At 44.0% G+C, this 56,569-nt stretch overlaps 1 protein-coding gene across 3 annotated transcripts; it reads right to left on the minus strand.

Annotated features, from left to right (window-relative positions):
* Positions 1 to 2,677: 2,677 nt before the first annotated feature.
* Positions 2,678 to 41,895, minus strand: apbb3 (amyloid beta (A4) precursor protein-binding, family B, member 3). Of its 3 annotated transcripts, XM_042008898.1 has the most exons (13): positions 41,612 to 41,895; positions 32,105 to 32,268; positions 31,957 to 32,015; positions 30,509 to 30,557; positions 22,905 to 23,054; positions 21,079 to 21,206; positions 20,579 to 20,584; positions 20,331 to 20,445; positions 20,113 to 20,194; positions 19,961 to 20,044; positions 5,276 to 5,391; positions 5,020 to 5,199; positions 2,678 to 3,821 (listed from the first exon to the last, which is right to left on the minus strand). In XM_042008898.1, the coding sequence occupies exons 1-13, from the start codon at positions 41,658 to 41,660 to the stop codon at positions 3,573 to 3,575; spliced, it is 1,431 nt and encodes a 476-aa protein (XP_041864832.1). In that variant the 5' UTR covers positions 41,661 to 41,895; the 3' UTR covers positions 2,678 to 3,572. The 3 variants fall into 3 exon arrangements, with proteins under 3 accessions (XP_041864832.1, XP_041864834.1, XP_041864833.1); XM_042008900.1 differs by lacking the exon at positions 22,905 to 23,054; XM_042008899.1 differs by lacking the exon at positions 20,579 to 20,584.
* Positions 41,896 to 56,569: the final 14,674 nt, after the last annotated feature.

Genomic DNA, 56,569 nt, shown 5'->3' on the forward strand with positions numbered 1-56,569 from the left:
AAAATTACTACTACTACAATATTGAATAGATACTGTGAGATAGAACTCACAGTATTTGTTTCCAAACAAAACTCTCTGTCCATCGATGCTTCACATGAATGGAGCGTGTTGGACATCACATGTCACATGTTATTTATTTTATTTTCATGTTACTCAACTGTACTACTTCTTATTTACTTATTTATTCATTTATTTATTCATTCAGTCATTTTAAGATGGGGGGTGGGCTTGGCGTGTGTGTGTGTACGTGTGTGTCTTTGTGACTGTGTGAAAGATTTCATTGAGTGTTTTTATTCTTGTGTTTTTAATCATATAAAGAACTTTGTGTTGCCTATGGCCTGAAAAGTGCTTTATAAATAAAGTTTGATTTGATTTAATGAAGGCTGTGTCAAAAATTTGTTTATATAATGAACAGCTCACAGCTGTGAATCGGTTCCCATCGTTCATTTAAAAGAGTTGTTCAAAAGAATCGATTCGTTCGTGAACGTCGCATCTCTACATTACAGAAGGACGGAGCAGACGGTGCCTTCAACATCACAGGTTAGCTTTATTTCCCTTTCTTTACATAGATGTTTTAAATAGCCTCGCAAAAAGCAGTTTTTAAAGTTAATCATAAACTACACCCAGGAACATCAGAGGAAAAGTCTCGGTCTGCAGCTGCAGAGAAAAACCACAACCTGCAGCACCTTAGACACCAAGCTGGTTTCTGATCACCATCAGCAGAGAATTTAATGATTTTAAACTTGGTTAATTACAATTTTGTTCTTGTGTTTCTTTCAGGTGCAACCTCTCCAAAGCTGGAGAGGTGGTGTACCAGAAGAGGAGCAGACTGAAGCCTGACATTACTGAGAAAATACCTTTTTAAATAAAATTTATGATATCACAAAGTTTTTTTCTCAAGATTCAAAGTGTCTTTGTCATTTGCACAGTAAGGAAACAAGCTTCCCTGAACAATGAAAATCTTAGTTTGTCGTCCACCCTGAATGCCATAAAACATCAAATAAGAATAAACAATTTAAAAAAACTAGATAGAAGACAAAGATAACAAAAAAACAGTAAATAATCTATGTACATAAATGTGCAGTGTGCTATAAACTGTTGTGCCACATTTAAGAACGATCAGCTATGCAAAAGAAAACAACTCATGAGCTAGACGATAACACGCATTTGCAATATCTTTTATAAATAAGACAAATAAAACAGTAAACAGTTTTACTACAACTGTATAAAATAACTAACACAGTAACTATACCCGTTACACAAACACTCCTTCCCTCATGCCTTCCCACTGAGTAACTACTATCATTACAGATTGTTTACTTAAGTTACACCACAGTTCTGTTACCCAAACAAATGTTACCTAATACCCCTCTTTGTTATTTATATGAACAACAGAAAATACATTTTCACTCGGATGGTAGATTACGTATCGTTTATTGAACACGTTTTCAAAGTTGAGATAGGGATGACAGATGCGAGGCGTCAATGCTGTCCTTCTGATGCATCAGACACCCACAGCCAGCAGATGGAGCTCTTTGGTTTGGTCAAATGATTCAGAACAACAAACCATTTTGAAGCATTTGGGTCAAAGTTGGCTCGATAATTCATGAGGCCTCGATTTCACCATCCCTAACTACCTGTAGCCTATATATAGACCCACTGACTGGTTACAAGCTTGTAGACACCTGTGATGCTAATTAGTGGACACACCTTGGATTAACACGTCCCTTTGGTCACATTATTTTCAGTCTTTTCTAGGGAAACCACCATTTTTGTCCAGGCCTGTTTCATGAGTTTATTTTTTTAAATAATTCTGTTGAAACATGGTTGAAAAGCAACGTCACTGGTTAAATTTCATAGAATTTGTATTTATTATTACTTTTGTCAGATTCAAGTTATTTCTGTGACCATTGTGAGTTTTTCTTTCATTAACCAAAGGGAACCAACAATTTTGTCCACGTGTGTACTTTGGTGTGTGAAGGCTTGTTTTACTTTAATATACATACATTTTTTCATCATGTAAAACACTTTGTGATGCCTTTGGCAAGAAAAACACTTTATAAATTAAGTTTGATGTGAATTGATTAACAGCTGCACTTTAATTAACCACCGAACAGCCACTGACAGAACAAGACAAATCCATTTATAATAAATAAAAATTCACAAGCTTGAATAATGAGACAACTACACATAACACTCATAAGTTATTTATTTGATGGTGTACAAGGTGTCCTAATTAATGGACATTTAAGATGACTGAACTGTCTTCATTTTTATTTAACTATAATAACATGCTAATACAGCATTAAGTCTGTACATTTAAATAGTTTCTACCAGCTTTAAATGTTGTCCAACATTTACAGACTTTGTTTCTTCACTCTAACCAAGGACACCTGTTTTTAAACTCCTCCCCGCCCATCAGGAGAAGCTGCGGCAGCCTCTTTGCGGTCTTCAGGCTCCTTTCTGAACTGTCAGCAGTGACTGCATTGTCCCCCCGAATCCAGTAATTCTGGACCTGACTGCATCATTATGAACCCGGCTGAGATAACTGGTCCATCATTCTCATGCCTGGTCTGTTTTCCTTCTTCATTAAACACAAACGATGAATGATGGATGGAAAATGCTGGATTTATAGATTATTATATTTTTCCACTGGTCCGGTCTGCTGGACATCAGATTGACCCTCCTGATCCAAACACTGTTATACAAGCTGATATGTGTTTCCTGCCTCCTGGTGGACACCTCTGGTATTCTAACATATCACACGGTCAGTGTCTATAAAAACCATTTAACTGCACATTTATTTGATTAATATATCCACTCTGAAATATTTTTCCTTCAAATTGGCTTGTTGAGCTTTTGATTGGCTGCTGGTGGAAACAGTGAAACTATGGAGACAATGGTAACCATGGAAACCAGAGGCAGAAGGAAGCTGATCCTGCAGTCCTCTGATGAATCCTCACCAACCAGGAAACGTTCTCCGGGTTCTGAAATATTTCATGAGGATTAAAGACGCATCAGGAGCAGAACGAGGATCTCTGTGTGTTTATTTTGTTTTGTTTATACATGACATCATTTGTTTGTTTTGTGCCAAAGTGTTTACTTTTTTACAGATAAGTTTATTAGTGTTCATCACATCCATCAAACAGGTTGTAACTCTCTGGAACACATCACATCTTCAGCCAATCAGGAGACAGCCTTACCCCGTGGTGGGCGGGGCTTCATTCATGTGACAGGGAATGAGTAAACATCAGTCTGCCCCCTGCTGGTCCGAGGATTCACTACAAGCTTGAAACAAAAACATGACAGAGATGCTGATCTATTTACGTCTATGGGACATTTGGGAAAATCGGGTCAGTGAAGAAATCCTGCTGAGTCATCATCTTGCCACCTGAAGTTTGTTTTGACCTGGTCAGGTGACCTGGAGGTATCGATCGCTCTGATTGGTCAGACATTCATGCTGTTCAGCTTTGCAGCACCAACAGGTGAGGTTGACGTCGCCAGCTCAGGTGTGCTGATGACATCATCACAGTCCTGGAGGACCACCGGGGTCTGGTGGCCCCGCCCCATCACTAGGAGGTAGCGGCCTGTTTGTTCCGGAAAGTTTCAAAGAACGCCATCATCCCCTTCCTTACGCCGCCGTTGCCTTTCATCATCCCTGGCGACATGGAGGTGGAGCCACCGCCATGTTGATGGGACGTAAGCGGCGGGAACGCGGCGGCGTCCATGGAGTTGGCTCGTCTGACTTTCGATGAATTTGCATGCCATGATTTGTTCTTGGGGGGAGGAGTCTGAGCCACCAGACACTTCTGATAGTGGACCTGAGAACAGGACAGAGACGGTTGGACATCATTTCCACCCAGAGATGCTCACAGGTCAGTTTTTACAAGTCAGATGACTTTCAGTGATCCGACTCGCGAATATCTCGTCTCTTTTTATCTGAGCTGCTTCGTCATCACGTGATAGGCTGACCAGATGCTTCTAACTGTCCCCAAAACATGTTATAAATCCTGGGCAACAGCCTTTTCAGTTCTAGCTCCTCACATCTGGAAGGACTCCCTCTGCAGGCCAGACCGGCTCCTCTCTTCTTGTTTTATGTAAAAACACACTTTTACTCTTCAAGCTGGTGAGTTTTTATCATTTACATGTTTTATGTACTTGTGTTATTTTACATCTTATAGCTCCTCTGTGGTCATTTATATCCTTATTTGCATTTCTATCCTTGTTCTTTATTTGCACTGTTTTATGCTTTTTTCTCTTTTTAACTTATTGCGCAGCACTTTGATCAGCTAGTCGTTTTAAAGGGTTTTAGACATTAAATGGTGATGCTGAATTTTCTGTTCGGAGGTGAAAATAAAAACCAAAAACAACATTTATTTTATTCTCCATGTAGAGTTAGAAACAAAAACCTGAGACGGGCTGTATTTTAGTTTAAATATTTACTAGACAAAAACAAACAAGAAAAAAAAAAAAAACCACTAAGATGCAAACAGAACATCATATTTTCAGACAGGAAGTGGTCGATTATGTGGGTGAGTCATGGAGTGGCTCTGTGGTGGGAGGGGCTTCTGTGGTCAGCAGTTAGTTCGGTTAGTTATCTTTGCCCTGGGCGGGTCTGATGGAGTTAACATTATTTTAGTACAAAAGTAGCAACAAGCTAACATTTATGCTGCTTTGGCACTAAGCTTGTTGCTAACATTGATGCTAAGATAGATGCTAACATTATTTTTTTATTTTACAGTGACTAACCCCTCCAGTTGAGCTTTAGGTGGATAAAGGTGGGTGTGGGAGATCCAGAGTCCTCTATTTTATACCAGACATGGCAGTTTTGTGGTCGTATCTGTGTTTGTGTGACATTACGTCAGAGGTATGTCCAGCAGATGAGCAATCAGAAAGGAAACATTAAAAAATAAACGGTTGTTCACAGGTCTCAAATCACAAGTCTAGTCTTAAGTCCAAGACTCAAGTCGCCATCTCTGCCTCCACCAGCTTCCTGTCAGGTGGGGTGTGGCTCCTTACCATGCACGCCGCTTGGACCGCCTCAGAGATGATCCCCGCATCAGGTTCGCACCAGAACACGTGACACTCAAACTGCTGCGTGCCACCATCCACGATCACAGCAAAGGTGTGGCTATCATGGCCAACGCCCAGGAAGGTGAGGAAGCGCACCTGACACTCCCAGATGGGCTCTTCGCCGTCCTGTTGGAGCAGAACAGGTGAGTTAAACACAGGTGAGGTGAGCTCTGAGCTGAACTTTGCGTTACGAGGGTGGTACCTCCCCTTTCCACAGGGACAGGACGTTGTCTGTGACGTGGATGACCGTCCTCTCCCAGTCGTCTCGGTCTGTGGAGTTCATGATGCTCTCTATGGCTCGGTTCAACACCTCCATACCTGAAACACACCTTTAGATTTCAGTCCTGCTGGAAGTCACCTGGAAACACAACCAACTGAAGGTGGGTTTGCCCCTGTTACATAACTGGTAACCATACAAACACCCTGAAGGTCCTGAGCTGAAACATGGGCTGTTTCTCAATACCAAGCACACTTAGAAGGAACTTGTGTACTTGCTAGTATGGACTTATCAAAAGTTCAAACATCGGAGGACGGAAAGACCCCCCCCCCCCCTCCGTTTTTATGACTTGATATGCAGAACAAAAATAAATAGTGAAAGTTTTTAGTGTTTGTCTACTTTCAGTATATAAAGTATATAGATAAAGTATATAATATACTTCCAATACCTTTAGATATTTGTATTTCAGAAATAAGTTGAAGAAATTTTCAGTTTGAAAGAAGTTTAAATGACATTTTATATCCTGTCAGTGGGTTTATTCTATGGTCTAACAAGACTGTCTTCGTAGGTTTCTGCCACCCTTTCCTGCTCTGCACATAACTAACTTTAAGACTGAAAACTACATCTCAGGATTAGTCCAGCATTAGATGGATTAAAAAAATTTAATACAGTCAACTTCGTGTAGTAATGAACAAGAATATTTTAATTAAATAATTTAATACACAATCATGAATACACACTTTAAACCAACTAGAAGAAAATTATTCTGGGTTAGTTCAACTTTTAGGTTGCATTGCAGTCTGTAAAAATAAAATAAATTAAATAAAACAATCTTATAATACAAAAGTTAGTCGTACTCTAAGTTTTTCCAATCCCATTTTTCCTTCCTACAGGAGCCAGATCCTGCCCAGGGGCACTGCTCAAAGAACACCAATGTTCCAGTCCTGGACCTGTTTTCTTCTGGAGCTGACCTAAAACCAACTTTCAGGCTGTCTAGGACCAGCTTTAACATGTTGGTCCAAATGTTGCCCCAGAAAAACCACATGGATGGAGCCATGAGACTGAGTCCTGGTCACCATTTAGTGGCCTGCCTGTGGGGCCTTCTAAAGGGCAACTGCAGACATTTTTGCAATGGCGACTGCCGCTGTCTGCAAGATCGCCCACAGTGTTGTGGAGGAAATGATGACCATCCTCCACAGAGTCCTTCATCTTCCCCAGGCAGAAGAGCTGGAGGAAGTGGGAGCAGGATCTGCAGGCCTTGCTGGCCATGAGGGGATCTGCCGTGCTGTTGGTGCCATTGATGGACATCACATTCGATTTCTTCCTCCTGCGGAGCCATTAAAGAGAAGTTCCATGAACAGAAAACTTTTCCCTGCAACATAATACAGGTGTGTGTGAGGCTTTCTGGATGTGAACAACAACCCAGGCTAAGCGCACGATATGCTTGTCCTACGACGATCATCCATGTACAAGCAGCTGGGAGACGGTGGTTACCCCGTTCCACGAGAGGCCAGAAACATCATGGAGCACTAGCAGAGGAAGTGTGATGATGATGGAGGCGAGGATCTTGATGTAGATGTAGGCTGCCAGCAGTTGCCATAACAGCTAGTGGGCTTCTAACCTGCTAGCGGGCGGCTAACAGCTAGCGGGCAGCTAACAACGGGTGGATGGCAGCTACTAGTTAGCTAACAGCTAGCAAATGACTAACAGCTCAGTGGATGGCTAACAGCTAGCGGATGACTAACAGCTAGCAGATGACTAACAGCTTAGTGGACGGCTAACAGTTAGCAGCCACCTAACAGCTAGTGGGTGACTAACAACTAGTGGGAAGCTAACAGCTAGTGGATGACTAATAGCCAGCAGGCACCAAACAGCTAGCACACAACTACCAGCTCTCAGGCAGATAACAGCTACCAGTTAGCTAACAGCTAGCAGGCAGCTAACAGCTAGCAGGCAGCTAACAGCTAGCGGACGACTAACACCTAGCCTAGCGGACATCTAACACCTAGCAGGCAACAAACAGCTTAGCGGAAGGCTAATGTGACACAAACAATATATGTTAACACAGTGTGGTTTATTTTTACTGGTTAATGGTATTGTATGAATGTTAAGGTTCTGCAGTGACAAGCTGTGTCTACTGTATCGCCAGTAGGAGGCAGTGTGGCGCTTTGCTTCTCATTTGTTTCTGGCCCAGTGCAACTGTTTCCTCTTGCGCATCTTCCTCATTCGACTGAGCGAAGCTGCACTGAAAAGAAGCACAGCCATCTGTCTCATCTTTTCTCCGGTTTTATACAGGTTAGTGGGTTACTAAGGCACATAAAACTGTGTGTGCTCGAAAGCCAAAATGTTATATTGCACTCCAGATGGCTTGAGGAGAACATTTAGTTCTTGTATGTGGTTTAATGTAAATGAAACGTCCTCACGTAGCCAACGTGCCCAAGATGGAGGCATCTGCTGTGCATATCTGAATTACAAACTCCCAAACTGGCTCTCAAAACTTTATTTTGGTGTACTGTTATGTTGATATGTGGACATAAATAGTGTTTCAGTGTTTTATTTGTGGTTGTTAATTGTGTTTCAAGCCTAAAAACAAAAGATAAAAACAAGTGCTAGCTTTTTAGTTTGAATAATCAACATGGTTTGATATTTCATTTAGTACTGTATGTGTGCTTCTGTGCTTAATCACATTATTGTGACAATGTCTAGGACAAGACTCAAAATGTCTGATAATAGTTTGGTATAACAGTTGGATTTGTATTGGTCCAACATTTATGGAACTGTTTTGAATAGTATTTCTGATGTGTATTGATGTGTTCATGATATTCAGAAGCAGAAAAGGTATTTTTGTATTCTGCAAATAAATTTGACTGAGCGAAGCTGCACTGAAAAGAAGCACAGCCATCTGTCTCATCTTTTCTCCTGTTTTATACAGAATCTACTTGTTATGGGCTCGCACCCTAGACTGGACCTGTAACACTAACAGCTAGCGGGCAGCAAACAGCTCAGCGGATGGCTAACAGCTAGCAGGCAGCTAACACCTAGCAGGCAGCTAATCGTTCGAAGTAATTGCTGCAGACCAACAGGTATTTACGGACTTTTTCTGGAGTGTTGCTTCAAAAAATGAAGTTGATCCAGGCAGCTCATAACTCCTCTGATTCTGGGAGTTTATGAAGTGATATAAGCTTTTCAACACAGCGGCCACAGAACATTTCCGTGTGCAGCCTTCATGGTTCCCACGGATTTCTGCCGGCTGAAGACGGGTCGAGTAAACCAGGTGTACACATGGGCGGGGTTGAAGACCAGTGGGAGGAGTTTACTTGCCAGGTTAGATGTCATGACTGAGGAAAATTTAAGTCTTCCTTTTTAAACGATGAATTTTAAAGTCCAATACACCCTGATTATGTCCCCAGGATTGAGGGGACTTAGACTGAGAACTTAGAAAAGTGATTTTTACATCTTATGATGTCTCCTCTAATCAACTAAAACTAATAACAGAAAAATTTGTTTATTTGACTTGATAGGACTATTTCTAAAATAATTTATATACATACACACACTCCCTACACGAAGATAAGCAATTACAACTTTTATTAAAGTTTAAAAGTGTGTGAAATGATGATGTGTATCGCTACTGGGCTTCCTCAGACTACGTTCACGCTGCAGGTCTTAATGCTCAAATCTGATTTTTAATGAAATCTGATTGTTTTTTGTGGTTGTTCAAATTATCATTTCACTGCGGCCTTCATCACGCTGAAGTGTGAACGGTATGCGGCCCTGAAGTGACACGCATGTAGAGCATAACACGTCATCACCAAGCGGCAACCTCCGGCGATAAAATGCAGAAGTGCAAAAATTGCAGTTCCCCCCTCATCCACTAGGGGCTCCAAAACAGAGCAAATCCCCATATACTCCCATGTTAAAAAGACCAACTTCACAGCAGAAATAAACATGTTTAAAGCCTGGTACAAAAACCAATTTAGGATTAATAGGTCAAGATTACCTTCATGACAACTTTGACTGGGGTGAATTTTTTTCTAACTCATCAGTTTGGATGTTATTTAATTTTGAAATTCGGCACAATTAGGGGCTTGATTGACATATATCCAGTATTCGCGGCAAGAAGGCAGAGTGCAGCACAACTGCGGTTTTTAGCCGGCTAACAGCCTTAGCTTTAGCCCCCATACCTTCAAAAGCCCGTTAGCTCACATTAGATCTGAGTTGGCTCAGTTAGCTTTTAGCTACAGGCAGGGTTGTAGAGGCAAGAAGCCTTATTTATCAAGCTTGCATAGGAACAAAAGTTGACTTTATTTGTTCCTAAAGCCACTGCATATCTGACCCAGGTGTACGCATAGAATCTAGGAAATCAGGAAATGGCAACACCAAAGGTCCAGAATAAAATCAAGGAAATGATGTGAAATGTGACATTTGTGTACAATCCACTATTACCTTTCACACCACATGTTAGATTTTAAAGCTGTTTGCAGAAATAAAGACACATTCCATATTAATTCTCCTAAGAGCCACACTCGGGAAAAACCAGGATTTCCAGGAAAAAGGGAGATGATATTAATAAGACGCTCAACCACTAAAACATGTTCTTTCATTGTGAAACAAAACTTCATGTTATAAAACCCATCCAGATAAATAAGGAGCCAGTCTGCTGCCAGCATGTAGCAGTCAGTGTGGAAAGTAGCTTTGGTCCTTCATTCCAGAAGAGCGGGACCAGATTGGAGTCTGGAGGTCTAGAAGTGATGCCACGCTAATGAAACACACAAGAGGAGGATTTCCTTTTTTTTTTTTACTTATTCTTACACAATGTTCTACTGAAAGATATCCATCCAGACGTTCCGACTCCTCTGGCGTGTCTTCCCTTCTGAAATTGTGATGACAACATCTCCACCTGCTGCCACTATTCCGCCTTTCTGACACCAGTAATGCCCACACCGTGCCCACCAGTTAAACATTTTTACCTTTTCCAATGTGTTCCATCAGGATCTCTGTCTCACACCCTGAAAAATTCCACTTCCCTCTTTTTCCCTCCTGAGCCATTATGGAAATGATGTGATGAATATGTATTACAGGCATCCAGCTGACCATTTACAGCCACCATGTGGGCAGGGCAAGGCGTTCCCTCACACGCACCCGCTTTAGAGTTGATTCTGATTTAAAGACAGAAACAGGCATGGGACGTGCGTGCGCACACTTTTATAAATCTGAAAGTAGAAGTGTGCTGCAGACGCTGCCTGTAGTTTGCTTTGCTATGCTCAGTTTGATAAATGAGGCCCCAGGTTTGCAGAGGCCAGGGTTGGAATTTCGTTTGCTGCCACAATCTGGGGCAACTGAATGAGTGCTGCCCTTGGAGTGCAGCATCCATGAGACTGTACCGCTGCCAGCAGTCGCTCCACCAGCCTCCACCCCTCCACCCATTGGAGGGTCCCTAAGTTCCTGAAGAATGATTTCAGCATGTAAATGATTGAACTTTCATATATTGGCTGTTAAGGTTTGTGGGAAGACAGGCAGGAACCAGGATGGAGCAGATGGTGGTTTTAGTGAAGCAGTAACAAGTTTATTTTGGGTTGTCACAGAGTCCTTGAAAGTCACTGAGGCAGAAGGTGGTGGCAGGGCAGCAGGCCAGAATGAAGAGCTTGTGGTAGGTCCTACCAACTGGAAAAAACAGCATTCCACTGTAGGGTAGGGAAACAAGACAAAAAACTGTTACGAACGAGACTGCATACAAAAGTCAATAAATCTCTTAATGGCCGGTGTTGTACCACTAGGGTAAGGCAACGATCTGGTGACGAGTAGACTGCAAACTGCCTCTTAAGTAGGCTGGTAAGGCCAGACAACAGCAGGTACGTGGCATCTCCCATTGCTGCCAGGTGAGGAGAATCTCCAATTAACACCACCAATCCCAGTGGGATCTCTGACTTACAAGGTACAAAAAGAATATATGACAACATAACAGTAAAACACAATCCTGACAGTACCCCCCCCCCCCCCCCCCCCCCCCTCCCCCTTCAACGGGAGCCCCCTGGCGACCCAGGCTTGCCAGGGTGGGCCCGATGAAAGTCCCGAATAAGGCCAGGGTCCACAATAAAAGCACGGGGCACCCAGGAACTTTCCTCAGGACCGTAACCCTCCCAGTCCACCAGATACTGCAAACCCCTGCCACGCCGGCGAGAATCCAGGAGCCGACGCAACGAAAAAACAGGATCATGACCCACAAGCCGGGCAGGTGGAGGGGGCCTGGCAGGAGGGCACAAAGGTGACTCCACAACAGGCTTGACCTGGGAGACATGAAAGGTTGGGTGAATGCGCATAGCGCGAGGCAGCTTCAGCCTGACAGCAGTAGGATTGATCAGCCGAACAATCTCAAATGGCCCAATAAATCGGGGAGAGAGCTTCTTGGATTCAGTCCTAAGCGGGATAGTAGAGGACGACAGCCAAACTTTTTGACCTGGGCGGTATAGCGGTTCCTGGGAGCAACGCCGATAAGCATTACTGTGAGTCCTCTCAACCATCCGAAGGAGGGCAGCCTGGGTCTCCCTCCAGATCTTGCGGCACCTGCTCAGATGGACCTGCACAGAAGGAACCACCAAATCGGGTTCCTGAGAGGGAAATATTGGAGGTTGGTAGCCCAGGGAACATTCGAAGGGGGACTTTCCAGTAGCAGTACACACTAAAGAATTATGAGCATACTCAATCCAGGAGAGGTGATCGCTCCAAGAAACCTGGTTAGAGCCAATGACACAACGTAAAGCGGATTCCAACTCCTGATTAAGGCGTTCCGTCTGCCCATTAGTTTGAGGGGGAAAACCGGAAGAAAGACTCACAGTGGCCCCTAGCGCTCAGCAAAATACACGCCATACCTGAGAGATGAACTGGGGCCCCCAGTCACTGACAATGTTTGAAGGGATTCCATGAAGTCTAAAAACATGGTTCGCCAGTAGTTGAGCAGTCTCCTGGGCAGAAGGGAGCTTAGGAAGCGCTATGTAGTGAGCAGCCTTAGAAAAGCGGTCCACAATTGTCTGTATTACAGTGTTACCTTTAGAAGGAGGTAGACCTGTCACAAAGTCCAAGGCAATATGTGACCAGGGTCGATGAGGTACAGGTAGAGGCCGTAGTCTCCCAGCTGGTGGTTGATGAGAGGATTTGGACCTGTTGCACTCCACACATGCCAATACAAAAGAGCCGGTATCTGCTGTCATAGTGGGCCACCAAAAGGTCCTCTGAAGGAAAGAGAGAGTCCTATTAATGCCGCGATGACAAACAAGATGGGACGAATGTCCCCACTGCAGCACTTGAGTTCTCATGGCCGTTGGGACAAACAGGCAACCTGGAGGTCCTGTACCAGGGTCTGGTTCCGATACCTGAGACTGACGTACCTTCTCTTCAATGTCCCATGTGAGGTTGGCAACGGTACAAGATGGAGGCACGATCGAATCAGTTTCAGGAGTGTCGGTAACTGAAAACTGACGGGACAGAGCATCAGGTTTAACATTGTGAGAACCGGGTCGGTAGGCGATCTTGAAGTCAAACTGTCCAAAAAACAGTGACCATCGGGCCTGATGTGGATTCAGTCTCTTGGCACTCTGGATGTAGGATAAATTCTTGTGGTCAGTCCACACAATAAACGGATACTTGGCACCCTCCAGCCAATGTCTCCATTCCTCCAGGGCGAGCTTAATTGCCAGCAGTTCGCGGTTGCCCACGTCGTAATTGCGTTCTGCCTGTGTTAACCGTCTGGAGTAGAAAGCACATGGGTGAAGTTTTTGGTCATGTTCAGAACGCTGAGACAGCACCGCCCCCACCCCAGAGTCAGAGGCATCCACCTCCACAGGCATCCGGCTGAGCGAGGACAGGGGCAGCAACAAAACGGGACTTTAGTTCGTCAAAAGCCCTTTCTGCTTCGGCAGTCCAAGAAAAAGCTGTTAAATTGGAAGTGAGCTTATTTAGGGGACTAGTGATTGTGCTGTAACCCTAGATGAACTTCCTGTAAAAGTTTGCAAATCCTAAGAATCTCTGCAGTTGTTTTCGATTAGCTGGTCTTGGCCACTCTGCGACTGCCTTCACCTTATCCAGGTCAGCTTTTAGACTGCCGCTCTGAACAACAAACCCCAGAAAGCTCACTGTCTCCATGTGAAACTGACACTTTTCTGCTTTAACAAAAAGCTTGTTTTCCAAAAGTCTCTGCAGAACCAGTCTGACATGTCTATTATGTTCCTGAAGATCACGGGAGAAAATGACCTAGGGGCGTTTTAAAAGCAGTCTTCCATTTGTCACCCTTGCGTATCTTTATCAGATGGTAAGCGTTTCGCAGATCCAGCTTAGTGAATATCTTTGCTCTGTTGAGCACCTCAAATGCAGAACTGACCAGAGGAAGGGGATACTTATTCTTCACTGTGATGTTATTAAGGCCCCTGTAGTCAATACAGGGCCTGAGGGAGCCATCCTTCTTGTCCACAAAGAAAAAACCAGCACCAAGCGACGAGGATGAAGGCCTGATGATACCAGCAGCGAGCGACTCCTTGATATATGTTTCCATAGCTGCATGCTCAGGGCAAGAAAGACTATACAGTTTACTTGAGGGAAGAGGGGCCCCTGGAAGCAAATCAATAGCGCAGTCATAAGGTCTATGAGGTGGTAAGGCCGAAGCCCTATCTTTATTGAAAACCTCAGCCAATCATGATAAATCTCTGGTACGAGGGATAAATCTGGAGGCTTGTCCTGATTGCATGGTTCGGTAACCGAGGGGGGAACGGCTGACCGTAAACATGACGTGTAACAGGAGGAACTCCAACCAACCACTCGTCCTGTCTCCCAATTTGTGGATTGTGACCTCTCAACCAAGGATAACCCAAGACCATGGGGGATGAAGGGGAAGAAATAAGAAAAAAAGATAAATGTTCACTGTGGTTTCCAGACAAAACAATATCAACGAGAGCTGTTGAATGAGTTACTTGTGTTAGAATGCTACCATCAAGAGCTTTAATAACACGAGGACAGGACAGCTTCACAGTGGGAATCTTAAACTTGGTCACAAACTCTTGATCAATGAAATTGGCCTCAGCCCCTGAGTCAACAAAGGCAGTTGTGGAAACAGACAGCTGTTGGTCCCTGAGTGTTGCAGGAATAGTCAAGTGCAAGGGAGGGGATTCAGTTACTGTGGTTTGGCTCACCAGTACCCTTAGTTTCACTGATGAGCCTTCTCTTTTGGCGATGGCTTGAGCTTTCGACAACTTGGGAACCTCCCCTGGATCAGCCGATGAATCCTCTGATGCCAATCGGCCCTCCCGATAGGGCCCAGGAGTGGGACCAGCCAAAGGCGACCGGGTGGAGGAACCGGGCGAGATGTCTTTTCACTTCTTCTCTCTCGCATCCGATTATCGAGTCTGATGGCAAGAGAAATCAGGTTATTAAGACTGGTCGGGGCATCACGCAAGGCAAGTTCGTCCCGTACAGGATCGGACAGTGCCCTCAAAAATACTCCCTGGAGCGCTTCCTCGTTCCAGCCGGAGTAAGCAGCAAGAGTCCGAAAAACCACTGAAAAGTCTGCCACACTCCGGGTTCCCTGGTGAAGACCTAGCAGACCTTGGGAAACCTCATTTCCACGGTCACTCAAATCAAAAACAGTCTTAGATTCTGTAAAAAACTGAGAAACAGTGAGAGATGACAGTGGGGTCCGGGCGTTAAAAGCCTCTGCCCAGGCAAGCGCCCGACCCCGCAACAGACCCATAATGTAAAAAATCTTAGATTGCTCAGAAGAGAATGTTCTTGGACGCTGCTGAAAAACCATGGTGCATTGCAACAAAAAACCTCTACACTTGTCCAGGTCTCCAAAGAAAGGTTTCGGGTCGGGCATGTAAGATTCCAGTGGTGGACCCGGAGCTGGAGCAGGGCCAGGTTGGCTGGCATCGGTTGTAGTGGCAGCAGGAGCAGAGAGACTGGAAGAGATAACTGAGAGGTCAGAGGATAGCTTTGCAACCTGCTGAAGCAGAGACTGATTAGAATTCAGTAATGACTGTAGAACTTGGTCATGTTGTCCGAGTAGTCGCCCCTGCTGAGCCAAAGCCTGCTGCCAGGAGTTGTCTGAACTGCCAGATCCTGGATCCATGTCTTGTTGGCCAGATCGTTCTGTTAAGGTTTGTGGGAAGACAGGCAGGAACCAGGATGGAGCAGATGGTGGATTTAGTGAAGCAGTAACAAGTTTATTTTGGGTTGTCACAGAGTCCTTGAAAGTCACTGAGGCAGAGGGTGGTGGCAGGGCAGCAGGCCAGAATGAAGAGCTTGTGATAGGTCCTACCAACTGGAAAAAACAGCATTCCACTGTAGGGTAGGGAAACAAGACAAAAAACTGTTACGAACGAGACTGCATACAAAAGTCAATAAATCTCTTAATGGCCAGTGTTGTACCACTAGGGTAAGGCAACGATCTGGCGACGAGTAGACTGCAAACTGCCTCTTAAGTAGGCTGGTAAGGCCAGACAGCAGCAGGTGCGTGGCATCTCCCATTACTGCCAAGTGAGGAGAATCTCAAACACCACCATGCCCAGTGGGATCTCTGACTTACAAGGTACAAAAAGAATATATGACAACATAACAGTAAAACACAATCCTGACATTGGCTGGAAAAAATAATATGAAGAATCAGAAAACAGAATAAAGTGATATAATCAACCAGCTTACCTTGTGTTTGTCTGTACGGTTGTTCCATTTTTTAAATTTTTTTTAAATTTATTTTTGGCCTGTTTGGGCGTTACTGCCTCAATGCTGCTAACAACAAAATCCCTGGAAGACACGAAATATAAAAAACTAAACTCAATTTCAACTCCTCCCTGAGCTGCCACCTTACCATGGTGATAAGGGATGTCGTCAAGCTGAAGAAGGAGTCCTATTGGGACTTTTTGGCCTGTGGGACTCCAGAGGCGGGCTAAGCAGAGCGCAGCTTCAACGGTCGATAAGACAAAAACTCGGGCATGGGAGGAGTTTGGAGAGGCCATGGAGAATGACTTCCTGGCGGCTTTGAGTAGATTCTGGTCCACCATCCAGCGGCTCAGAAGGGGAAAGCAGTGCTCCGTCAACACTGTGTACAGTGGGGATGGGGGGGCTGCTGACCTCTACTCAGGACATTGTAAGGCAGTGGAAGGAATACTTCGAAGACCTTCTCAATCCCACCAACACATCTTCCGATGAGAAAAAAGAGTCTGGGGTAGCTGGTGCTGGTTCTTCTATCTCTGGGGCTGAGGTCACTGAGGTGGTTAAAAAGCTCCTTGGTGGCAGGGCCCCAGGGGTGGATGAGGTCCGCCCAGAGTTCCTTAAAGCTCTGGATGCTGTAGGGCTGTCTTTGCCGACACGCCTCTGCAGCATCGCGTGGACATCGGGGACAGTTCCCCTTGACTGGCAGACTGGGGTGGTGGTCCCCCTCTTCAAAAAGGGGGACCAGAGGGTGTGCTCCAACTACAGGGGGATCACACTCCTCACCCTTCCCGGTAAGGTCTATTCAGGGGTGCTTGAGAGGAGGATCCATCAGATAGTCGAACCTCGGATTGAGGAGGAGCAGTGTGGTTTTCGTCCCAGTCGTGGAACAGTGGACCAGCTCTACACCCTCTTCAGGGTCTTTGAGGGGGCATGGAGTTTGCTCAGCCAATCTACAAGTGCTTTGTGGACTTGGAGAAGGCATTCGACCGTGTCCCCCAGGAACTCTTGTGGGGGGTACTCCGGGAGTATGGAGTACCGGACCCGCTTGTACTAGCTGTCTGGTCCCTGTACGACCGGTGTCAGAGCTTGGTACGCATCACCGGAAGTAAATCAGAATCGTTTCCAGTGCGGGTTGGACTCCGCCAAGGCTGCCCTTTGTCACCGATTGTGTTCATAACTTTTATGGACAGAATTTCTAGGCGCAGCCGAGGTGTTGAGGGGATCCAGTTCAGTGGCTTCAGGATTGGGTCTCTGCTCTTTGCGGATGATGTGGTTCTGTTGGCTTCATCGGGCCGTGATCTTCAGCTCTCACTGAAGCGATTCACAGCCGAGTATAAAGCAGCTGGGATGAGAATCAGCACCTCCAAGTCTGAGACCATGGTCCTCAGCCGGAAAAGTGTGGCGGGTGGAAGGCTGGATCGATAGGTGGATCGGTGCAGCGTCTGCAGTAATGCGGACTCTGCATCGGTCTGTCGTGGTGAAGAAGGAGCTGAGCCAAAAGGCAAAGCTCTCGATTTACCCATCGATCTACGTTCCTACCCTCACCTATGGTCACAAGGTGTGGGTAGTGACTGAAAGAACTAGATCAGGAATACATGAGTTTTCCCCGCAGGGTCGCTGGGCTCTCTCTTAGAGAAGTGTGAGAAGCTCGGTGATCCGGGAGGGGCTCAGAGTAGAGTCACTGCTCCTCCCCATTGAGAGGGCCTCGGAAAGAGGCCCCGGGGAAGACCCAGGACACGCAGGACGGACTACATCTCTCGGCTAGCCTGGGAACTCCTCGAGATCCATCCGGAGGAACTGGTGAATGTGGCCAGAGAGAGGGAAGTCTAGGTTTCCCTGCTTAGGTATCTGCCCCCGCGACCCGACACCGGATAAGCGGTAGAAAATGGATGGATAGATGGCTGTCAAAAGTGGTTCAAGCCCGCTGAAAGGTAACCTAAAATAATTCTTACTCCATCTGCTTTTACATGAGTTGTGGTGGCCGGTAGAAAGGCCCTGGGTTTCTTTTGTTCCTTAAGCAAAATAATGCTTTAATTTAATACTTAAATGGAAAATATTTTAAAAGTGTAGTATGTCTAAGTCTCACATCCAGCTTTGACTGCCATTAGAAGGAACTTGCTGAGACGAGGCTGTGAACGGGGCACCGGCTGTGAACGGGGCACCAGCTGTTAGCGGTTCAGCTAACGCTGGAGCCACTTTTAAAACCAGCTTAAACTTCATAGAGCGACCACAATTACAACAACCACAAAGCTGAAGTTAAAAAAATGTAATTGTTGCATAAAGTTATTAAAGCCCTCGTTACCTGAAACAGAATAATAGTTTCTACAGAACTTATAGCGATGAGCTTTCTCCTCCACCATATTCCTGTTTGTGTCGCTCTGCATTCTGGGATAACAGGCTGCTCCAAGTCCGCACACTTCCAATGCATCCTGGATAAAATGGGCAGGGCAAGTACATATCCAGGCACTTGGGGCGTACTTGTCTGGATGCGTTCTTTACATTGGAACAGTACCTAGGACGTGACTGTGTGGTGGTCAGTGCTTGTGGGTACGACACAGGGGAGGGTGTGAGTGTGGGGTTATATGAGGTGCAGATTGGAGTAGGTGGGGGGTGGGGGTCGATGGCGCCCTGGTTCCCGGGGTGTGCGGCTGGAACATCGGGGTGTGTGCTGGCCTACATGGTTGTCTGGGGAGGCCTGGTCCTCCTAGGCATGGTGGAGACCCTCTGCCTTTAGGGGGTGGGGTGACCGCCTCTGGGCTTCTGGGGCCCTGGGCCCCTCGCTTGGGCTGCCCTGGGTGGCCTGGCGGGTCCTGCGGCTGCCGATCTTGGCCCACTGGGACCTGTGCCCCAAGACCGTGGGGGGCTCTCCTCTGCCGCCCTTCGGGTGGGGCTGGAGTCGTCTTCAAGGTGGGGTAGCTTGGGTTAGTGCTCTGGGGCTGATGCTTTTGGATTTGGTTATTATTTAAAAACTCTTAATGACTAGCAGCTCTTTTGTGTGTGTGTGTGTGTGTTTGTTTTTGTAAAAGTTTTTGTCTCCTTTCTTCTTTCCCTTTTGCTCTTTTTGCTATTTTCCATCTTTTTCTGTCCCCTCCGGTCAGGTCCAGCAAGATTACATAGATTCCATGATTCAAAGTAAATAAATAAATAAATGAATCAGATTATTAAGAGGAGCCTTACCCATAGGCCTCCCCTTGGCAGAGCAAATTTGTTCAGCACGATACAGCAACCAGATTATCATTTTGCTGCTATGATGCTGGACAGGACAAGTTAAAAAAAAAAAAAGGAACAGTACCTGGGCTGCGACCCATGACGTTTCACAAGAACAGACGAGTAGCGTGCTGAGAAACGGCCATGACCTGGTTCATCCTCCAGTTGACCCTACATGGGATCACACCCAGACTGCAGAAAATGCGTGGCCCAGATGTGGCCTTGACTTACAGCATTGACTAAATGTGTGTGTGTGTGGCTGCCAAAACTAAGTCACATGACCACCACATGTGGCTCACAAGGCAATTACCATAAGGAGGGTTCCTGTATGAGGACCACTTCTGGCCCACACACCTGTCAGTCCACTAACTGAGCCATAAGCAGCAAAAGTAGCCACAAACATGTCTGCTACCTGGATGATGTTCTTTCGGAGCACTATGTTGTGTTAACCTGTTGGTACCAGACGTCCTGTGGGAGAGACATTATAAATCAATCTGGATTTTACTCAGTCTCCCTTCCCAGTATCTCCACATGTTCTAGACCACTTGGAAGCTGAGATTCCTGAGATGTGAAGGATGTAAACCATCCCAGGCTCAGTGCTTCACACCAGTCACAAATGTAGTTTATCTTTTTATCACTTCTCCTATTATACCATTGTCTATATACCTGAGCCTAGGGAAAAAGGAATATTCTAGGTTATTGATTATAATTATTCACTTCCTGTTAGGAAACCCAGAGGACAGAAGACAGGTAAACAGGTCTCACCCATGGCTCTGCACACTGGCAGGTTTCCGATGTACTCCACCTCAAACTTCTGGACCTGCTGCCGGACCGCCTCCAGAAATTCCACTAAAACAACAGAAAAGGATCAATAAGCGACCAATCACAGAGCTGATCAGCTGGTCCAGGTCTGTCACCTTGTCGTGGCAGGTCTTTAGGTGAGATGCTCTCCATGTTCAGAGAGCGGGATGGCCTCACCAGCGTCTTCTCAGACATCATCTGCACACACAAGAAGGACAAGATGAAGATGCTTAACCTGCTCAGAGACTGCTGCCCCTTTCTGCCCCATGCTGCCCTCTGTTGTCCCCTGCTGCTAGCATGTAGTCATCAGCTATGTTAGCGGTGAGGTGCTCACCTTGGAGCACATCTCGTGCAGCGCTGTGGCGATGGCTTTGGCCGGAGCGTCGCAGCGAAATACATGACACTTTAGAACACAGCTGTCCTTATCGCCCGCTACAAAGGCAAAGTCCCTGAACAGAACACACACACACACACACACAGACAGTCATGGGTCAGTTGGTGGAGCTGATGGTCAGCAGCTGAATCAATAAGTGACCCTGAGGTTGAGACTGGTTGGTGTTACTGTGAGTGTCCAGGGTTTACCTGTCCCTGCCCAGGTGAGGGGGGCGTGCCAAAGAAACAGAAAGTGACAATGTTAGTGTGCCAGGTAAAATTTCAGCATGCAGGAACTACCAAGCAGGTATGAGTTTAGCCTAACTTGGCACAAGCACTGCTAGCGTAGCTCCCAGCAGCTGCAGGTGGGTCAGATGTTAATAAGAATGTGTGAAAATCAACATTTAACTGAAATTCTTCTATCAGAAAATGTTTCTCATCTCCTGTCATCTATAAGTTGTTTCATTTCAGGTGTTCTGTTGCTACAAACTACAATACTCATGACCCTCAGCTGCTGTTGTCAGAGCAACAGCTAACCAGACCGGATCAGACGTAGAGAAGTAGCCTTTTTTGTTGTCATTTCTTTTTTGTTACAGAGTTGATCTGCTGCTCTGTGATTGGCCGACTGACTGAAGAGTAATCAGCCAGCTGCTCTGTGATTGGCCGACTGACTGAACAGTCATCAGCCAGCTGCTCTGTGATTAACTAACCTGCCATTGTTGCAGCCCACCCCCCAGACACGGATGTTGATGAGTGGCTGACAGTGGAGAGGGGTGTGGTCTAAAGGGTCCAACAGGGTCAAGGTGTCTTTCTTTAGAACCAGTGTCATCTCCCGACCCTGCAGATGGAAAGAAGGACAAAGGCGGACAGGAGGACAGAGACAGACGGGTCTTCAGTGTGAACAGGCACATGTATAGATCACCTGTCTGTAAAGTCAAATGAAGGAAAAGAAACATGTTTTCACATCTGCAGACATCAGTGGCAGATTGAAATCTCAGCTCCTCCAGCCTCCAGAATTTTAGACCCGTTTCGACCAATGGGGTCAGCTTGGTACAGAACAGCATGACTCAGTTCTGGACGGCTCAGTACAGGATAGCTCGGTTCGGTTCCGGACTGCTTGGTACAGAACAGCATGACTCGGTTCTGGACGGCTCAGTACAAGACAGCTCGGTACAGAACAGGATGGCATGTTACAGGACGGCTTGGTTCTGGACGGCTCAGTACAGGTCGGCTTGGGACAGAACAGGCCAGCTCGTTACAGGATGACTCGGTATGGGATGCTTTTTTTGTGTGTGTGTGTTTTCACAGGCAGAAACTCTGAAGGGTACCAGAAAATCCAAATAGCTGCTCTACTTTTTCCTTTGGGGTCCCAGTGTTACTGATGCTAATCTAAAGGGTGGAGCTTGACACGCTGCAATCCTCTGATTTGTGGTAAGAATCATGACTTCCTGTGTGACTTAGTAATAAGAATGAAGCAGAAACAGCTCCATGTTTAAATAAGTGGTGGCCAGATATACGGTTGAAAACTGGGGTCTCCTGATTCAATTCTCTTCCAGAGTGAAAGTAAATGAAACCAAAGTAAGGTGGGACATTTTTTATAACTGCCCACCCAATCAAACAAGTTCTCCAGACTCTCCTGGTGTGGATGCATCCTTACACTGCACACAGGTATAGTTTAACAGATCATTTGACTTGTGAAGGTAACTGCTTCAGCAGTTTTTTTTTTTTTCTTTCTTTTGCTGTTTGTTTATTTCTGAAAATTTCTGTAAATCCAGAGAGCTGAACGTTCAGTAGAATTAGATGTTTGGGACCCTTGTCAATGAAAGTTAATGACCTCCATCCTCCTCTGTTTCTGAGTCGTGTTCTGGTTCCACTTTAAGGAAGGTGCTACTACATAGCTGAGGCATCTATTGCTATCCGGCTGGTATGCCACCTCTCATGTGAAGTTACGGTTGGCTGTGGAAATGCAACAAGGTCCCAGTTTACAGACCATATCTACACCCTAACCATCCTATCCCCATTGGTGGAAACAAGGCTTTATTGTCAGCTTTCAGATCTTCGTTCTCACCTGGCACATGGGAAAATGTAGCAAACTCATGTTTAAACAACTTGGGTTCTTGGAAATATTCTGGTCCACACTCCAGACCACTTGGTGGCAGTAACACACCTTTTAGTTTTTGCCAACAGCCAAAAAATATAAAGAAGTAGAAGAAGAAGAGGAGGAGAACAGAAATCACGGTTTCCTGAACGCGTCGAAGGGAGAAAACCAAGAGAGACATGAAGAAACTGGTAACTGGGATGAAAGAGGGCAGATATCTGGCTCTTGGTTCAACAATAAATATGGTTATTACTTTTTTCTCACGTCTGTGATGTTATGAGTATAGTAAGTTACATAGTTATAAGTTATATAGTATATAAGTTTGAGAACCACTACTCTAAACAGCAGCAACCAGATTTATCAGGAGTAGAACTTGTTCAACCTGTGGTCACATGCAGTTTCAGCATTCTGCCTCTGGGGGCAGCGCAGCTGTCTCACCTCCCCCCAGGCTCCCTGCCGGTCTTTCTGCTCGGGGCTGCTGCAATGAGACAGCTGCTGGATGACGTTACTGACAGCAAGACTACTGCGACCAGGAGACAGGTCCTCCTCCTCCACCTGCAGCCAGCCCAGAGAGCGCACCGCAAAACACTGGAGACAGACGGGTGGAGACCGAAAGACACAGGTAGAAACAGGTTGAGATGGGTGGAGATAAGTGGCGATGAGTGGAGACAAATGGAGTAGATTGGTAAGGACAGGTTGAACAGGTAGAGACAGACAGGTGAAGACAGTGAGATGAGGACATGTGATTGGTTCGGTAGTCAGTGGGTTGTTGGGTGAAAACAGAAATCAGGGCACAGAGAGAGACAGATTAAATCAGATTAATGCCACATAAAAATGTGGTGGAGAGAGCTTTGCAGAGACAGAGAGAGAGAAAGAGATTACAGCAGATCAGAGCCGCTAAATCCTTATCCTAAGTTTTCTTTCACACAACCGTTCTGGTATGAAAACAACCAACTATAATAAAAAAAAGTTGTTAGAATGATGCAGGACCATGTTCATCCACCAGGGGCGCCGTTCCACCAGTTAACCCCTGGTGGTGGGTTAATTGGTGGTGAGTTAACTGTTTACCCAGCTGAGTGTCCAGTTTACCAGCTGAGTGGCCAATTTACCAACTGAGTGACCAGCTTACCGAACTGAGTGACCAGTTTACACAGCTAATTGGCCAGTTTACGAGCTGAGTGTCGAGTTTACCAGCTGAGTGGCCAATTTACCAATGGAGTGACCAGTTTACCAAACTGAGTGACCAGTTTACCCAGCTAATTGGCCAGTTTACCAGCTGATTGACCAGTTTACCAGCTGAGTGACCAGTTTACCAGCTGAGTTGCCAATTTACCAGCTAATTGACCAGTTTACCAGCTCAGTGGCAAGTTTACCAATTGAGTGGCCAGTTTACCAGCTGCATGACCAGTTTACCAAGGTGAGTGGCCAGTTGACCCGGCTGATTGGCTGATTTACCAGCTGAGTGGTTATTTGGTGGTGAGTTAACTGCCTCTCCACAAAGCCGGCCTGAGGCATAAACAAACTAAGAGCCTGCTTAGGACCCCGTCACCACCAGGGGGCCAAAAGAGCAGTTAGGTTTTTTTAAACATTTTTTTAATTTGTTTATTATTTTTTCATTAATAATAATTTTTATATGCATGAGTATTGATTTAAACATGTATTTGACAAAATATAAAATTTATATTTTAAAAGACAAAGCGTAAACAGATAGCTGCTGCTACAGTGGTTCTACCGTTGTTCCGCTCTGCAGCTGATCTGTGCAAACTGTGCACAGCTAAAGATGAGGTGGAAGAAAATAACAAAGTTGTAAAAAAGACTTCTTCAGGGTCAGGCACTAAAGTAAAAAAGGCGTAAGAGGAGAAAAAAAAAACAGCAAGATAAGTTTCTTCTAGTCAGAATAGTCCCTAAATATCTAACATTTTGTGGTAGAATAGCCTATACAAGCTAATTAGCTTGCTTTACCAGTTTACTAGCTGAGTAGCCAGTTTACTAGCTGAGTGACCAGTTTACCAACTTAGTGTCCAGTTTACCAAGCTGAGTGGCCAGTTGACCCGGCTGATTGGCTGGTTTACCAGCTGAGTGGCCAGTTTACCAGCTGAGTGACCACTTTACCAACTGAATGATCACTTTACCAGCTGAGTGGCCAGTTTACCCAGCTGATTGACCAGTTTACTAGTTGAGTGACCAGTTTACCAGCTGAGTGACCAGTTTACCCGCTGAGTGTCCAGTTTACCAGCTGATTGACCGCTTTACCAGCTGAGTCACCAGTTTACCAGCTGAGTTGCCAATTCACCAGCTGATTGACCAGTTTACCAGCTCAGTGGCCAGTTTACACAGCTAATTGGCCAGTTTACCAGCTGAGTGGCCAGTTCACAAGGTGAGTCACCAGCTAACCAGCTGAGTGACCAGTTAACCAGCTTAGTTGCCAATTTACCAGCTGATTGACCAGTTTACCAGCTCAGTAGCCAGTTTACCAATTGAGTGGCCAGTTTTCCAGCTGCATGACCAGTTTACCAAGCTGAGTTAAAAGTTTACCCAGCTGAGTTGCCAGTTTACTAGCTGAGTCACCAGTTTACCCAGCTGAGTGGCCAGTTTATGCAGCTGAGTGGCCAGTTTAACAGCTGAGTCACCAGTTTACCCAGCTAATTGCCCAGTTTACCAGCTCAGTGGCCAGTTTACCAATTAAGTGGCCAGTTTACCAGCTGCATGACCAGTTTACTAAGCTGAATGGCCAGTTGACCCAGCTGATTGGCTGGTTTACCAGCTGAGTGGCCAGTTTACCAGCTGAGTTACCAGTTTACCAGCTCAGTGGCCAGTTAATCACGTGAGTGGCCAGTTTACCAGCTGAGTGGCCAGTTTACAAGCTGAGTGACCACTTTACCAGCTGAGTGACCAGTTTCCCAAGCTGAGAGTCATGTTTACCAGCTGATTGTCAGGTTTACCAGCTGAGTGACCAGTTTACCAGCTGAGTGGCCAGTTTACAAGCTGAGTGACCACTTTACCAGCTGAGTGACCAGTTTCCCAAGTTGAGCGGCCAGTTTACCAGCAGAGTCACTAGTTTACCCAGCTGAGTGACCACCTAACGAGCTGAGTGACCATTTAACCAGCTAAATGACCAGTTCACCAGTTAATTGATTAGTTTACCAGGTGAGTGACCAGTTTACAAGCTGGGTGACCAGTTTACCAGCTGAGTCATCAGTTTACCCAGCTGAGTGACCACTTTACACAGCTGAGTGACCAATTTACGCAGCTGAGTGGCCAGTTCACCAGCTGATTGTCCAGTTTACCAGCTAAGTGGCCAGTTTACCAGCTGAATGGCCAGTTTCCAAACTGAGTGACCAATTTACCAGCTGAGTGACCACTTTACCAGCTAAGTTGCCAGTTTACCAATTGAGTGGCCAGTTTACCAGCTGAGTGACCAGTTTACCAGCTGCAGGATCAGTTTACCAAGATGAGTGGCCAGTTGACCCGGTCGATTGGCTGGTTTACCAGCTGAGTGGCCAGGTTACCAGCTGAGTGACCACTTTACCAGCTGAGTGATAAGAAGCCCCAGCTGATTGTGAGGTTTACCAGGTGAGTGACCAGTTTACCAGCTAAGTGGGCAGTTTACCACCTGAGTGGCCAATTTACCAGCTCAGCGGCCAGTTTACCAGCTAAGTGGCCAATTTATCAACTGAGTGACCAGTTTACCAGCTAAGGGGCCAGTTTACCAGCTCAGTGGCCAGTTAACCACCTGAGTGGCCAGTTTACCAGCTGAGTGACCACTTCACCAGCTGAATGACCTCTTTGCCAGCTGAGGGACCAATTTACGCAACTGAGTGGCCAGTTCACCAGCTCATTGTCCAGTTTACCAGCTAAGTGTCCACCTTACCAGCTGTGTGACCAGTTTTCCAGCTGAATGGCCAGTTTCAAAACTGAGTGACCAATTTACCAGCTAAGTTGCCAGTTTACCAATTGAGTGGCCAGTTTACCAGCTGAGTGACCAGTTTAAAAAGATGAGTGGCCAGGTGGCCCGGTTGATTGACTGGTTTACCAGCTGAGTGGCCAGTTTACTAGCTGAGTCACCAGTTTACCCAGCTGAGTGGCCAGTTTACCAAGCTGAGTGGCCAATTTACCAACTGAGTGACCAGTTCAGCAGGTGAGTGGCCAGTTAACCAACTAAGTGACCAGTTTACCTGCTGAGTGACCAGTCTACCACCTGAGTGGCCAGTTTACCCAGCTGAATGGACTATTTATCAGCTGAGTGACCTCTTTGCCAGCTGATTGTCCAATTTACCAGCTAAGCGGCCAGTTTACCAGCTCAGTGGCCAGTTAACCACCTGAGTGGCCAGTTTACCAGCTGAGTGGCCAGTTTACCAGCTGAGTGACCACTTCACCAGCTGAATGACCTCTTTGCCAGCTGATTGTCCAGTGTACCAGCTAAGTGGCCAGTTTACCAGCTAAGTGGACAGTTTAACAGCTGAGTGGCCAGTTTACCAGCTCAGTGGCCAGTTTAACAGCTGATTGGCCATTTTAACAGCTCAGTGGCCAGTTTCCCAGCTTAGTGACCAGTTTACCAGTTGAATGACAAGTTTACCAAGCTGAGTGGCCAATTTACCAACTGAGTGACCAGTTCACCAGATGAGTGGCCAGTTTACTAGCTGAGTGACCATATCACCCAGCTGAGAGGCCAATTTACCAACTGAGTGGTCAGTTTACCAAGCTGAATGGCCAATTAAGCAGCTGATGACCAGATAACCAACCAAATGACAATTTTCCCCATCTGATTGTCAAGTTTACCAGCATAGTGACTAGTTTACAAACTGAGTGACCAGTTTACCCGATGAGTGGCCAGTTTACCCAGCTGAATGGACAATTTATCAGCTGAGTGACCTCTTTGCCAGCTGATTGTCCAGTTTACCAGCTGAGTGGCCAGTTTACCAGCTCAGTGGCCAGTTTACTAGCTGAGTCACCAGTTTACCCATCTCAGTGGCCAGTTGACCAAGCTGAGTGGCCAATTTACCAACTGAGTGACTAGTTCACCAGTTGAGTGGCCAGTTTTCTAGCTGAGTGATCATATCACCCAGCTGAGAGGCCAATTTACCAACTGAGTGGCCAGTTTACGAGCTGAGTGGCCAGTTAACCAACTAAGTGACCAGTTTACCTGCTGAGTGGCCAGTTTACCCAGCTGAATGGACAATTTATCAGCTGAGTTACCAGTTTCCCAAGCTGAGTGGCCAATTTCCCAGCTGAGTGACCTCTTTGCCAGCTGATTGTCCAGTTTACCAGCTGAGTGGTCAGTTTAACAGCTGAGTGGCCAGTTTACGAGCTCAGTGGCCAGTTTACCAGCTGAGTCACCAGTTAACCAAGCCGAGTGACCATTTTATCAGCTGAGTGGCCATTTTACCCACTGAGTCACCAGTTTACTAACTGAGTGACCAATTTACCAACTGAGTGACCAGTTCACCAGATGAGTGGCCAGTTTAGTAGCCGAGTGACCAGTTTACCAGCTGAGTCACCAGTTTACCCAGCTGAGTGACCAGTTTACCCAGCTAAGTTAAAGTTTTATAAATTGAGTTACAAGTTTACCTGCAGAGTGATCCGTTTCCCACCTAAGTGACGAGTTTACCAGCTGAGCATCCAGTTCAGAAAGCTGAGTGACTTGTTTGCCCACCTGAGTGACCATTTTACAACCTGAGTGGCCAGTTCCCAGCAGAGTGACCAGCTAACCAGCTGAGTGACCAGTTAACCAGCTGATCGACTAGATTACCAGCTAATTGACTAGTTTACCAACTGAGTGACCAGTTCACTACCTGAGTGACCAGTTTACCAGGTGAGTGACTAGTTTACTAGCTTAGTGACCATTTTACACAGCTGAGTGACCAACTTACGCAGCTGAGTGGCCAGTTCACCAGCTGAGTGACCCGTTTATGCAGCTGAGGTACAAGTTTACCAGCTGAGTGGCCAGTTTACCAGCTGAGTGGCCAGTTCACCAGCTGAGGCACAAGTTTACCAGCTGAACGACCAGTTTACCAGCCAATTGACTAATTTACCAGCTGAGTAACCAGTTCACCACCTGAGTGACCAGTTTACTATCTGAGTGAACATTTTACCAGGTGAGTGACCAGTTTACTATCTGAGTGACCATTTTACCAGCTGAGTGACCAGTTCACCAGCTGAATGACCAGTTTACCAGCTGTGTAACTAGTTTACCAGCTACGTGACCAGTTCACCAGCTGAGTGACAAGTGCATCTGGTCGGGTATTTAGAGGGCTGCTGCCTATAAAGGAGAATTCAGTGTTCTCAACAACAATATGACTGAAGCTTCCACCACCACTATACCTAAAGACAAATAGTCATCCGGTAAAGTTCATGGAGATGTACATCTCTTTTATTGACAGAATTATTGATAGATTTTAAAATATTTTTCATTATACTTAATATTTTTTAGATTTTTGTTTATTTCATTTAGAGAATATATGAAGGAAGTACCTTTTTTTGTGATCTATTGCAGTTTTAGTTATTGTAGGTCTTTATTGCTGCATATTGCTGTTAAAGTTTATTTAAAACCATAAGTAATAAAGCATCTGACATGTTTACAGTAAATACATTTTATTTTGGTCTGTTTAATTACTTCTAGTGGATCTGTCAAATTCAGAACTCCAGTTCAGTGCAATATCACTTTAAATATTTAATGTAAATCACTCTTAGGCCACATTTGTAGCTGAGTTTATCACCATTTCATGTTTCACAATAGAGGGGTAAAAACTATCTGGCTCATAAAAGGATGCTGTGAATAACATCCTATAACTGTGTAGATGTTGTATGTATTTCTTTCTGTGGGGCCAGCAGGGAGAGCTGCTGAATATTAATCGTAAGATTTTAAGTTTGGAAATCTGTTGTCATCTTCCGTGACCTTTATCTCTGTTCATTACAATCAAACAACAACACAAAGTTCTAACATCTAGTTTTATAAGTTAAAGCATAATGACAGATTAGTAAATTAAATAAGTTTATGGTAGGTGTGTGAATAATCATTCATTATCACAGACGGTAATAGAGGGCCCCAAAACTCAAGTGTTGCCTAGGGCCCCATGGAGGCTTGGACTGGCCCTGTCACTCATCAGGCCCATCCATCCATTATCTGCACCACTTCATCCATTACGGGTCACGGGGCAGCTGCAGCCTTACCAGCATTTAGCAGGTGAGAGGCAGGTACACCTGGACAAGTTACCAGTTCATTGCAGCCAGTCTTGTCGTGTTTCACACGTTTTCGTTAAGACAGAACCAGTTTATCTTCGTCTTGATGTACATTAAATGTTAGAATCTTTATATTTTCAGACAGCTTTAATTTATTATGCAGCTAATTCACTTTTCTATAATAATAATAATAATGATAATAATATAATGAAACCTGTCATTTTCTATTACAAATAACGCTTAACAATTTAAAAATTCAAGTCTGAAATATCAGAAAGATAATTACATTTCATACGGAGGATAATCCTTCATTTGATATTTAAAATTCATTTTAAATTTGTTAATTAATTAATTATGTTTCATATATAGAAAATGCCAGAAAACGCTTCTAAAATATTCATTGCTGTCACTAATCTAAATTTAATTCTTCATATTAATAATGAACATTTTCACAGGTAAGAAGTCACACACACACACACACACACACACACACACACACACATATATATATATATATATATATATACATATATATATATATATATATATATATATATATATATATATATATATATTATATAATTTTTTAATGAAAACCTACCTCATGTACACACACTAGTGGATTTATAGACTGGACAACATTTGCTATCTGAACAATATAATCTGTATTTATAAATAATTTGATAAAGTCTGTGATGATGATGATGCTGGTTTCCAAGATTATATTATGCTGAAAATATTCTCTGTAAACAGTTCATGAACTAAGAAGGTCAAAAGAAAAAAATGTTCCATTTGGAAAGAAACTATAAACATGTTTGTAGAATAAAATGTTAACCTGTTAAAGAATGTTTATGTCACCTTACCTTTGAGTCTGGGTCATGGTGGGTCAGGTAATCTTCATGCCACAAAGTCCTAAGAGACAAGAATTCATATAAAACCAACAGGCGCTGAACAGACAACACACACAGAGGACCATCTAGAGGGCCACAAAAAATGTTCAGTTTTACACCTGTGTGCGGTGAAACCCACGACAGCACTAACTTATCAATTAAAGACACTATCAGGGTGGCAGAATTCATGAATCACAATGCCCCAAAGCTGTTATCTAAAACATATAGACTATTATCCAAACTAGAACACTCAATCTGTCTTCCAACTTCAAAATGGGAGGGTGACTTATCCAGTAACTTTAATAAAGATAAATGGTCACAAATATGTTTAAACACCTTTAAAATGACTAAGAATTCAAATATGCAACTAATACAATTCAAAATTCTGCATAGAACTCATTATACAGGACAAAGGATGTTCAGAATGGGTCTGTCACAATCAAACATCTGCACACACTGCAATGAAAACACACCAGACAACTACCTCCATGCCTTGTGGTCCTGCACACCTGTCATATGTTAAGATGTTTTAAGAAATTAAAAACTTGGGACAAAAATGGTCCTAAACTCCCTAAAAAGGCTAAACTATTCCACAAGAACAATCCAATTCATCAAGTTTGGTTTAGTAAACGGAAATAAGAAGGCAGATCCACAAGGTCTCAATGGAGTGTTAGCTAACACTAGATAACGTTATCCATCATTACAACAGTAAAGGTTTATTTACCATACCAATGGGCAAATGATTATGAATGAACAACAGAGATTTCAACTTCCAAACAGAAAAACAACAACAAAAAAAAGTAAAAAAGAAAAAAAGAAAGCATGATGTGGCATGGGCATGACCAGGTAACGGTCATGTAATGGTGATGGTCAGTGGTGGGTAATAAAGAGAGACCACAGTGGGTTGTATGTCTCAATATATCAGCATCTGACAGTATGAAGCCAAACCAGTTACAGCAGTAGTTGGAGATGTCTCATCCTGAACGCAAAGAAAACCCTGTTGGTTACTTCAGAAATAAACTGCTCACCTCCTGTTTTAACTAAAGCAGCATCCGTCTCATCGAAAGCTCGACTCACCTAAAGAAGATAACAGAGGTTGCTGGTTTAAAACGCTTCACACTGTAGCAGAGGAGCTGATTCTTTCTGCCACTGAACGCGTTTCAACTGGAGTTAATGACACGCAGCCAGTTATATAAAGACTATATTGTGGCACATTTCTTCACAGGCTTCTTTGGAAGCATCGGGCAGTGTGTGACAGTGGGATCAGGGGGAGGGGGGCTTGACATGGTTGTCGATGAAAAGGGGGCCCTGCAGAAAAAGTTTGGGAACCACTGGGTTATTATCGGGTTTATTTTAGAACCGGGTTTAGTTCTGGGGGAGGAGCTGTGGACATATGTCAGAGAGAGACCTGTGCGTGGTACCTGTCCTCTGGAGGTTCATCTGTCTTTTTGTCAGGACTCGGTGCTCCTACTTCCTCCTGCTAAATTACCACAGAAGAAGAGGAGGCTGAACTTACTCAACCATACAAACCAGTTAATCTGGACATTAACTAGTTTGATGTGTTCTCACCTGTGTTTGGAGGGGCTGTGGCTTCCCAGTCAGACGGGGGTGCTGCCACTGGGTGGTGCCGGTTGGAACATGCCAGTAGTACGTCCCTGTGGCGTCTTTGATGATTCTCCAGCCAGAGGGAAGATCTGGATCCAGGAGGAGGTTTTGGTCTGTCCAGATGTTGTCTACAGGGACATAAACACTGTCAACAAGCATCCTCTAGTCTAAAAACAAGACTCGTATCCCTGTCAGCGCCCCCTACAGACTGCAGTGGTTACTACAGCCACAACACAATGAGGTGGTTTTTTATTTTCACTGGCTTACATAGACAAATATTCACATCTTTTGCTGGTGGGAAAGTAGTGCAGAGATTAAATACTTACTCAAACATGCCAAAATAAAGGCAAGTCATGCCAATACGCATCTTTCTGGTGTCGTGTTGCAGTTCCTCCTCCTAATCTGAAGGTGGCAGTAGGGGTGGATTTGGCCAATAAACTCACCAGGACAGAGTTTTTTTTTGGGGGGGGGGGGGGGGGGGGTGTTCACTTCAGGTCCGGTGGGTGTTTTCTGTTTTAAAACAGCAATGACGTCCAAGATGGTGAAGTGTCTTCATGCGCTCATGGAAGCAAACGAAGAAACAATTCGATGAGCTTCTCATGGACTTGATCCACTGGTTACTGTTTTTTTTAAAAAAAGCCGGTCACTACACAAATTTAGCAAGAAGATCCAAAAATCCGGAAATGCGTGATACCAAACTGACCAATCACAAGTGAATACATCCACGTAACTGTCTGCATAGCAGGGGTGCATGTCAGGTCTGGAAGAGGTGCATCACCGTACAAACCTGCGAGGCAATTACAGCGGTGACAGAATAACTGACCTTAAGCAGACGCCGCACGAGTATAAATCCAGCTTTAGGGTCAGCATCCAACCCCTACGTTAGCATGGCAATTAGCCAACACATCCACCAGAGAGCAGTGCAGAGTTCAGAGTTCATCACCCAGTTCTGACATGGTTTCAGATAATAACAAACATGGAGAATCCTCAGACTGAGGCAGCACAGGAGATAATGGTGATCTGAAAAGTCATTAAGCTTTTTCTTCTCTGGTATTTTCACTGGTCTTAGATCATCTATACTACTCAACACCACCCCCTGGTGCTTTCTGGTTTGCTTGGTCTGGGTGCACATCCACAAGCTCTGAAAACAGACTGAACCACACAGGAAATGAAGGCAGAGGACGGACAAGACGTCTGTGTACATTTTTAACACAGAGCAAATATGAGGCTTCGGTGATGAGGTGAGGAGTCATTGGTGGAGAAAGGCATTAACGCATGGCATGAAAGGAAATAGTCATCCTCAGAAATTCTCTCATTTTCTGTTTTCTATGTAAAAACTATTTCTCAGACATGCTCTCATTCAAAGGCCCAACAACTTTATTTACTTCTCTTATCAGACAGAAATGGTGCAGTGATTAGAGCCATAAGCAGTTTCTGTACAGTCAACTGCCCATCTGAGAGAAACTGGCTTTCTGCTGATTGGAAGGGTAAATATTGATCCGTAAAGTAACAAATATCATATCAGTGGTCACTTTATGTAGGAAAATCAATACTACTCCTCTCCATATCCTCTCCTCTCTTATTCTGCAGTTTATCATGCAGGCGAAGGTGACTTTCATCCTCGTCATCGATGCTGACACATGAAAACTGTCCATCCACTCTCCATCATTAATCTGTAAAGGCTCAGTCTTCAGTTTATTTATTTATTAAAATAAACAAATGAACTTTTTATATTGAGTTGATCTGACTGAGTAACCAGGGCAGGAATCTGTTTCCAAAAAAGAATTTAAAAAATCTGATTAAAAGTCACTGGAATGTATGCTAACACAGAGCTGAATGTATGATAACACCTGAAATCTGAATGAATGTTAACACCTGAGAGCTGAATGTATGCTAACACAGAGCTGAATGTATGCTAACACAGAGCTGAATGTATGCTAACACCTGAAATCTGAATGTATGTTAACACCTGAGAGCTGAATGTATGCTAACACAGAGCTGAATGTATGCTAACACCTGAAATCTGAATGTATGTTAACACCTGAGAGCTGAAGGTATGCTAACACAGAGCTGAATGTATGCTAACACAGAGCTGAATGTATGCTAACACAGAGCTGAATGTATGATAACACCTGAAATCTGAATGTATGTTAACACCTGAGAGCTGAATGTATGCTAACACAGAGCTGAATGTATGCTAACACAGAGCTGAATGTATGCTAACACCTGAAATCTGAATGTATGTTAACACCTGAGAGCTGAATGTATGCTAACACAGAGCTGAATGTATGCTAACACAGAGCTGAATGTATGCTAACACAGAGCTGAATGTATGCTAACACAGAGTTGAATGTATGCTAACACAGTGCTGAATTTATGCTAACACAGAGCTGAATGTATGCTAACACAGAGCTGAATGTATGCTAACACAGAGCTGAATGTATGCTAACACAGAGCTGAATGTATGCTAACACAGAGCTGAATGTATGCTAACACAGAGTTGAATGTATGCTAACACAGAGCTGAATGTATGCTAACACAGAGCTGAATGTATGCTAACACAGAGCTGAATGTATTCTAACACAGAGTTGAATGTATGCTAACACAGAGCTGAATGTATGCTAACACAGAGTTGAATGTATGCTAACACAGAGCTGAATGTATGCTAACACCTGAGAGATTAATGAATGATAACACTGAGAGCTGAGCTGATGTTTCAGGTCATCTAAATCTAATCCAACATCAGGTTTCTGTTTCTGGGATATAGGAGGAGGAACGCAATTGCAGGTCAAGGCGCATGGACGAGAAGAGATGAAACTGAGAAGGGTTTCAATAATTAATGAACCCTCAGACCCACAAATGGCTGAATCAGCTGATTAAAAGAGAAGGATTTGAGCAAAATGAGCAGGGAAAACCGACCAGAAATAGTTCCCTTACAGGAAAGCTCCTCTAAGATTGTATAAATCCAAACCTTCATTCTCATTATCCACTCACTGTTTTAAAAGAAAGATTTTACATGTTGTTACCAATTATAACAACGAGAAATATTTAAATAAATCAATAAATGTCTTTTCTGTAGTGAGGATGTCGGATTTCAGAGGACACAATTACTGCAATCGGTGGTGTGAACTGGAGGACATGAAATGATGCTCTGGAGGTTTTCAGACATGGCAAACTGCACATCACATGAAGAGGCTGGGTGTCCGCTGTACAGGCTGCACCAGAGACAGCTTGGAAGGACACTTTAGAGGACACGTCCATCTGAAGGACATGAACACTTTGCTTGTTTGGATGTCTCATGCTCTGTTTTAGTGACTGTTTTGAACTCCACTGAAGCCATGGGATTAAATTGTATTATCAAATCTTGAATGGACACATCTCAGCAGCACTTACTGCGTTGGTACCAAAACTCAGCTCAAGGTCCGAACGCTCGACTAGATCAGTTACAAATGGACTTTTGCCTTTACCGGCCTTTAGGAACTGCTATGGTCAGAGAGCTTTCTTTTATGTGCTCACTAAAGCCTGGCATGAGATCCCACAGCACATCAGGACTATAACATCACAAAGACTATTTAAAAGAATATTTGCTCGCCATCTAATGGACAGGTACAGCTGTGACCACTGAGGTGGCTCCATAGCCTCCCCTAAAGCTGCTCCTCTTGGTTTGTGTTTGTATGATTGTACTGTCTTGTCTTGGAATTTGTGATGTGTGTTTGGTTTGTATGTTCTGCAGAGCAGGAACCTCCTGAAAAACAGTTCTTAAACTGAGTCAGGCCCGATTGTTTTAATCTTTTCCTGTTTAAATAAATAAATAATAAGCCTCAGACAAACCCTGGAGTTTGCCCTCTACAGTAAGTGGCATTGCAGCCATTTCAATCCCGTCCAGGAGGTTTACAATCCAGCCACTAAATGTAGTTTTATTCAGAGGCTCTATCTGGTAAATCCACAATGATCCATGATAACAGCATCATTTATCACATTTCATCATAAAAACATCACCATCACTACTATGTTGCTAAGAGACCTCTATTTAGACCTGGACATGATGATGAAGCCACTTCCTGTCAGACTTTCCACCAATCAGAGAGCTTAGATTGACGGTAACGTCCAATCAGGAGCAGCCAAAGATCAACCAGTGAGCAGAAAGTTCTATGTGTGTGTGAAAAGAAGAAAAATAATGCTCCTCTATGGCTGGAATAAAGCCAAGAAGACGTTTCTGATGCACGGTGGCGCCACAAAGCAGCTGAGCTGGAGTTGGTTTAGTGAGGATAGCAGGTAAATAGTAGCAGGAATAACTGGAAATGAGGAAAACATGGAAATAGTTTGTGTTGTGTGTTTGTTTCAATAACAATATTTTTTCTCCTGAAAGCCAAGACTTGAGAGAACGATGAGATGAGAAAAGGTTTGGTCACTGTTGATCTGTGTGTTATTTCTACAAAGTTCTGTTAGTAATAAATTCTGCTTTCTTCTTCTGGTCGGCTTTTATGAAGATTGAAGATTACAGCTGAGATTGTATGAAATATGTTAGCTTAGCTGTTAGAGGCCTTGACCAGAGTGAGCACACTCATAACAATGCTGAATCCACAAGCTAAACAGATGATGATGGCAGCTGGCATCATTCACTGATGCACCAGGTTGTCTACCCGTTAAAGAACATTTACTGTAGGTTTATGAACCTTTCATTGGTGACAATAAAACAAGAACATATAAACACAGGATTTATATATATATATATATATCAGAGGCGGCTGGCCCATAGGGGGCGCTGGGGCACCGCCCTCCCAGATGTGGAACGGGAAAAATATATAGGCTATGTATATATTTTATATATTTATATTTTTTAACAAAATGTCTGTTATCAATGTCATTTTTACTTAATAGTGTGTCCCTACATGCAATCTAAACTATATAAACATCATTTCCACCAGCTGACTCTCATTCAACAGTCAATGTCCCCTGACGTCCCAGATTAGTAACATTTTGGTCTAATAATAGAATGTTTCCTGGGCGCTAGTGAAAAGCGCCCCCGATTGTAGCGAAATAGCCAATTGTGTACTGTTACTGGGGCGAAAACAAAAAAATTCAGCCAATCAGCGTCGCGTAATTTTAGTATTTGGGGGCGCTGAAAATTCAGCCCCTCAGGAAAGGCTGCGAAAGGGACAAGGTCACAGGTTACTCAGTCGAAGTGATAATGGCACTGTTAACCACAGTTGAGGGGCAGCTTCGACCAAATTCGGTGAGATCCCTTTTAAACTACCCTTTTGCGAGAAGGACGATGGCAGAAAAAATATATCTTAAGGAGCTGGGACCCAACAAGCCCGAAATAGCCATCACCCAGCCAACTAAGGAGAAAGGAAAGGCCTATAACAGGACCTTTAACAGAAATTGGTTCCAGCGTAAATCCTGGCTAACAGGTTGTGGAATATCTAATGCGCTTTTTTGTTTCCCCTGCATAATTTTTAAAAGTGACAAGTGTGATTTGACGTGGACAGATTCTGGACAGACTGACTTAAAGCATCTCTCAGAACGCATTAAGAAGCACGAAAGATCAAAAGTTCACATGGAAAACTGCATAAAGCTAGCTGTGGTTGGAAAGATAAGCATAGCGGCGCAGCTGGACGAAGGGCACCGCATCGCTGTCAGAAGGCACAATGAAGAGGTGGATAAAAACAGTCATATTTTATCTAAGATCATCGACTGTGTGAAATTTTGTGGTGCTTTTGAACTATCAATGCGGGGACATGATGAAAGTGTTTCTTCAGACAATCCCGGAATTTTCCGAGGTCTGGTGGACTTAATGGCATCCATAGGTCGGGACTTGAGGGAACACCTTGAAAGTGCGACTGTATTTACAGGCACTTCAAAGACGGTTCAGAATGAACTGCTGGACTGTATGCTGGCAGTTCTGCAAGAACGGATCGTGGATGAGGTAAAGGCAGCAAACTTTTTAGCTATCCAAGCTGATGAAACTACTGACATTTCCACACACTGTCAGCTAGTCCTGGTGCTGAGATACATCGACCAACGCAACAACATACAGGAGCGTTTTTTTGAATTCATCAAGCTACCCAAAGCCTGTGCGGATGCAATAGCTAGCGCCTTAGTGGAGAGGCTGCGCACCATCCTTCCCGAGGGACAAGAAAAAAAGTTGATCGCCCAGGCCTATGATGGGGCTTCAGTAATGAGGGGTGCCACTGGAGGAGTGCAGCGTAAGATCCAGGACATCTATTCAAATGCTCACTACGTTCACTGTTATGCCCATCAGTTAAACCTGGTAATGCAACAAGCAACCTCTCACATCCCTCAGATCAGTCACTTTTTTTCCGACATGGGGGGATTTGCTTCTTTTTTCACAAAATCGAGCAAGAGAACCGCAGTGCTGGATGAGGTGGTGGCGCATCGACTTCCAAGTGCATCGTCAACACGTTGGAACTTCAACAGTCGTGCTGTTAACACCGTGTACGAGCACAAGGGTGACCTGGTGAAGTGTTTTCAGACCATCCTGAACAGAGAAGCATTTGATGGCCCTACAAAGAAAGAAGCCGGCGGCTATGTGAGGATGCTGGAAGATGAAGCTTTTTGTTTTTTCCTAGCATTGTTTCATAAGATCATGCCACACGTAGACATGCTATATAACCAGCTTCAGAAGAGAAACATCGACGCTGTCTACATCACAGGAGCCACCCAGAGGTTCATTCACAGCATGCAAGCTATCAGGTAGGCTAAATGCATTAATAATAATCATCATCTTTAGAGCATTTTATACAGAGAATGTAGCTCAAAGCTTCAGCAGTTTGGCAAAGGAACACAAGACCAGCCCAGTAGCTATGTTAATACGTAGTGTATCTATGATGTTTCGATGAAAATATAATGTGATGTTTAGATGAAATATAATTGCCAGTAATTGTAATACTACGGAAGCGTGTAGCTGTCACCCAAATAAAAAAAAAATCCGACCTTATCACGTTATAACGTGATAAGTTTATTATAAGAACACAGGCTGTACTGTATACAGATGTTGTTACGACCTATATTGGAGCAAAATACATTTTATGGAAAATATTCTCATCAAGCAGAAACTTTTCAGTTCTTTTTGACAATGATTAATTGTTCTACTCTGGTTTATTGTTGTACAGAAATGTGGGACAGTTATGAGAAACACGTAGGTCACCTGCCTGCACGCAGTGAGACGGTGCGTGTGTGTCTGAGTGGCACATGCACGCACAGTCTCACTGTGAGCAGGCAGGTGATCTACGTGTTTCTCATAACTGTCCCACATTTCTGTACAACAATAAACCAGAGTAGAACAATTAATCATTGTCAAAAAGAACTGAAAAGTTTCTGCTTGATGAGAATATTTTCCATAAAATGTATTTTGCTCCAATATAGGTCGTAACAACATCTGTATACAGTACAGGCTATGTTCTTATAATAAACTTATCACGTTATAACGTGATAAAGTCGGATTTTTTTTTATTTGGGTGACAGCTACACGCTTCCGTAGTAACACAGCCTTGGGTTTGATTAATATATCCCTCGCCAGTTTTCAGAACTTACTCACAAAATTCCTGTATTGGATCAGGGAGGCTGTTCCTAATCTGGAGGAGGATGAGGAGTACAGAAGACAGGTTCAGGAGCCACCCACAAAGAAACGGAGGACACTGGGAGAAGGCACGCAACACCATTTGGCACTGGAGGTGAGCACTTGCTGCTTGTTCTGATTTGAACCAGATCATCAGATCAAATCTAATGAAGATGCTGGCCATTTGATGCAGTAATCCTGACTGAAATGTATATTGTCATAATATACAATATTTTTAAAAATGACATGTCATTGCATAGGTATGTGACACCATTATGAGCCATGCCAAGGAGGGGTTTTCATTCACCAAGCACCTCGTCAGCGCCACTCTGTTGCAAGGAGACTTGTTCCAGCAACACAGCAGAAAGTTCCCAGATTCAGCACTGGAAGCCACGGTGGAAGCCTATCCCTCATTGGATAAGGCCAGACTTAAGACAGAACTGTCCTTGATCTATGAAAACGAGGAGTTCCAGAGTTGCAGTGGTGCATTGGCTCTTTATCAGGTTTTGATGGAAAACAATCTTCAAGACACATTCACTGAAAGCGTAAGCCTTCTAAACACCCTCATCACCACGCCGATGACAACATCAGAGTCAGAGAGGTGCTTCTCTACTTTAAACAGGATAAAGACTTTCCTTAGAAACACCATGGCACAAGATCAGCTCAATGCTCTGGCCATGCTCTCCATAGAGAAAAAACTGACGAGAGACATTCCTGACTTCAACAACAGGGTCATTGAGAAATTTGCCACACAGAAAGACAGACGAGCAAAGTTCTTGTACAAATAATAACTCTCCACCCCATTCAGTTCATCTTCTCTCTGTCTGTCTCTCTCTCTCTCTCTCACACACACACCCGTGCACACACATTGTTGATTTGTGTAGGTTCAGCTGATATCATAGCTGTACCTGAATTTTGTTTTTGATACCATTTTTGTTTTTTGTTTTGTTTTTGATACTGTTCCTTTCTAAAGCCTAAATTCCTATGTGAATTGTTAATATACTTTATCTGTGTTTTTGAGAAGAAAATTAAATTATTATTGTGGAATTTAAGCCATTTTCTGACTGTTAATTTGCATGGTTATACTGGATTAGGCCGGGAAATTTAGCGGCACATCAGCCCCACCAAGAATTTTTTTCACCAGCCGCCACTGATATATATATATATATATTACATTTCTCATTGTCTTCTGGGAGCAGTTTCTCATCCAAAAATCACAATATTGAGCATGAGTTTAGAAAGACAAGGAGAAATGTTGGTTCTTTTTCTTCTGAAGTTCCAGACAGAAAACACATCTACATGTTAAGAAAGCCGCTCTCTCCTGATTCCATCATCACTGCTGCAGCAGGACCAGACATGAAGGAAGAGGCCTGGACGCAGCCTCTGTATGAAGTTCCTCTGGTTCAGAGCCAGTAGCAAGAAGTTTGGGGAAAAACAACATTAACGTGGATTTTAAAAATTAACAGCTTAAATCAATTAATACATTAATGCAATAATAATGCATTAACGCAACCCTGTTACCTTCCATCTGGTCTAACTAGTACTTGCACTGCACCCTACTGATTACTGGAATAGTGCAGCTGGTAAATGTAGAGCTTTAATTTCTGACTATGTGCACAAACAACGCTTCAAACAAATTCCAGCTACACGAGGCAGCCATGATGAAGACACACGCGTGATTTTAAAATATATTCTTTGTTTAATGTAAACAAAAAGTGGCACTGATGTTACATGAAGGCAGATGACAGCAGAGGATTAATCTCGCCTTCCTGCATGTTTGTGTCAACAACAGTTCAAACATAAATAGCAGACACTGGACAGTCCTCAGAAGCCTGTCGTAGGACACGGTCCCAGACTGGCACGTAAACGTGAGCATGTGTGTGTCTCACCGTCATAGTTGACTATGATGATGGCTAACATGTAATCTTTGCCCATCATGGCTCCACCCTCCAAACCAAGCTCCAGTCAGCTGATGGAGGCCCAGAGGACGGATGCTACGGCCTCCCTCTGCCTCTCTCTCTCTGCCTGCCGCTGTTAGTGTCTCTCGTCCCTTCGTCTGTCCCTCTCTCAGACAGCACGATCAGTCTTTTTGTCCTCCTTTGTTTAGTTTCTGTCTCTTCCTTCTCTCTGCTTCTCTCCTCTGGTGAAGGATGCCGTTTCCCTCCTCCTCTCCTCCTCCTGCTGATGTCATCTGTCTCCTCCCTCACTGGCTCCCTGCCTCACTTGCCCTCCACACACACACACACACACACTCACTCACCCACACACGCATTCCGCCCCCTAGACACACACGTACGCATGCTAAAAGGAATGTGTGTGTGTGTGTGTGTGTGTGTGTGTGTGTGTGTGTGTGTGTGTGTGTGTGTGTGTGTGTGTGTGTGTGTGTTTTCCAGTGTGGAATCAGAAAAAAAAAACAGTTTTTAACTGTGATCATAAAAATATTGACGCTTCAGCAAACATTTGTCCTGATGACGTCACACCGAGTCAGATGTGTCCGGGAGTTTTTAAAGAGACAGGAAGTAGAAAAAAGGTAAAATAATAACTGAAAGAATCACAAGTCAGGTTTGTTGAAGCTCATTATTCAAGTAAAGATTATAACTATTAATCAATGTCTGATAACAAATAAATCATATACAGACAATTATAGACACTATGAACTTTATTGAATTATAGTCTACATATTTTTTATATAATATAAAAATTTATTTTCATCTTATTTTGCTGTATATATTTTAGTCATTCATGTGTTTTTGTTTGTGAGTTTTATTCATATTTCATATTGTCTGTGCAATAAAGATATTAACACACACTGTAGAATTTTCTTTTAAGGAAGAAAAGGTATTGATATTGATGTAAAAGGACCATAAATTAATGGAATTGAATGTGGAGAAAGAAATGTTGTTATGGTCCATGCCGACTCCGTTGCTCTAAAACCTCCATGTACTTTTCAGCATTGATGGAGCTTCACAGATGTGGAAGCTGCCCACGCCATAGGCACTAATGCAGCCCCATCCCATCAGAGATGCAGCTTTTCACCTGTCCACTGATAACAAGCTGGATGCTCCCTCTCCTCTTTAGTCTGCAGGACACGCCGTCCATGCTTTCCACAAACTAGTTCACATCTTCATCCAGGTTTCCACTTTGCCTCAGACCATTTTAAATGAGCTTTGGTCCAGAGAAGATGGAAGAAGCTGGTTCTGGATCCTGTTCACATCTGGCTTCTTCTCTGCATGATGGAGCTTTAACCTGCATGCACACAGAGATTCTGCCAATAAATAAAATAATAAACTGAATCAGGGTTTTAATATCTTACCCAAGACCTCTGGAAGAACCTTGAGGTCCTAGCAGGAACATGGAATTGGGTACGGGCGATAGGGACATGTCCCTACCTGGCTGAATCAAAGCTGCAGATAGTTCAGGGAGGAGAAGGTAATGAGGAAGGACAGTTTTAGTAATCAAAGAGGTGACTTGACCTACATAATTGATTGAAGTGGCTCTATTATGCTCATTTCAGGATAATTTACTTTAATATGTGAGTCCACAAGGGCAGAAATTATTCCAGCATTTTTCACAAACCCCTTTATTTCTTTTATATGGATCCTCTCCGTAGGCCCTCAGATCAGCCTCTGCTAGAAACAAGCAAAATTAAAGCTGCAAGCAGCGTTGGAGGCCCTCGCACCTCTGGCGCCGCTTCGGCCTATTGCACCGCCCCATCACCCCGCAACCTCCCTCCAGCAGCGCGGCCGCTCTCGCCCACAGCCATATACCCATTCTTCCAGAGTTTATCTCCATCAAGAGGTGATTTTCCTCATGAGAGGATCAACTTGCACCTCAGCCTTTCCAGTGATGACATCTGAAGCATTCATGACCTTGTGTCTTACAAACTGTGTTGAATTCCCACAAACTGGAGCATGATTTTATCAAGAGGAAAATTCCACGTGGCCACTAGGTGGTGGTAAAGTTGTTTTAATGTAGGACCATGTTCAGGTTGGAACTCTAATGAGAACAGGAAAATATTAGCTCAATTGGTCAACTGACAGCAGAGTTAGTGCCACTTCCTGTATAATGGCGAATGATTTAAACCATCACAGAAAGCCATTTTAATCATGATGCTGTAAGACGTCAGTCATATTTTCAACCATAAGTTCATGAAGGATGATATTAATGAGTTAGAATTAGTTATACAGATGATAAAGGTTAAAATGGTGGGACTTCCTTTTCCCAGGGGGCGGGGCTATGGTGTTGAGAACATAAGGACATGAAGAGGCATTTTTGTTTGTCATGTCATGTTACATAAATATGCCACATTTTATCATGTCGTTCAAAGCAGTGGTTGGGGCTCATAGATTAAACATTTATAGGGGGCGCTATCGAGCCACATAACCAGCATATGTCTATTTGTATCAGCTCCAGGCCTGACCACTGTCGTCCCTGCCAAGTTTGTGGGGGATCAGGAGTATATTGGGTGAGTTACAAGTACTTCCTGTTTCATGGCGGTGGGCGCCATTCGCCATGTTTTGCTTGGCAAAGGAACTTGAGGGTTTTTTTCTGTAGTATAATCAAAGAGTTTGACCTTATCTGAAGCACTTCTGAGTGTGTGAGATTCATTCCGAAAGAGAGGGTCCCCGGTGTCTAAAAAATTCACTTCCTGTTTCAAGTGGGCGGGGCTTAGGCCAAGACCAGAAGTAGTTGTATGTATCTGTTCAGGAGCAGACCCTGATTAATCACTGTAAGTGTGATGGTGATTGGATGAAAATTGAGGGATTTATAATGATTAATGATGTCATGGCGTCTTATCCAAGTTGTCATGGCGCCATCGTCTCGCCATGCAGCGCTGAGCAATGTCCAGATGACAACATCTGGACAAGTAGATGTGGTTGGCATGGAAGTGAAGTGAAACATGGGCAGATTGGTGCAGACTGAGTGTTGTTTGTCAGAAATAATGGATTCCGTGCTTGATGGCGAAACATCAAAACTTGATGAGGTGCCGCCGCTGAACGCCACCTCCTATTAGAAAATTTTCAATAACTTTTGACCACACATGCCTCTGGAGTGTTCAGACTGAGTTTGAGGTAAATACGATAAAATCTGTAGGAGGAGTTCGTTCAAATGCAAGGCAAAGAAACATGCAAAAATGACCCCAAAAATGACACTTTTTTCAAAATGGCCGACTTCCTGTTGAAGTTATGATATAGGTCCAAGAGGCTTTTTTGTACATCCTACCAAGTTCTATCAATATACTGCATTTCAGCCATATCGCTCAATGTAGGGGGCAGATATGATCAATTAAATATTTGTAGGGGGCGCTATAGAGCCATATTGCAATTTTTCCAGCATATGTCAATGTGGCTGAGTTCTAGGCCTGACCGCGTTCCTTCCTGCCAAGTTTGGTGGAGATCAACGTTACAATGGGTCAGTTACAAGTACTTCCTGTTTGATGGCGTAGGACCGCTATTCGCCATGGTTACGTTTGGCGATGGAACTTGAGATTTTTATTGTGGTATCATGAAAGGGTTTGACCTGTTGTGAAGCACTTTCAAGTCTGTAAGTTTCATTCCTGAGAAGATGGATCCCTGCTTATGAAAAAAAGCACTTCCTGTTGGAAGTGGGCGGGGCTTAGGGCTAGACCAGAATTGGTGATATGAATCTGTTCAGGGCCAGACCCTGATTAATCCCTGCAAGTCTGATGGGGATTGGATCAGAATTGAGGGATTTATAGTGATTTATGATGTCATGGCGTCTTATCAAAGTTCGCCATGGCGCCACGGTCTTGCCCTGCAGTGTAGAGCAATAGTTCTCACTGGATGTCATCACCAACTTGTTTTCTGCTGTCTCACCCAGTTTGGACCTGGTTGTGTCCAAAACCTCAAATAAGTGGCTCTCCAAGTAAAAACCATGATTTACTGTCGCCAGGGGGCGTGGCCAATTCATAACCCAAATATTGACATGTAGATGTGTTCAGGGTGGGACTGGCATCATACATGGCCATTTTGGTTCAGATATATTGTTTTATGTGGAAGTTATATCACTTTCGTTCTTCACGGCGAGACGTCAAACATTGAGGCCCCACCCCCTCCATGCCCTTTCTCCTATTAGAAAACTTTCAATAACTTTTAAAGACACATGCCTTCTGAACATCCTGAGCTATTTTGGTAGCGTTATGATGAAATCTCTAGGAGGAGATAGATTTTGAAAATTTCAGTAAAACGCCAAAATGGCGAATTTGACCCAAAATGGCCGACTTCCTGTTGGTTTTAGGCTGTTGCTCCAAGAGGGTTTTTTGTTCGCCCGAGCATTTAGAATACATGTAGCAATTTTTATAAAGATTGATGACGTGCAGTGGCGGGGCATCATAAATAGGTGGCGCACTCATTCAATTTTGCCCGAACAGTCCCGAGCACCCCAAAATACGTAAATTTACGCATTCCTTTGGGGGGGTACGCAAAATTAGGCGCGATTTCACGCATGTTCAGGTCCCCTAAAATGCAATTTACTTTTAAGAAGAAGAATAATAATTAAAGCTGCAAGTAGCGTTGGAGGCCCTCGCACCTCTGGCGCCGCTTCGGCCTATTGCACCGCCCCTTCACCCCGCAACCTCCCTCCAGCAGCACAGCCGCTATCGCCCACAGCCATATACCCATTCTTCCAGAGTTTATCTCCAATCAAGAGGTGATTTTTCTCATGAGAGGATCAACTTGCAACTCAGCCTTTCCAGTGATGACATCTGAAGCATTCATGACCTTGTTTCTTACAAACTGTGTTGAATTCCCACAAACTGGAGCATGATTTCATCAAGAGGAAAATTCAACGTGGCCACTAGGAGATGCTAAAGTTGTTTTAATGTGAGAAGAGGAAAATATTAGCTTAATTGGTATAGAGCCACTTCCTGTATAATGGTGAATGAGTTAAACCGTCACAGGAAGCCATTTTAATCATGCTGCTGTAAGAAAGCAGTCATATTTTCAACCATGAGTTCATGAAGGATGATATTAATGAGTTAGAAATAGTTTTACAGAGGATAAAGGGTTAAAATGGTGGGACTTCCTTTTCCCAGGGGGTGGGGCTATGGTGTTGAGAACATCAGGACATGAAGAAATTTTTTTGTTTGTCCTGGTATGTTACATAAATATGACACATTTTACCATGTCGTTCAAAGCAGTGGTTGGAGCTGATAGATTAAATATTTACAGGGGGCGCTATAGAGCCATATTACCAGCATATGTGTATTTGAATCAGTTCCAGGCCTGACCACTGTCCTTCCTGCCAAGTTTGGTGGAGATCAGGAGAACATTGGGTCAGTTACAAGTACTTCCTGTTTCATGGCGGTGGACGCCATTTGCCATGTTTTGCTTGAGGAAGGAACTTGAGGTTTTTTTTCTCTAATATCATGAAAGGGTTTGACCTGATCTCAAGCACTTTTGAGTGTGTGAGGTTAATCCCTGATGAGAGGGAACCCGCTGAAGGAAAAAGGCACTTCCTGTTTCAAGTGGGCGGGGCTTAGGCCAAGACCAGAAGTAGTTACATGAATCTGTTAAGGAGCAGACTCTGATTAATCAGTGCAAGTGTGATGCCGATTGGATGAAAATTGAGGGATTTATACTCAATAATGATGTCATGGCGTCTTATCGAACCTTGTCATGGCGCCACGGTCTCGCCATGCAGCGTTGAGCAATGTCCAGATGACAACATCTGGACATGTAGATGTGGTCGGCATGGAACTGAAGTGAAACATTTGTAGTGTGGTACAAAATGAGTGTTGTATTTCAGAAATAATGGATTCCGTGCTTGATGGCGAAACATCAAAACTTGATGAGGCGCCGCCAATGAACGCCATCTCCTATTAGAAAATTTTCAATAACTTTTGACCAATCATGCCTCTGGAGTGTTCAGACTGAGTTTGAGGTAAATACAATAAAATCTGTAGGAGGAGTTCGTTCAAATGCAAGGCAAAGAAACATACAAAAATGACCCTAAAAATGACACTTTTTTCAAAATGGCCGACTTCCTGTTAAAGTTATCATATAGGTCCAAGAGACTTTTTTGTACATCCTTCCAAGTTCTATCAATATACTGGATTTCAGCCATATCGCTCAATGTAGTGGGCAGATATGATCAATTAAATATTTTTAGGGGGCGCTATAGAGCCATATTGCAATTTTTCTAGCATATGTCAATGCGGCTGTGTTCCCGACCTGACTGCGCTCCTTCCTGCCAAGGTTGGTGGAGATCAACCGTACAGTGGGTCAGTTACAAGTACTTCCTGTTTTATGGCGTCGGACCACTATTCGCCATGGTTACGTTTGGCGACGGAACTTGAGATTTTTCTTGTGGTATCATGAAAGGGTTTGACCTGTTGTGAAGCACTTTCAAGTGTGTAAGTTTCATTCCTGAGGAGATGGACCCCGGCGTCTGAAAAAAGCACTTCCTTTTGAAAGTGGGCGGGGCTTAGGGCTAGTCTGGAATTGGTCATATGGATCTGTTCAGGGCCAGACACTGATTAATCTCAGCAAGTCTGATGGGGATTGGATCAGAATTGTGGGATTTATACTGATTTATAATGTCATGGCGTCTTATCGAAGTTCACCATGGCGCCACGGTTTCGCCCTTCAGCGTAGAGCAACAGTTTTCACTGGATATCATCACCAACTTGTTTTCTGCTGTCTGACCCAGTTTGGACCTGGTTGTGTGCAAAACGTGAGATAAGTGGGTCTTCGACTAAAAACCATGACTTCCTGTCAGCAGGGGGCGTGGCCAATTCATAACCTAAAAATTGACATGTAGCTGTGTTCAGGATGGGACTGGCATCATACATGGCCATTTTGGTTCAGATACAATGTTTTATGTGGAAGTTATATCACTTTCGTTCTTCACGGCGAGACATCAAACTTTGAGGCCCCACCCCCTCCATGCCCTTTCTCCTATTAGAAAACTTTCAATAACTTTTAAAGACACATGCCTTCTGGACATCCTGAGCTATTTTGGTAGCGGTACGATGAAATCTCTAGGAGGAGATAGATTTTGAAAATGTCAGTAAAACGCCAAAATGGCGACTTTGACCCAAAATGGCCGACTTCCTGTTGGTTGTAGGCTGTTGCTCCAAGAGGATTTTTTGTTCGCCCGAAGATTTAGAATATATGTAACGATTTTCATGAAGATTGATGACGTGCAGTGGCGGGGCATATTAAATAGGTGGCGCTCTCATTCAATTTTGCCCGAACAGTCCCAAGCACCCCAAAATATCAAATTTTTCGCATTCCTTTGGGGGGGTACACAAAAATAGGCGCGTTTTCATGCATGTTCAGGTCCCCAAAAATGCCTCCAATGTTTAAGAAGAAGAATAATAATTAAAGCTGCAAGCAGCGTTGGAGGCCCTCGCACCTCTGGCGCCGCTTCGGCCTATTGCACCGCCCCATCGGCCAAGAGCCTCCCTCCAGCAACACAGCCTCTCTTGCCCACAGCCATATACCCATTCTTCCAGAGTTTATCTCCATCAAGAGGTGATTTTCCTCATCAGAAGATCAACTTGCACGTCAGCCTGTCCAGTGATGACATCTGAAGCATTCATGACCTTGTTTCTTACAAACTGTGTTGAATTCCCACAATCTGGAGCATGATTTCATCAAGAGGAAAATTCCACGTGGCCACTAGGTGGTGGTAAAGTTCTTTTAATGTACAACCATGTTCAGATTGGAACTCTAATGAGAACAGGAAAATATTAGCTCAATTGGTCAACTGACAGCAGGGTTAGTGCCACTTCCTGTATAATGGCGAATGATTTAAACCATCACAGGAAGCCATTTTAATCATGATGCTGTAAGAAGTCAGTCATATTTTCAACCATGAGTTCATGAAGGATGATATTAATGAGTTAGAATTAGTTATACAGAGGATAAAGGGTTAAAATGGTGGGACTTCCTTTTCCCAGGGCTATGGTGTTGAGAACATCAGGACATGAACTGGCTTTTTTGTTTGTCCTGGCATGTTATATAAATATGCCACATTTTACTATGTCGTTCAAAGCAGTGGGTGGAGCTGATAGACTAAATATTGATAGGGGGCGCTATAGAGCCATATTACCAGCATATGTGTATTTGAATCAGTTCCAGGCCTGACCACTGTCCTCCCTGCCAAGTTTGGTCGAGATCAGGAGTACATTGGGTCAGTTACAAGTACTTCCTGTTTCATGGCGGTGGACGCCATTTGCCATGTTTTGCTTGAGGAAGGAACTTGAGGTTTTTTTTCTCTTATATCATGAAAGGGTTTGACCTGATCTGAAGCACTGTAGAGTGTGTGAGGTTAATCCCTGACGAGAGGGACCCTGCTGCAGGAAAAAGACACTTCCTGTTTCAAGTGGGCGGGGCTTAGGCCAAGACCAGAAGTAATTACATATATCTGTTAAGAAGCAGACTCTGATTAATCAGTGCAAGTGTGATGCTGATTGGATGAAAATTGAGGGATTTATACTCAATAATGATGTCATGGCGTTTTATCCAACCTTGTCATGGCGCCACGGTCTCGCCATGCAGCGTTGAGCAATGTCCAGATGACAACATCAGGACTTGTAGATGTGGTCGGCATGGAAGTGAAGAGAAATATATGCAGTTTGGTACAGAATGAGTGTTGTATTGCAGAAATAATAGATTCCGTGCTTGTTGGCGAAACATCAAAACTTGATGAGGCGCCGCCGCTGAACGCCACCTCCTATTAGAAAATTTTCAATAACTTTTGACCACGCATGCCTCTGGAGTGTTCAGACTGAGTTTGAGGTAAATACGATAAAATCTGTAGGAGGAGTTCGTTCAAATGCAAGGCAAAGAAACATGCAAAAATGACCCCAAAAATGACACTTTTTTCAAAATGGCCGACTTCCTGTTGAAGTTATCATATAGGTCCAAGAGGCTTTTTTGTACGTCCTCCCAAGTTCTCTCAATATACTGGATTTCAGCCATATCGCTGAATGTAGTGGGCAGATATGATCAATTAAATACTTGTAGGGGGCGCTATAGAGCCATATTGCCAGCATATGTCTATTTGAATCAGTTCCAGGCCTGACCACTATCCTCCTTGCCAAGTTTGCTGGAGATCAGGAGTACATTGGATAAGTTACAAGTACTTCATGTTTCATGGCGGTGGACGCCTTTCGCCATGTTTTGCTTGAGGAAGGAACTTGAGGGCTTTTTTCTGTAGTATCATGAAAGGGTTTGACCTTATCTGAAGCACTTTAGAATGTGTGAGACTCATTCCTGAAGAAAGGGACCCGCGTGTCTGAAAAGGGCATTTCCTGTTTCAAGTGGGCGGGGCTTAGGTCAAGACCAGAAGTAGGTGTATGTATCTGTTCAGGAGCAGACCCTGATTAATCACTGTAAGTGTGATGGTGATTGGATGAAAATTGAGGGATTTATACTGATTAATGATGTCATGGCGTCTTATCCAAGCTTGTCATGGCGCCATGGTCTCGCCATGCAGCGCTGAGCAATGTCCAGGTGACAACATCTTCACATGTAGATGTGGTCGGCATGGAACTGAAGTGAAACATGGGCAGATTGGTGCAGACTGAGTGTTGTTTGTCAGAAATAATGGATTCCATGCTTGATGGCGAAACATCAAAACTTGATGAGGCGCCGCCGCTGAACGCCACCTCCTATTAGAAAATTTTCAATAACTTTTAACCACACATGCCTCTGGAGTGTTCAGACTGAGTTTGACGTAAATACAATAAAATCTGTAGGAGGAGTTCGTTTAAATGCAAGGCAAAGAAACATGCAAAAATGACCCCAAAAATGACACTTTTTTCAAAATGGCTGACTTCCTGTTGAAGATATCATATAGGTCCAAGAGGCTTTTTTGTACATCCTTCCAAGTTCTATCAATATACCGGATTTCAGCCATATCGGTCAATGTAGTGGGCAGATATGATCAATTAAATATTTGTAGGGGGCGCTATTGAGCCATATTGCAATTTTTGCAGCAGATGTCAATGCGGCTGAGTTCCCGACCTGACTGCACTCCTTCCTGACAAGTTTGGTGGAGATCAACGTTACAATGGTTCAGTTACAAGTACTTCCTCTTTGATGGCGTCGGACCACTATTCGCCATGGTTACGTTTGGCAGAGGAACTTGAGATTTTTATTGTGGTATCATGAAAGGGTTTGACCTGTTGTGAAGCACTTTCAAGTGTGTGGGTTTCATTCCTGAGGAGATGGACCCCGGCGTCTGACAAAAAGCACTTCCTGTTGGAAGTGGGCGGGGCTTAGGGCTAGTCCGGAATTGGTCATATGGATCTGTTCAGGGCCAGACCCTGATTAATCTCTGCAAGTCTGATGGGGATTGAAACAGAATTAAGGGATTTATAGTGATTTATGATGTCATGGCGTCTTATCGAAGTTCGCCATGGCGCCACGGTCTCGCCCTGCAGCGTAGAGCAACAGTTTTCACCAGATATCATCACCAACTTGTTTTCTGATGTCTGACCCAGTTTGGACCTGGTTGTGTCCAAAACGTCAGATAAGTCGGTCTCCAAGTAAAAACCATGACTTCCTGTCGCCAGGGGGCGTGGCCAATTCATAACCCAAATATTGACATGTTGTTGTGTTCAGGATGGGACTGGCATCATACATGGCCATTTTGTTTCAGATATATTGTTTAATGTGGAAGTTATATCACTTTCCTTTTTCATGGCGAGACGTCAAACTTTGAGGCCCCGCCCCCTCCATGCCCTTTCTCCTATTAGAAAACTTTCAATAACTTTTAAAGACATATGCCTTCTGAACATGCTGAGCTATTTTGGTAGCGGTACGATAAAATCTCTAGGAGGAGATAGATTTTGAACGACGTCAGTAAAACGCCAAAATGGCGAATTTGACCCAAAATGGCCGACTTCCTGTTGGGTTTAGGCTGTTGCTCCAAGAGGATTTTTTGTTCACCCTATAATTAAGAACATGTGTAGGGATTTTCATAAAGATTAATGACGTGCAATAGCGGGGCAACATAAATAGGTGGCGCTCTCCTTCAATTTTGCCCGAACACTCCCGATCACCCCAAAATACGTAAATTTACGCATTCCCTTGGGGGGGTACGCAAAATTTGGTGAGTTTTTGAGCATGTTCAGGTCCCCTAAAATGCAATTTACTTTTAAGAAGAAGAAGAATTAAAGCTGCAAGCAGCGTTGGAGGCCCTCGCACCTCTGGCGCCGCTTCGGCCTATTGCACCGCCCCATCACCCCGCAACCTCCCTCCAGCAGCACAGCCGCTATCGCCCACAGCCATATGCCCATTCTTCCAGAGTTTATCTCCATCAAGAGGTGATTTTCCTCATGAGAGGATCAGCTTGCACCTCAGCCTTTCCAGTGATGACATCTGAAGCATTCATGACCTTGTTTCTTACAAACTGTGTTGAATTCCCACAAACTGGAGCATGATTTTATCAAGAGGAAAATTCCACGTGGCCACTAGGTGGTGGTAAAGTTGTTTTAATGTAGGACCATGTTCAGGTTGGAACTCTATTGAGAACAGGAAAATATTAGCTCAATTGGTCAACTGACAGCAGGGTTAGTGCCACTTCCTGTATAATGGCGAATGATTTAAACCATCACAGAAAGCCATTTTAATCATGATGCTGTAAGACGTCAGTCATATTTTCAACCATAAGTTCATGAAGGATGATATTAATGAGTTAGAATTAGTTATACAGATGATAAAGGTTAAAATGGTGGGACTTCCTTTTCCCAGGGGGCGGGGCTATGGTGTTGAGAACATAAGGACATGAAGAGGCATTTTTGTTTGTCCTGTCATGTTGCATAAATATGCCACATTTTATCATGTCGTTCAAAGCAGTGGTTGGAGCTGATAGATTAAATATTTATAGGGGGCGCTATAGAGCCATATTACCAGCATATATCTATTTGAATCAGTTCCAGGCCTGACCAGTGTCTTCCCTGCCAAGTTTGGTGGAGATCAGGAGTACATTGGGTCAGTTAGAAGTACTTCCTGTTTAATGGCGGTGGATGCCATTCGCCATGGTTTTGCTTGGCGAGGGAACTTGAGGTTTTTTTCTGTAGTATCATGAAAGGGTTTGACCTGATCTGAAGCACTTTTGAGTGTGTGAGATTCATTCCTAAAAAGAGGGACCCCGGTGTCTGAAAAAGGCACTTCCTGTTTCAAATGGGCGGGGCTTAGGCCAAGACCAAAAGTAGTAGCATGTATCTGTTCAGTAGCTGACCCTGATGAATCACTGTAAGTGTCATATTGATTGGATGGAAATTGAGGGATTTATACTGATTAATGATGTCATGGAGTCTTATCCAAGCTTGTAATGGCGCCACGGTGTCGCCGTGCAGCGTTGAGCAATGTCCAGATGACAACATCTGGACATGTAGATGTGGTCGGCATGTAACTGAAGTGAAACATGGGCAGTTTGGTGGAGACTGAGTGTTGTATGTCAGAAATAATCGATTCTGTGCATGATGGCAAAACATCAAAACTTGATGAGGCGCCGCCGCTGAACACCACCTCCTATTAGAAAATTTTCAATAACTTTTAACCACACATCCCTCTGGAGTGTTCAGACTGAGTTTGAGGTAAATACGCTAAAATCTGTAGGAGGAGTTCGTTCAAATGCAAGGCAAAGAAACATGCAAAAATGACCCCAAAAATGACACTTTTTTCAAAATGGCCGACTTCCTGTTGAAGTTATCATATAGGTCCAAGAGGCTTTTTTGTATATCCTCCCAAGTTCTATCAATATACTGGATTTCAGCCATATCGGTCAATGTAGTGGGCAGTTATGATCAATTAAATATTTGTAGGGGGCGCTATAGAGCCATATTGCAATTTTTCCAGCATATGTCAATGTGGCTGAGTTCAAGGCCTGACCGCATTCCTTCCTGCCAAGTTTGGTGGAGATCAACGTTACAATGGGTCAGTCACAAGTACTTCCTGTTTGATGGCGTCGGACCACTATTCGCCATGGTTACGTTTGGTGAAGGAACTTGAGATTTTTATTGTGGTATCATGAAAGGGTTTGACCTGTTGTGAAGCAGTTTCAAGTGTGTAAGTTTCATTCCTGAGGGGATGGACCCCGGCGTCTGAAAAAAAGCACTTCCTGTTGAAAGTGGGCGGGGCTTAGGGCTAGACCAGAATTGGTGATATGAATCTGTTCAGGGCCAGACCCTGATTAATCCCTGCAAGTCTGATGGGGATTGGATCAGAATTGAGGGATTTATAGTGATTTATGATGTCATGGCGTCTTATCGAAGTTCGCCATGGCGCAACGGTCTCGCCCTGCAGCGTAGAGCAACAGTTTTCACTGGATATCATCACCAACTTGTTTTCTGCTGTCTGACCCAGTTTGGACCTGGTTGTGTCCAAAACTTCAGATAAGTCGGTCTCCAAGTAAAAACCATGACTTTCTGTCGCCAGGGGGCGTGGCCAATTCATAACCCAAATATTGACATGTAGATGTGTTCAGGATGGTAATGGCATCATACATGGCCATTTTGGTTCAGATACATTGTTTTATGTGGAAGTTATATCACTTTCGTTCTTCACGGCAAGACGTCAAACTTTGAGGCCCCACCCCCTCCATGCCCTTTCTCCTATTAGAAAACTTTCAATAACTTTTAAAGACACATGCCTTCTGGACATCCTGAGCTATTTTGGTAGCGATACGATAAAATCTCTAGGAGGAGATAGATTTTGAAAATGTCAGTAAAACGCCAAAATGGCGACTTTGACCCAAAATGGCCGACTTCCTGTTGGTTTTAGGCTGTTACTCCAAGAGGATTTTTTGTTCGCCCAAAGATTTGGAATACATGTAGCGATTTTCATAAAGATTGATGACGTGCAGTGGCGGGGCATCATAAATAGGTGGCGCTCTCATTCAATTTTGCCCGAACAGCCCCGAGCACCACAAAATACGTAAATTTACACATTCCCTTGGGGGGGTACGCCAAATTAGGCGCGTTTTCGCGCATGTTCAGGTCCCCTAAAATGCAATTTACTTTTGACAAGAAGAAGAAGAATAAGGAAGAAACGGAGCAATTACAATAGGCCTTCGCACCGCCTTCGGTGCTCGGGCCTAATAAGGAAGAAACGGAGCAATTACAATAGGCCTTCGCACCGCCTTCGGTGCTCGGGCCTAATAATAATAAGAAGAAGAATAAGGAAAAATCGGAGCAATTACAACAGGCCTTCGCACCGCCTTCGGTGCTCGGGCCTAATTAAAGCTGCAAGCAGCGTTGGAGGCCCTCGCACCTCTGGCGCCGCTTCGGACTATTGCACCGCCCCATGATCCCGCAACCTCCCTCCAGCAGCACAGCCGCTATCGCCCACAGCCATATACCCATTCTTCCAGTTTATCTCCATCAAGAGGTGATTTTCCTCATGAGAGGATCAACTTGCACCTCAGCCTTTCCAGTGATGACATCTGAAGCATTCATGACCTTGTTTCTTACAAACTGTGTTGAATTCCCACAAACTGGAGCATGATTTTATCAAGAGGAAAATTCCACGTGGCCACTAGGTGGTGGTAAAGTTGTTTTAATGTAGGACCATGTTCAGGTTGGAACTCTAATGAGAACAGGAAAATATTAGCTCAATTGGTCAACTGACAGCAGGGTTAGTGCCACTTCCTGTATAATGGCGAATGATTTAAACCATCACAGAAAGCCATTTTAATCATGATGCTGTAAGACGTCAGTCATATTTTCAACCATAAGTTCATGAAGGATGATATTAATGAGTTAGAATTAGTTATACAGATGATAAAGGTTAAAATGGTGGGACATCCTTTTCCCAGGGGGCGGGGCTATGGTGTTGAGAACATAAGGACATGAAGAGGCATTTTTGTTT

The sequence above is a fragment of the Melanotaenia boesemani genome, chromosome 15, assembly GCF_017639745.1.
Source record: "Melanotaenia boesemani isolate fMelBoe1 chromosome 15, fMelBoe1.pri, whole genome shotgun sequence".
NCBI lineage: Eukaryota > Metazoa > Chordata > Actinopteri > Atheriniformes > Melanotaeniidae > Melanotaenia > Melanotaenia boesemani.

Coding starts and splice junctions, on each gene's coding strand:
- apbb3 (XM_042008898.1), bottom strand. CDS start 41,660: ATGATGGGCAAAGATTACATGTTAGCCATCATCATAGTCAACTATGAC. Junction 32,016..32,104: donor CACAGCCCCTCCAAACACAG/GTGAGAACACAT, acceptor GTGGTAATTTAG/CAGGAGGAAGTAGGAGCACC. Junction 21,207..22,904: donor GGCAGGGAGCCTGGGGGGAG/GTGAGACAGCTG, acceptor TTCCATCTGCAG/GGTCGGGAGATGACACTGGT.